This window comes from Gossypium raimondii, chromosome 6 (assembly GCF_025698545.1).
Source record: "Gossypium raimondii isolate GPD5lz chromosome 6, ASM2569854v1, whole genome shotgun sequence".
Classification (NCBI taxonomy): Eukaryota; Viridiplantae; Streptophyta; class Magnoliopsida; order Malvales; family Malvaceae; genus Gossypium; species Gossypium raimondii.
Genome location: NC_068570.1, coordinates 53,820,264 through 53,892,352, shown reverse-complemented (window position 1 = coordinate 53,892,352; position 72,089 = coordinate 53,820,264). Strand labels below are relative to the sequence as shown.

Sequence of the window (72,089 nt, the reverse complement as noted above, 5' to 3'; positions counted from 1 at the left end):
AATTAGTATACATGAATAAATATTAACATAATAAATTTTAATTGCTAATAGACTTACCTCGGATATCAGCGGACACGATCGACTATTCGATTACTTTCGTTTTTCCCCGATCCAAATTCGTTTTCTTCGTTTCTTGATCTAAACATAATCAAATTTAACATTTTTATTCATCAAAACATTCAATTAAGTTCAAAAATACATAAATGGAAAATTACCATTTTGCCCCTAACATTTTGCACTTTTTGCAATTTAGTCCTTTTTGTACAAAACACAAAATACACAAAATTTGTCCATACCACACAAGAGCCGAATATTCATGGTTCTCATACAAGTCCACACATTGCATTTATTTCATATTTTAGTCCTTCAAAAATTTATTTTCACAATTTAACTCTAATTACTCAAATTCACTAAAAATTTAAAGACAAAACATGTTAATCTAACACATATATTTCATATTTCATCAACTAACATGACAAAACTCAAACATCCATCAATGGTACATTTCAAAATCATCAACAATTCACAAAATTAATACATGGGTTTTGAAGTATTCAAAGCAACGATCTCAAAAACGTAAAAATTATCAAAAACCGAAACAATTTCATACCTTAATCAAGCTAGTAAAGTGCCAAAACCCTAAATGCCATGGATGTTTTCTTTCTTTGCAACATTCGGCCAACAAAAGAGATGATAATGGCTTGTTTTATGTTTTGTTTTATTATACTATACATTATTTATTAATTTACTTATTTAACCTTTAATAATTAATAAACAAAACATATATAATAAGGTTATATTAGTCCTTTGCCACCCACTATCTATGTTTTAGTCTAATTGCATCATTAATCCCCCATTTTAAAAAGACAACAACAATTAGGTACTTTTAGATTTAACCCCTAAAATTTTATTTTAAGCGATTTAATCCTTTTATTTAATCGGACACTCAAATGACAAAATTAAAACACGAAAATTTCACACAATTAAATTCACACATAATAAACACACAAAATAATATTAAAATATTTTTTTGACTCAGACTTGTGGTCCCGAAACCACTATGTCCGATTAGAGTCAAAACCGGGTTGTTACAACTCTCCCCCCTTAGGGATTTTCGTCCCCGAAAATCTTACCGGTGAATAGGTTTGGATAACGCTCTTTCATTGTATCTTCTGACTCCCAAGTTGCTTCTTCAACCCCATGTTTATGCCACAATACTTTAACTAACGGAATTTTCTTATTTCGTAATTCTTTGATCTCACGAGCCAGAATGCTAATCGGTTCTTCCTCATATGTCATATCAGAGTTAATTTCAATCTCCGTCGGACTAATCACATGTGAAGGATCAGATCGGTATCTACGGAGCATCGAAACATGGAATACGTTATGAATCTTTTCTAACTCAGGTGGTAACATCAATCTATAAGCAACCGATCCAACTCGCTCTGTAATCTCATATGGTCCAATGAATCTCGGACTCAATTTGCCTTTACGACCGAATCTGAGTATTTTCTTCCACGGTGAGACTTTTAAAAACACTTTATCCCCGATCTGAAATTCTATATCCTTTCTTTTCAAATCCGCATAAGATTTCTGACGATCCGATGCTGATTTCAGACTGTCCCGAATCACTTTCACTTTCTGTTCGGTCTCTTTAATCAAATCAACCCCGTGTATCTTATTTTCACTGAGCTCGGTCCAATACAGTGGTGTACGACATTTACGACCGTACAAAGCCTCATAAGGTGCCATTTTGATACTAGATTGAAAGCTATTATTATAAGCAAATTCAATCAAAGGTAAGTATCGTTCCCACGTACCTTCAAACTCAAGAATGCAACATCTCAACATATCCTCAAGTATCCGAATGATTCGCTCAGATTGACCATCTGTCTGCGGATGGAAAGTCGTAAAAATGTAGTTTCGTACCTAAAACATCTTGTAGTTTCTTCCAAAATCGCGATGTGAATCTCGGATCTCTGTCTAAACAATAGAAATAGGTACACCATGCAACCTCACAATTTGTGAAATATACAATTCCGCAAGTTTATCGAGCGAAAAATCTGTATCGAATCGGAATAAAGTGTGTCGATTTTGTCAACCTATCAACAATAACCCAGATTGCATCTTTCTTGCTCGGTGTCAACGGTAAACCGGATACAAAATCCATCGTGACTCGATCCCATTTCCATTCAGGTATCATGATCGGTCAAGCAACCGGATGGTACCGATGCTCACTTTTAACTTGTCGACAAATTAAACATTTCGAAACAAAGTCAGAAATGTCTCGTTTCATACCTTGCCGCCAATAGTGCTGTTTCAGATCGTTATACATTTTCGTGCTCCCCGGATGAACAGAAAATCGACTACTATGAGCTTCCTTCAAAATCATCTGAATTAACTCTGAATTGTTTGGAACACATAATTGGTTTCTAAATCTCAAACAATCCTCAGCATCAACTAAAAACTCCGAATCAACATTTAAGTCACACTGAGCTCGTTTTGCACTTAAATCATTATCGACTTTCTGAGCTTCACAAAACTGTTGAACAAATAACGGTTTTGCTTTCAACTCAGCTACTATCGTACCATCATCAGACATAACCATATGTGCGTTCATTGCACGCAAAGCAAATAGTGATTTTCGACTTAGGGCATCAGCAACAATATTAGCTTTTCCCGGATGATAGTCAATCACAAGCTCGTAATCTTTCAGCAATTCTAACCATCGACGATGTCTCAAATTCAGATCTTTCTGAGTCATCAAATATTTCAGGCTTTTGTGATCGGAATAAACATGACATCTTTCGCCAAACAGATAGTGACGCCATATTTTTAACACAAATACAATAGCGGCCAATTCCAGATCATGCGTCGGATAGTTCTTTTCATGCGGCTTTAACTGTCTCGAGGCATAGGCTACAACTTTGCCTTCCTGCATCAAAACACAGCCCAAACCATTTAAAGATGCATCACTATAGATAACAAACTCTTTACCCGATTCGGGTTGAACTAGGATTGGAGCTTCGGTCAAAAGAACTTTCAACTGATCAAAGCTTTTCTGACACTTTTCTGACCACTCGAACTTAACGTCTTTTTGTAGTAGCTTTGTCATCGGGGTCGCAATCATAGAGAACCCTTTCACAAAACGTCTATAATATCCAGCGAGCCCCAGAAAGCTTCAAACTTCCGAAACATTCCTCGGAGGTTTCCAATCAAGTATAGCTGAAATTTTACTCGGATCAACCCGAATACCCGATGCTGATACAACATGGCCCAGAAAACTGACTTCACGTAACCAGAACTCACATTTACTAAACTTTGCATACAACTGCTTATCTCGCAAAGTTTGTAACACAAGTCTCAGATGTTTGGCATGCTCATTTTCATCACGAGAATAGATCAAAATGTCATCAATAAATACTACCACAAACTGATCTAGATACTTCTTAAAGATCCGATTCATCAAATCCATGAAAATAGCAGGTGCATTAGTAAGTCCGAAAGGCATAACAAGAAACTCATAATGTTCGTACCTCGTTCGGAAAGTAGTCTTTGGCACATCAGAGTCTTTAACTCGCAACTGATAGTAGCCTGATCTCAGATCTATCTTCAAAACACAAGAGCCCTTTCAACCGATCGAACAAATCATCAATCCGTGGTAACGGATACTTATTCTTTATAGTCACCTTATTGAGTTGCTTGGTAATCAATGCACATTCTCATCGTTTCGTCTTTCTTTCTCACAAATAGAACTGTGCACCCAAGGAGAGAAACTTCGGTCGTGCAAAACCTTTATCACCAACTCTTGCAACTGTACTTTCAATTCTTTTAATTCGGTTGGTTGCCATACAGTGCGGAGCTATCGAGATTGAGTCGTCCCGGTACTAACTCAATACCAAACTCTACCTCTCGAATAGGTGGCAAACCCGTAATTTTTCGGGAAACACGTCTGAATACTCACACACTACTGGCACAGATTCAATCTTCTTTTCGGTCACTTTACTATCAAGAACAAATGTAAGGTAAGCTTCACAACCTTTTCTCACATACTTCTGAGTCGACATCGAGGATATTATTGCTGGTAAACCATTCAGATCATTAGATTCAATCCGAATAATCTCATCATTCTGACACCATAGATCAATAGTTTTCCGTTTGCAGTTTACTATAGCATCATACAGAGTTAACCAATCCATACCCAGAATTATATCAAACTCGTCGAATGGTAACAACATCAAATCACCGAAAACATAAATCTCGAATCATCAACGGACAATTCTTGCACACTTTGTCAACCAAAACACACCGCCCGGGGTTCGATACTTTAATTACAAACTCGAGAGACTCAACAAGCAAAGTCTTCTCAATACTAAAGTCTCACACACATAAGAATGAGTCGAACCAGATCAATCAATGCAATAACATTAGTATCATAAAGAGTGAAAGTACCAGAATAATATCCGGAGAAGAAGCCTCCTCCGAGCACGGATGGCATATGCTCGACAGTGCACGAGCCTCGATCGAATCGCCGTGTCCTTTGTTCCTCTCGACTACCACTTACATTACTCAATTGCCTTGGCGGTCTACCTCGATTGGCACATTACTCGATGCGGTATTCGCGACATGTGTTTTGCTCACTACCATCGGACACTCTCGAATGAAATGATCCTTTGAACCGTACTTAAAGCAAGACCGATCATGAAATCTGCAATCTCCAGGATGCCATTTCCTACAATGCTTGCAATCTGATCTATTTTGTCGAACACTACCAATGCTAGCAACTGAAGTAGCTCGTGAACTTACAGGGGGTCGATCTCGATCATACTTAGGAAACCCTGCAGTAGCTTTAGATCGGCTATGATCCTCTCTGGATTTCCTTGAGGTCGACTGGAATGATTTACTGAATGATCTTTTACGAGAATCTCGAGCTTCATAGTCAGCTTTCCTCTTCTCTTTCCCGAGCTCCTCAGCTTTACAAGCTCGTTCAACAAGTACTACGAACTCTTTTATCTCAAGTATACCAACTAGCGCTTTAATATCTTCATTCAAATTTATCTTCAAATCTTTTACACATGATAGCTTCAGTCGAAATACATTCTCGAGCATATCTACTGAGTCTCACAAATTTCCGCTCATATTCTGTCACTGTCATACGACCCTGTTTCAATTCAAGAAATTCCTTACGTTTCTGATCAATGAATCTCTGGTGATGTATTTCTTACTAACTCAATCAAAGAATTCCCAGTCACTCGCTCTTTCGGAACCACCGATACTAGTGTATTCCACCAGTGATATGCAGTGTTCCGTAGCAAAGATATGGCACATTTCAAGCACTCATCAGAGGTGCAAGATAACTCATCAAACACTCAAATAGTATTATCAAGCCGAATTCACTTCGCTCGGCATCATCATCATCAAGAGCTCGAACTCTTCGCCCCGTGTTTTCAATTTTGTCAGCAGGAGGCTTAAGTAATCTCATCGGATCACTTACTTGAGGTATAACAGAATCAAAGGTGGATTAGTCGGGGTGGAGGTTGTTGTGCAACCGGATTAGTTCGGACATATTGAGTAAACCACCATTCATCATTTGGTAGAAGGCTTATTTAGCCTCTCCTCCGGTTACTCGAGGTCGGTCGAGAATCTACTGCTCTCATCCCTTGTCTTGAGGAGCAGCGCTATACTCTCAACATCATCGGCTACGGCTCGATCGGGATCCATTACTATACGAAAACACATTTTAGATGTCGTGATCATCACACTATCTCGATATAAAAATATGGCATGTATAGCTAGACTCATACATGCTACGTTAGTCCAAGAATCGACTAAACCGTAGCTCTGATACCAATAAAATGTAACACTCCTAACCCGTATACGTTGCCGTATTAGGATTACAAGGCATTACCGAACAAACACAGCCAATCAAGAAATATAATCAAGCTATCAATCATACTAATTATCATTTATACAAATAGACCTATGCCATAGTCGAATCATTTAAATCAATCACATTGAACATTCAACCTAGAATATATATAAAACTAAGTTTAAACCTAATGATCAAGCCATTTTTAACTAAACCGAAATTAAGCATAAGAAATAGACCATTAAAACATATTCTTTAATACCAAATTCAAAACGAAAAGAGACAAGCCATTTTCGCATGGCTCATATTTACATATAAAAAATAATTTAAACATATTAACTAGACTATACATGCCATAGGTTCGAGTTCAAAATATACAAAATACCAAGAACGATCGATAGTGTGATAGACTAAGTGACGATCCCGAACTCGTAACGCGTCTCCAAAATCTATAAACAAATAAACAAAACAATCAAAGTAAGCTTCTAAAACTCAAGAAGTTTATAGCATATCCAAAATACATATTAACGATCACTTGTATTATCATTATATACATAAAAATTAAGTTATATACATCATCATTAATTGCATATATATATATATATATTCCAAATATACTTATCGGCCACACTTGCCGAATGCACACATATATGTATATATACTTTAGTTCACATATGCCGAACGCATAGATATATATATACTTACCAGACACAAAGATTCGAGCTTTTAAATGCTCTTCAAAAACATAGCACCAGATGTTCATATATTAATCCAATATAAATAACCAAATCATATACATATATATATTCAATGTATACAATCACTTAATTAAAACAGATTCAACGGCACATAGACTGCTAGACTTATAGCTTGATTCAGATCACCGGCACGTAGCCTGCTAGGTTTATAACCCGATTCAAATCACCGGCACGTAGCCTGCTAGGTTTATAACCCGATTCAAATCACCGGCACATAGCCTGCTAGGTTTATAACACGATTCAAATCACCGGCACATAGCCTGCTAGGTTTATAACCCGATTCAAATCATCGGCACGTAGCCTGCTAGGCGCTTAGCCTGAAAATCTCAATTCACAGATACAAGGATGATTTCTCGTATATTTCTTAATAGCAACATACATTCATAACATTTATATATAATTCACAATCTCAACTCTATCTCAAGAAAATTGGTAGTCCATGTTTGAATCATGCAAGCATTTAAAATTTATACTTTTAATTCAATGCAAATCTTAAACCTATATATATATATATATATATATATATATACAATCAACCATGTATATCAATATATAATTCCATACCTAATTTCAATACATATACTTTTAAATTTTTAGCTCATCAAATATATAATAGTTGTACATTTATATTTATATATATATATAACACTCATACATAAAGTTCATTATAAGAACATATACATATATGTAAGCATGCTTATTCAAATATAGCATATATATATAAATTATAATTCACATGTACATATCTATTTAAAACTTCTCTTACAATCATGGGTTACATAACTTCAAATAAATCCAAGAGTTTATACATATATATGCCTACATATATATATATATATTCGCACCATATATATATATATATATATATTATACAATTCTTTAATTAAAATCAAGAATTTATACCTATGCAATATTCATACTTTAACTAATTTCAATAACTTATATATATATATATATATATATATATATTCTAGCATTATATATATACATATATATATACATGCTTATTCGAATATCAACTATACTCTTATACATTTCTTACCTTTATTTCAACCCATAAATCTATACAAGATTATACTTTTATATTCGAACATTCAATATATATAAATATCATCCATACTTCAAAATTTACTCAATCAATATACTTTTAATTATAGCTCAACTCCAAATACAATTAGTATACATGAATAAATATTAACATAATAAATTTTAATTGCTAATAGACTTACCTCGGATATCAGCGGACACGATCGACTATTCGATTACTTTCGTTTTTCCCCGATCCAAATTCGTTTTCTTCGTTTCTTGATCTAAACATAATCAAATTTAACCTTTTATTCATCAAAACATTCAATTAAGTTCAAAATACATAAATGGAAAATTACCATTTTGCCCCTAACATTTTGCACTTTTTGCAATTTAGTCCTTTTTGCACAAAACACAAAATACACAAAATTTGCCCATACCACACAAGAGCCGAATATTCATGGTTCTCATACAAGTCCACACATTGCATTTATTTCATATTTTAGTCCTTCAAAATTTATTTTCACAATTTAACTCTAATTACTCAAATTCACTAAAATTTAAAGACAAAACATGTTAATCTAACACATATATTTCATATTTCATCAACTAACATGACAAAACTCAAACGTCCATCAATGGCACATTTCAAAATCATCAACAATTCACAAAATTAATACATGGGTTTTGAAGTATTCAAAGCAACGATCTCAAAAACGTAAAAATTATCAAAAACCGAAACAATTTCATACCTTAATCAAGCTAGTAAAGTGCCGAAACCCTAAATGCCATGGATGCTTTCTTTATTTGCAACATTCGGCCAACAAAAGAGATGATAATGGCTTGTTTTATGTTTTGTTTTATTATACTATACATTATTTATTAATTTACTTATTTAACCTTTAATAATTAATAAACAAAACATATATAATAAGGTTATATTAGTCCTTTGCCACCCACTATCTATGTTTTAGTCTAATTGCATCATTAATCCCCCATTTTAAAAAGACAACAACAATTAAGTACTTTTAGATTTAACCCCTAAATTTTTATTTTAAGCGATTTAATCCTTTTATTTAATCAGACACTCAAATGACAAAATTAAAACACGAAAATTTCACACAATTAAATTCACACATAATAAACACACAAAATAATATTAAAATATTTTTTTGACTCGGACTTGTGGTTCCGAAACCACTATGTCCGATTAGAGTCAAAACCGGGTTGTTACAGCTTAGCAGGCTTTATGCCGATGAATTATATCAGGCTTTATGCCTAGCAGGCTCTGTGCCGGTGAATTATATCAGACTTTATGTCTAGCAGGCTTTGTGTCGGTGAAATGTCTCGGGCTTTGTGCCTAGCAGGCTTTATGCCGGTGTTTTATACAAGGCTCTATGTTCTATAAATCTTATGTGAGCAATAGTAAAAGCAAATAAATGTGTTAAGAAAGCTAAATTATTCAGGTATGTGTTAGCCATTAGCTTAATTGGTGATAAGGTAAGTTGATTATTTTAAATTGATAATAGTTTCAAATGAAATATAGAGTATGAGTTAACCATTGGAGTATAAGCATGTTTTGGCATAATGATTTATTGAATATTCAGCTTTGTTAAATATTTATGTGTATTTGGCTATATGATTTGTTTATATGAAAATACAATGTGATCTTGATTCAAGTGTTATATGGTACAAAATATTAGGATATTTGGTTTATTTAACTTAATGATGGAATAAGTATTAATATATATATATATATGAATTTTTGCTTATGACTTACTAAGCTTTAATAGCTTAATGTGTGTTTGTATTTGTTTACCTCTGTTTTATAGATTTTGGAGTCGCGTTACGAGCTCGGGGATCGTCAGCATAGTCTATCACACTATCGACCGTCTTTGGTATTTTGTAAATTTGAATTTGAACCCATGGCATGTATAGTCTAGTTAATATGTTTAATTTTGGGATATGTGAATATGAGCCATGCGAAAATGACTTACTCATTTTGGTTAAGCTTGGTTTTATGTTTTTGATCTATTTGATATATATATATATATATATATATGATGTTTGAGCTTATGTAAATTTCGGTTATATATATAGAAATGTGATGTGTTTAGCATAATTGTTAATAGTTGTATAAATTAGTTATATTTAAGCCTATTTGTCTGTATATATGTTTGTTAAATTTTGGTGTAAAAGTGTTTATTAAATTTGGTATGTATATGTTGCCCATTTGTTGTATATAAGAGTTGTCCAAACAAGGTAGATTACGATATTATAATATGTAGTATAGTTAATAAATTGAAATGAAATAACGTGTACAAATAAATGTTTGGATACATACTTGATTTATGATATATACTCTTATAGGTTTGAAAATGTTTTAAGAATTTGAATTATATCAAATTTTGATTAGGTAAAAGATAATGATATGGTTGAATTTTGAAACATAGTTGGTATATGTACTTTGATTAATGATGCATGTTTGGTTTTAATTGATTATGTGCTTAAATGCATATATATTTATGGGAGGAAATTTTGTGGTTGAGTTAGTATAAAAAAAAATTTCGAGTTGGGTTTTATCGGTAATGCCTCGTAACTCTAATCCAACGACGGACACGAGTCAGGTTGTTACAGAGAAGCAATTTCCTTCATAGTTTTTAATTTTTAATCCAAAGAGCTCCAAAAGCTAAAACTGAAGCCACGACTCCAACAATTGCATTTTGATCTTGATTACGATCCATCTACACAAAATAATGCCACACAAATATTTAATCACTACAAAAAAGATGCAAGATTTTCATAAGATCACATATATGACTAAAAGTTACCATGACTAAAGTGCATACATACATATCAAGCTAATTATAATTGCATTAATAATTTTTTGAGAAATTAAGCTACTTTCTTTGTACCAATACTTCAATAAATATATTGATCATAGTTAATAGAGATCTTAATGAGTTAATTTATGGAAACTGAATAATCCAAGAACCTATTTGAAAAAGGGAGAGAAATATTGCACATTCCTAATGTACAGCCCAATTATGCCGGGGCCCAACAAGCAGAGACCCAAAAAAATCAAATTAATTAAACCCAAACTAAATCTACCCAAACAGCTCCTTTACAAATCCAAAAACTAGCCCAAAACCATATTACACCCAAGCCCGGAGCCCAAAAACGAGGCCCAACCGGCCTAATCCCAAAACAAGGCCTAATTCTGAAACCAAAGTCAGCCTAGGGTTTCAGAAACCTGAAACCCTAAGCGTCGCATCTATGGTCTTTAGACCCTTTTCCTTCTGGCGCCGTCGCCGTACCCCGCACCCTTGGCCCTATCTGCCACCGTCGTTTGTCGTGTCACATCTGCCCCTACTCTCTGCCTCTGTAGCCCATCATCAAGCGCTGCAAACAAGTAAAGAAAGGGCCACAACAACAGTAGAAAATAATAACTCAATTGGCTATAAAAACCGAAGCAAAATGTAACCTTTTTCTCTTCCGGATACAAACATATTTTTAAAGAAATAAAAAGAGAAAATAGTTCAAAGGTGATTCCTTTAGCATTTCCGATTCACATTTCTCTTCTTCTGTTTATCTTTCCCTTTTTTACTTCTTTACATACGAAATAAATAGAATAAAAGGGGAGAAGAAAACGTACCGGAGTCGCCGTTGTTTATAACGTCGCCGGAGTCTTTCGGGTCACCAAAAATGGACGGGGAAGGTGACATTTGGGGTTTCTTCCCTCAGCCTTAAGGCCGTGAAAGCCTGATCTTCGAATGGCTTTTGAAGCAGGGTAAAAAAAAGCCGACTTTTTGCCTTCTGACCGCCGCCTACGACGGCGCCAGCGCCAGTGAGCGACGATTGGCCGGACGATAAGGCCGGAGTCTGGGCCGAAAGAGGGGTGGGGAGTGAACTGTAAACCCTTTTTTTGAAATAACAAGGCAAAATGTTTTTTTTCTCTAAAAACTAGGCTTTTATAGGCCCCCAAAACGGTGTCGTTTTGGGGCAAGCCTCTCAGGCCAAAACGACACCGTTTTGTATGACCCGAGTTCGACCCGACTATTAGGCCCAAGATCCGCGTGTTTTTGGATAAAAGGGGTTATTTACGCCTCCAGTCCTTCCGCGTTTGAGGCTTTTTGCAATCGGGTCTTTCTTCCTTTTTTATTATTATAATTTTTGCCATAAGATTTCACCTTTCTCATGACTTGGTCCTTAACGAAGCTGCGCGTTTTGGAGAGGGTGGGGATATTTCCTCCTTTAAGTCCCTCCTTGTTATTCGCGTACTCGATGGGGTTCCCCTTTTTTATTTATTTTCGAATTGGCCACCAGATTTCTGTATTAAGTTCAAATTAGTCCCTTTTGTTATTGTTGCTATCAAATTAATTAATTTTAACAATATTGCCCTTATTTTCGCTATTATTATTATATCTGATATTGCTATTATTATTGTATTATTATTACTTATGTTATTATTATTATTACTATTATTTGCTCATTTATACATTTTTAAGTTTTAGATTTAATTATATATATACATACTTGTATTTTCTTCTATATTTTATAATCTATATATATATATATATATCTACATGCATACTTTACTTTCATATACATATATACTTATATAAATTTTTTATCTAATATGTATATACACGTACATACTTTTTATTTATTGAATATTTTTTATATTCCATATTTTTATACACACATGTATACGTATAAATATCTATGTTTTAGTTCATATACATATATATGTACATATACATATTTATGTGTTTTATGTATATATTATAATTTGTTTACATATCTATATATATTTTTATATTTCATGATAGTTATATGAATATATGTACATGTTTACTTATATATTTTATATAATAATTTTAGAATACATATATATTTTTCATGTTTTTGTGAATTCATGTGCATACACTTGTTTTTACAACATACATACTTATAATTCATATATTTTTGTACTCTACAATCTGCATACGTATACATGTAAATACTTATATTTTATATCTTATAATTCATATATACATATTTTATATTTCCATAATTTTGTGTATATACATACATATTTCCCTTATATGTACCTACCTTTTTATATTTTATAATTTTCATATATTTTCCTTTAATTTTATGTTCAATTATGTATTCATTTAGATGTCCATCTTTATGCTTTAGTTTATTTATTTATTTATTTGCTATGATATATGCATGATTTATTTATTTTATTATTCGTTTTCGTCCGTTTTTTTATTATTTCACACTATCATGTTTAATATTCCATTATGCATATAAAGATCATATTTCAAAAGGAAAAATATTTCTAATTGAGGCAATATTTAGCGTTTGGAAATTCGAGAAAACGTGCCCTAATGTGCTGGGTTTCGATTTTTCTCGTTCAACCAAATAGCTAAGTATCCTTTTAAAAATTTCAAAATAGGGCAATGTTTTGCATTTGGAAATTTGAGAAAACGTGCCCTAATGTGCTGGGTTTCGATTTCTCGTTTAACCAAATAGCTAAATATCCTTTTAAAAATTTCAAAATAAGGCAATGTTTTGCGTTCAGAAATTCGAGGAGCGTCCCCTAATGTGCTGGGTTTCGATTTCTCGTTTAACCAAACAGCCAAATATCCTCTTGAATTTCAATCCATGCCATTCGTTTTTTTTAGGATCGTATTTTAAATTTCTTTAAAGTTTTCAGTTTTTTCGACACTAAGACATTAAGTAATCAACTAGGTACCAATTTTGGGCGTATCGAGGGTGCTAATCCTTCCTCATGCATAACCGACTTCCGAACCTGTTTTTCTGAATTTCGTGGACCAAAATCGTTGTTTTAATAAAATCAAATCATTTATTAAAAACAACCTTTTTCAAGGTGACCCAATCACACCTTAAAAAGGATTGGTGGCGACTCCCGTTTTGATTTTCAAAATCCAAGTCGACCCCGTTTTCATCAAAAAAATGGTGTCAACAGCTTGGCGACTCCACTGGGGAATTTTTTTAAAATAAGTGAGTCGAGCCACGAGTTGATTACTTTCTGTGTTTTTGTCGAAAATTGAAAATTTAGTTTAAATTTACGATCCTGTCATTACATTTCATTCATTATAATTTTCTTCATTGTGATTTATAATTGCCCTGTTTGTTTAAATTTTGATATCTTTTTGCATTGCATTGCATGACCTTTGGTCACACCCTCTTAAGTGGGAGTGTGAAGCTACTCCTTCGTGAGGTTTTCACCTCCGTGCAGGATAGTGGATTGCTTTCGGGATACATCCGTACCTATGTCTTCGTGAGATTTTCATCTCCGTGCAGCCATAGGGAAATGTATTCCCCTGAACCGAACTCGGTCTATATGAGCCTATAATTGGTGAAGATCGAGGAATCTGATGGTTCGGGTACCCTTACTTTAGAACCAAACCACATGTAGTGATCCCTAGGAACCCACCCTAGATAGAGCTACTTCAAACCCCTGGTAGATATCCAAATAGGTGCTCTATTATTTCTTGCTTGTATCGGATTTTAATACTGACTTATTATTTTGTTTTGATTGCATGGCATTTTGTCTACATGGCATTTCATTATAGAAGGCGTTGATTCACATTCGGTTACTAGATAGAAAAGCCAATCATGGAAAGTGAATTTCTTAACAAGGTGGAAGATAATGCGGTTATCCGAATATGGTCAGAAAAGTCACAACTCGAGAAAGGTGATAGTCTGACAATGGGGTATGCATCAGAGTTATGGGATTACACTAGCATCAATGTGACTCAGAATAACCTTCAAGAGTTGAAAGAAATTTGAGCTCAGTGGGATGATGAAGTCAGACAATTGTTTTACTGTAATTATGGTGATTTACCCTACTTGCTTGACATCAATGTAGATGAACATTTATTTCGAGCTCTGGCCCAATTTTGGAATTCCGCTTATAGCTGCTTCACATTTGGGGAGGTAGACATGGTGCCTACTGTGGAGGAGTATACAACTTTACTTCGTTGTCCAAGAATCCAGGTGGATAAAGTTTATTCTAGAGCTGCTAATGTTTTGACTTTTACAAAGAAGTTAACAAGAATTACTGGAATGAGTGAGCAATGGGTCGCAGCACGAATCAAACAAAAGGGAGAAAATAGATGTATCCGTTGGAGAAGTTTACGAGATCAGATTGTGGCACACCCTGATGCGAAGAAGAAGGTTGATGTTTTTGCTTTGAGTATGTATGGGCTGGTCATTTTTCCTAAAGCGTTGGGGCATATAGACGAAGCCATTACTGATTTGTTCGATCAACTTGATAGGAGGGTCACACCTGTTCTAGCAATTTTGGCTGAAACGTTCAGATCTTTGAGTGCATGTCAAAGAACAGGGGAGGGAAGATTCGTTGGTTGTGCACAACTCCTGTTAGTTTGGTTTCATAGCCATTTCTGGAAGGTGGATAAGATTTCTTATCAAGTTTTCTCAGAAAATTATTCGCCTCTGAAGGAATTAGCGGCGACACCAAGACGTGATGACATCACGAAGGAAAAGTGGATGACGATCCTTCAAAATCTCCAAGATGAAGATGTCGAATGGAGAGCTTCTTGGATGGTACCCGACGAGATTTTGTACCGATGTGGGGAATTTGACTGGGTCCCTTTGCTTGGAATTTGGGGAGCCGTCGGATATGCCCCTCTGCTCGTGTTAAGACAATATAGGTCAAGACAGTTCGTACCAGCGACGCAAAGGCTGGCCGAGTGCGAGTTTTCTTATAAATGTAATAACTACATGGGAAAGATTCGAGAGATGTCTAACGCTTGGAAACAAATTCACCGGATGAAAAGAATTACCGTAGGAGCAACGACAACTCCCGAATATCACGGGTGGCAGAGTAAGAGGATCAATGATAACATCCCAAAGCCTAGAGAAGAATGTGGTCGTTCTGTAGAAGAGCATTTACGAGTAATCCCTTCAGAATTAGAGATCATCAGGCAAGACTTCGAAAAAAGAAGTTTGGAGTTTGGAAAGACGATAGAACAGCTAGAAGAGGAAAATATGCGTTTGGGACTAGATGTTGATATCCACAAGTTGGAAGCCGAAAAGCTAAGAAAAGGGAAGAATAAGGCTGAAGAGGATTTGGATTGTTTAAAAATGGATTATAAGAAGCTGCGTTTATCAATGCGAACTGTAGGTTTGGGGAAAACATCGGAACAGTAGAAATAGGAGATCAATGAAGAAAAGACCAAAGCTGATCAGTGGGAAAAGAAATTTCAAGATGCCCGAGCTTGAGAAAGCGCCTTGGAGAAAAGTTTATCAGAATGCCAAAATGAAGAAGCAAGATTGAAGGATTGAGTAGCGGAGTTAGAAAGGTCACTTCACTTGTGCCGTAGTCACAACTCTGTGATCGAGCTAAAAGCAAGTTTGAGTAGGATTGAAGAGTTGAAGAAAAAGATAGGAGAGCTTGAAGACGTACTGCAAAACTCTGAATTGCGAGTGAAACTTCTTGAGAAGCGTAACGAACAATGCCAAGAGCAGCTCTATCATTCTCAAAATCAGATTAGAGATAGGGATTACATGATGGGTGAAGCCATAACTCAAGTTAGGGAAGTAGCTGATCATTTGCAAGCTTTAGCGGTTCAGGCCGATGTATTGAGTTTGAAATATGAATCGGAATCAAGTCGGGGTCGAGAGTTAGCTTGGCTCCTTAGGAGAGTTAAGGCTTTGAGCATAAAGACAAAGTCGTATATGTAATCCACTTTATGTAAAAGAAATTTGTTTTCTAGTTGAGTTTTTTCTAATGAAATTGAATAAGAATCAATGCCTCTTTTGCATTCATTCATCCTCATTACATTTTATCATATGCATTGAAATTTTGAAAAGAGCCCTAATTAATTTAAATTATAGCAGTTATCCTAGAAACCAACAAAAACTTGCCAACTGAGCATTGTTACGGTACCCGTGCTAAGTCAAAAATTATGGATCAAAGGTTGGAAAAGCTAGAACAACTTCAAAAGGAAATGCAAGACCAGTTGCAGACGCAAATGAAAAAACAAATGGAAAAGATTCAGCGTGACATGGCACAAAAGATACAGGAGTCTCAAAATGATCTAATAACTAAAATGACGCAATTATTAAATGGAGTAGATAAGGGGAAAGGTCCTGTGATTATTAACGAAGAAGAAAACAATGGTGAACCACTTTACCCTCTAGGTTTCACACCTCTGCACGCGCAGGTTCAGACTGAGCTGTATCCGTGAAGACCCTCTGTGTCGGTTAGGCCTCAGCAGTTCCAAGGCGATGCTTCAATACCGATGAATTTCCAACCCGGAGCAGGCTCTAATCCCGGTGATAGCCCGAATAATATTGCTATCCCAGATCTTGATGAGATGCCTGAAAAGGACAAGGCGAAGGAGGAACTTCCAAAACAATTTGAGGAGAAATAGAAATGGATAGAAGAGAAGTTTAGGGCAATAGAAAGCATCGAAAGCTATCATGGGATAGATGCAAAAGATCTGAGCTTGGTTCCGGACTTGGTGCTACCTTACAAATTTAAAATGCCGGAATTCGAGAAATATAACGGGACCAGTTGCCTAGAAGCCCATATTACTATGTTTTGCAGAAGAATGACGGGGTATATTAATAATGATCGATTATTAATACATTACTTTCAGGAAAGTCTTACAGGAGCGGCGTCAAAGTGGTACAATCAGCTGAGCCGAACCAAGATTGCTACTTGGAGGGATTTAGCACAGGCTTTAATGAGACAATACAATCATGTCTCGGAAATGATGCCTGACAGGATAACTCTGGAAAATTTAGAGAAGAAATCAAACGAAAGCTTCAGACAGTATGCGCAGAGGTGGAGAGAGGTGGCGGTTCAGGTGTAACCACCGCTTTTGGAAAAAGAGATGACGACGCTTTTTATTAATACATTGAAGGCCCCATTCATTACTCACCTGTTGGGAAGTGCTTCAAAGAATTTCTCGGATATAATCATGAATGGTGAAATGATTGAGCATGCCATTAAAAGTGGAAGAATAGATGGAGGGGAGAACAATAGAAGGGCAGCCCCGAGGAAAAGAGAAAATGAAGTGAATAATGTGAATGCCTACGGTAGATCAATTACTGTGAATCAACCAAAGAAAGTGGTTGCTAATCAACAGGGATCGTCAAGACAAGAGTCGAGAGCTAGGCAAACTACTGAAAAGCCCCAATTCACGCCAATCCCAATGTCATACAAGGAGTTGTATCAGACTTTATTCAATGCACATGTTGTTGCCCCTCATTACTTGAATCCTTTACAACCCTCGTATCCAAAATGGTGTGACCCGAACGCACAATTTGATTATCACGCGAGAATTTCAGGGCATTCAATAGAAAATTGTACAGCTTTCAAGAAGGTAGTGGAAGGACTTATCAATTTAGGTGTTGTCAAACTTGACGACTCACCTAACGCAGAAAATCTGTTACCTAATCACGCTGATAAGGGGGTAAATATGGTGAGTGAAGGTACGAGAGAAGAAGTCAAGACTGACATTGCCGAAGTAAAAACTCCATTGAAATTGGTTTGGAAAGAGATGGCAAAGAGAGGGTTAGTTACTTCAGATTTTGAGGAGGGGTATGAGACGGGAAGTTATTGTGAATTCCACCATAAAACGGGGCACGAAATTCAAGAATGTGAAGGATTCAGGGCTTTGGGTCAAGGCATGATGGATAACAAGGAGATGAGGTTTATGAAGATACGGAAGAAAAAGGGAGCATATGCGCGATAGAGTCGGGAACAGGGACTCCGAAAACAAATCATCCTGTGGTCATTATCTCACGCCTTAAGGGTAATGAGGCTAGGGCTCAAGTAACACCGAAAATTTTAATTCAGAAACCATCAAATTTCTTATATAAGGATAGCAAAATGGTGCCGTGGAATTATGGGTGCAATGTGACCGTCTTGGGAAAAGAAGCAGAAAAAAGTCAGGAAATAGGTTCTTACACGCGTAATGGGAAACGATATGACACTCAAGCAGAGTCGTCCAGGGAAGAGAATTGGAAGAAAGAACAGAGGAAAGGGAAAGCAGCAGAAGTTGAGCCATTGGTTAATGAACCAATAAAAGAAGAGGAGGCAAAGGAGTTTTTGAAGTTTCTGAAACACAGTGAATACAGTGTTGTGGAGCAACTGCATAAACAGCCAGCCCACATTTCTGTATTAGCTTTACTCCTAAGCTCAGAAGTACATCGGAATGCACTTCTGAAGGTACTAAATGAAACATATGTGGCTGACGATATTTCGGTAAACAAGCTGGATCGGTTGATCAACAATATAGGCGCTGACAATTTTATCTTCTTCAATGATGACGAAATACCATCCGGAGGAAGGGGTTCTACTAAAGCCCTGCACGTTCTCGTCTGATGCAAAGGGTACACACTCCCGGGGGCCCTGGTTGATAATGGATCTGTACTGAATGTATTGCCTCTATCCACTCTTAGTCGATTACCGGTGGACAGTTCGCACATGAAAGCATGCCAGGGTATAGTAAGGACATTTGATGGGATGGAAAAGAAGGTTATGGGGAGAATTGAGGTACTGTTAAGGATTGGCCCAATCACTTATGAGGTGGACTTCCTGGTAATGGATATTAAGCCTTCCTACAACTGTCTATTGGGAAGACCATGGATACACTCCGCAGGGGCAGTACCTTCATCATTACATCAGAAGGTGAAGTTGGTGTCGGAGGGTCAGTTGGTAACAATAGATGCAGAGGAGGATATTATCGCAATGATGACTAGTGATGCACCTTATTTGGACATCAACGATGAGGCACTGGAATGTTCTTTTCGGTCGTTAGAATTTGTGTACGTGATGTTTATTGCGGAGGGAAGCAGAATTCTAATACCGAAAATATCGAGGACCACCGAAATGGGGTTGCGATTGATGGTAGGAAGAGGAGCCTCACCAGGGAAAGGATTGGGAAAATATCTTCAGGGAAGGATTGAAGCACCAATGCTGAAAGAAAAGTTCGATAGTTTTGGCTTAGGATACAAGCCAGACATGAAGCAGAAGAAGAAAGAAGTAGAGAAGAGACAAGAGAAAAGAAGGTCGCGTTTGAACGGATATGAAGCTAAGTGGGAGCCTTTAACCTTTCCGCACATATCTACATCTTTTGTGTCGGGAGGATTTATTCATTCTGAGTGTGGAATGTCCAGTAGCAAAGGCATTAAAGGAATGTTGGAAAATGTTTATATCAACGCTATAGAAGCAGCGGAAAAAAGGGCCTTGTTAGATATCTGCCCTTATGAGCCTGGGAGCGAGCTAAACAATTGGACTGCTGAGGATATCCCTGTAGTCTTTAGGGCTTATTCAGAGTAATGCTCAAAACATTCTTGTTGTTTTTGGCCTAGGAACGATATGAAATCTTTTTTGAAATAGGCTTGGGCTTAAATATTATTATTTTAATGAAATACATATCTACATTCATCTCGATTAATCACTCTTTTTTCCTTTCTATGCAAATACATATTTTCTATTTGGTTGATTGTCTTACAAATAATTCTTTCATTTGTAACTCTTTTGCACAAATATTTATTCATAAATTTATATATTATTGGTATATTCTTTGATATGCCCTCATAGGTCTTCAGATATCAATGACATGAGTGACGCTGCTTCAAACACGGAGCCTATTTTTGAGCAAAAAATGTGTTTGGAGGGATCTCACGACTTTGAAAATGATGAAGATTATGGTGTGTCTCCGGACTTGTTAAGAATGGTGGAACAAAAGGATAAGCAGATCCCACCTCATAGGGAATCATTAGAAATCGTGAGCCTAGAGGATGGAAAAGAGGTGAAAATTGGGACTGAAATCACCGCAGAGACAAAACAAGACCTCATTGGATTGCTCCGAGAGTTCAAAGATGTTTTCGCATGGTCATACCAAGATATGCCCGGGTTAAGTACTAGCATTGTGGTACATCGTTTGCCCATAAAAGAAGATTGTAAACCAGTTCAATAGAAGCTCGGAAGGATGAGACCCGATGTTGTGTTGAAAATAAAGGAAGAAGTCAAAAGGCAATTTGACGTTGGATTCTTACAAGAAATCAAATATTCAGATTGGGTAGCAAACATTGTCCCTGTTCCCAAGAAGGATGGAAAGGTACGAATGTGCGTGGATTACAGAGACTTGAACAAGGCTAGTCCTAAGGACAATTTTCCATTGCCTCACATTGATACTTTGGTAGATAATACGGCAGGCTACTCATTATTCTCTTTCATGGATGGTTTTTCTGGTTACAATCAAATAAAGATGCACCCTGAAGATATGGGGAAAACAACACTCATTACTTTATGGGGAACATTTTGTAACAAAGTAATGCCCTTCGGATTGAAGAATGCGGGAGCAACATATCAAAGAGCTATGGTGACTTTGTTTCATGACATGATGCATAAGGAGATCGAAGTTTATGTTGATGATATGATCGCAAAGTCTAGAACTGAAGAAGAGCATATTCAAGTCTTGAAAAAGTTATTTTTGAGATTGAGGAAATTTCAGCTCAAGCTTAACCTGGCAAAATGCACGTTTGGAGCCAGATCGGGGAAGTTATCAGGCTTCATAGTCAGCAAAAAGGGGATTGAGGTTGACCCTGACAAAGTAAAGGCAATACGAGACTTACCTCCCCCACGCACTCAGAAGGAAGTTCGAGGTTTCCTAGGGAGATTGAATTACATTGCTCGATTCATTTCACAATTGACGGAGAAATGTGATCCAGTATTCCGTATATTAAAGAAACATAATCCGGGTGAATGGGATGAGGAATGTCAGAGGGCTTTTGATAAGATAAAGCAATACTTGGCTAATACTCCAGTACTATCGCCGCCAAGTCCAGATAGGCCATTGATACTGTATCTAACGGTGTTTGAGAATTCTATGGGATGCGTATTAGGCCAACATGATGAGACCGGAAAGAAAGAAAGGGCAATATACTATCTCAGCAAGAAATTTACTGATTGCGAAATGAGATACTCATCAATTGAGAAGTTGTGTTGTGCTTTAATCTGGGTAACCCGAAGACTAAGGCAGTATATGTTGTATCATACAACTTGGCTGATTTCAAAGTTGGATCCTTTAAAGTATATGATGGAATCAACTGCTTTAAACGGGAGAATGGCTAGATGGCAGATTCTGCTATCTGAGTTTGACATAGTTTATGTAAGTCAGAAGGCTGTAAAGGGAAGTGCGATAGCTGACTTCTTAGCTAGTAGAGCTTTGGAAGACTATGAGTCTTTAGACTTCGATTTTCCAAATGAGGACCTGATGTATGTGGCGAGCACCTAAGAGAATCCTCAAAAGGATAACGTATGGAGGTTAAATTTTGATGGAGCTTCGAATGCTACGGGTAATGGAATTGGGGCAGTCTTGGTATCCCTAAATGGAGATCATTATCCTGTTGCTAGCAAGTTGGATTTCGATTGTACAAATAATATGGCAGAATATGAAACATGTATTATGGGCATTCGTGCAGCCATTGAACGAAACATCAAAGTGCTAAGAGTATATGGGGATTCTGCATTGGTGATATACCAACTTAAAGGGGAATAAGAGACTAGGGACCCTAAGTTAATCGATTATAAAAAACTGGTCCTCGAATTGGCTGAAGAGTTTGACGATATCACCTTCTATTATCTCCCACGAGAGGAAAACCAGATGGCTGATGCATTAGCTACTCTAGCTTCGATGATTCAGGTGAATAAACTTGAGGCAATGAGGCCTATTCAGATGAGTATCTATGAGACCCCAGCTCATTGCTGTAATATTGAGGAGGAGGGAAAAGATAATTGTCCTTGGTATCAAAGTATCCTACATTATGTGAAGAATCGGGAGTACCCTAATCAAGCAACAGAGAATGACAAAAGAACTCTGAGAAGATTAGCCACCGAATATGTTTTAGATGGAGAAGTGTTATACAAAAGAAGGAAGGATCAAGTACTGTTAAGATGTGTGGATGCCGTGGAAGCCAGGAAAATCTTGGAAGAAGTACATGAGGATATTTGTGGGACGTACGCCAATGGTTTTAGGATGGCTAGACAGATCATGAGATTTGGGTACTATTGGCCCACCATGGAAGGAGATTACATTGGTTATGCCAAGAAGTGCCACAAATGCCAAATTTACGGAGACAAAATACATGCGCTTCCTTCACCTCTTCACGTCATGACCTCTCCTTGGCCGTTTTCCATGTGGGGTATGGATGTTATTGAGCCAATATCACCAAAGGCTTCTAATGGGTATCGCTTCATCTTCGTGGTCATTGATTACTTTACCAAGTGGGTAGAGGCTGCTTCATACGCAAATGTCACGAAGTCAGTAGTCAGCAAATTCTTGAAGAAGGAGATTATTTGTTGATATGGAATGCCTGAGAAAATTATATCCGACAATGCGTTAAATTTGAATAATAGCACAATAGCTGAAGTTTGTAGCCAATTTAAAATCAAACATCATAACTCATCGCCGTATCGTCCAAAAATGAATGGTGCAGTGGAAGCGGCCAATAAGAACATCAAAAGGATCGTGGGGAAAATGACTAAAACTTACAAGGATTGGCATGAAAAGTTATCATTTGCTCTCCTTGCCTATCGAACATCTGGTATATGGTATGGAGGCGGTATTACCCATTGAAGTTGAAATTCCTTCTCTACGGGTGCTATCTGAACTACAGTTGGACGAAGCCAATTGGGTCCAATCTCGGTACGATCAGTTGAACCTAATAGAAGGAAAGAGGTTAAGAGTTATTCGCCATGGGAAAATGTACCAGAAACGAATGATGCGAGCATATAATAAAAAGGTCCACCCTAGAGAGTTTCATGAAGGAGACTTGGTGCTAAAAAAGATTCTCTCCATGCAAAAAGATTCGAGAGGAAAATGGATGCCAAATTGGGATGGTCCTTATGTTGTACAGAAGGCTTTTTCCGGCGGGGCTTTGATCCTAGGAGAGATGGATGGCAAAAGTTTGCCAAACCCTATAAACGCAGACTCCGTCAAGAAATACTTCACTTGAAAGAAAAGAGAACCAAAGTGAAAACCCATAAAGGGCGCTTTGCTTCCTAAAAAAAAACTTTAGAGAGGCCAGGGTGAAAACCCGCAAAGGGCACCTTGAGACCAAATGGGGCTTGAGTCGAAAACCTGGAAAGGGCGGCTCAAGTATGGATCGGATTGGGGCATGAGGTAATTTGAGCGGACCAAATTTTGATTGGGGGCATATGATGATTTTGCTTTACCTGAACCAACGAGAAAGGATGTGCGGCGTCTTGGAGCATTGACAGAGTATTGCAGATCTCCTAAACTCATGTCAAACCCAGAATGGTCTTCAGAAAGTTTGTACAGAGAAATTCAAGCTGCGATATCTGGAGCACCTAGTTCTTATTCTATTTATATGTGTATTCTTGAAAATACATTTTTCTCTTTTTGTGAAGATACACATTCTCAATCCACTTCTTTGTTATCTTTCTTTCTCTATCTTCGATGTTTTATTTCTTTTGTGTTATGATCAGAACCAGCTTCATTATTATCCATTGTTATGATCTTTTTGCAAATATGTTGCATTGAAATAATGATTAATGAACTAATAAAACTTTCACAAAGGAAGTTTTGCATATTACTCTGAAAAGTTTCTAAATAATGTAGGAGCCTGAGGCAGGACTATTGTTTAAAACACACCAGGTAAAGGTTGGAAATTTGAGAAGGAAGAGTCTAAATTTAGACTGTCTCTTTGGATTTCGTTGTCAAATGCATTGATTGAACAAAATGATAAGATAACAGATTAACGACAAAGTTGGAATGAACAAGCAAGCAATAATCATTAGGCAGTAGGAAGAGGTTACCTCGGAGAAGAGAGCGTTCATCTGCGCATAAGTCTTTGGTATGGCACCCTGAGAATAGTGTAAGAAACCAGAATGATTTAGGATAAGATAGGATTGAGATAAAAGCCACATATTTCTGCCTTTGGATTGTAGTGGGAGAATGATAGCACAAATTTTGGCATCCCAGTGGATATAAATTTAAGGTTTACTGTGGGGGCAGTCTGGCTAAATGTTTCTTCAGAAAGCGCCAGTCGAGAAGGAAGGTGTTGTAACATTTCAATGACAAAGCCTTAATAAACTTCGAGTAGTGATAACCTAAGCGAGATCATTCTCGAAAATATAAAATTCTGCCTTCATGCAAACACCATTCACACATGTCTAGTTAGGAGCATTTGATTCATTTTGATCATGCCATCCTAATCATTAGGCATAATTAAGCTCATTATACAGGTCATGTTCCCCAGAGAACAGGTCAGTGAATATTTCAGATCTTATCTCCCTAAGGTTACAGTGGAGCAGATTGAAGCCAGAGATCTTATCTCCCTGAGATTACAGCGGAGTAGATTGAAGCTAGTAATCCTATCTCTCTGAAGTTACAGTAGAGCGGATTAAAATAAAGGATCTCATCTCTCTGGAGTTACAGTAGAGTAGATCGCATCAGGTCTTATCTCCCTGAGGTTACAGTGGAGCAGACCGAAGAATTTTAGATCTTATCTCCCTGAGATTATAGTGGAGCAGATTGAAACTAGTAATCCTATCTCCCTGAGATTACAGTGGAGCGGATTACAATAAAGAATCTCATCTCTCTGAAGTTACAGTAGAGTAGATCGCATCAGGCCTTATCTCCCTGAGGTGACAGTGGACCAGACCGAAGAATTTCAGATCTTATCTCCCTGAGATTACAGTGGAGCAGATTGAAACTAGTAATCCTATCTCCCTGAGATTACAGTGGAGCAGATTAAAATAAAGGATCTTATCCCTCTGAAGTTGCAGTAGAGCAGATCGTATCCAGTCTTATCTCCCTGACGTTGCAGTGGAGCAGACTAAAACCATGAATCTCGTCCCCCTAAAAGGCTGCGAAGAAGATTGAAGCTGCAAGTTAGATCTCGCTGAAGTGCGGTGACGTGGATTGAAGCAACAAGACACAGTGGACTGGAGTAAACTACTTGAAAAGAGAAGCACCAAAGCAAATCAAGAATTAATGAGACCGGGCAAAATTGGTCTTTCTTAGTCTTTGCTCTGTTATCGTTACACGACAACAAGCAAAGAGGGGCAGCTGTACAGCCCAATTTATGCCTGGGCCCAACAAGCAGAGACCCAAAAAAATCAAATTAATTAAACCCAAACTAAATCTACCCAAACAGCCCATTTACAAATCCAAAAACTAGCCCAAAACCATATTACACCCAAGCCCGGAGCCCAAAAACGAGGCCCAACCGGCCTAATCCCAAAACGAGGCCCAATTCTGAAACCAAAGTCAGCCTAGGGTTTTAGAAACCTGAAACCCTAACTGCCGCATCTATAGTCTTTAGACCCTCGGCCTTCTGGCGCCGTCGCCGTACCCCGCACCCTTGGCCCTATCTGCCACCGCCGTTTGTCGTGTCACATCTGCCCCTACTCTCTGCCTCTGTAGCCCATCATCAAGCGCTGCAAACAAGTAAAGAAACGGCCACAACAACAGTAGAAAATAATAACTCAATCGGCTATAAAAACCGAAGCAAAATGTAACATTTTTCTCTTCCGGATACAAACATATTTTTAAAGAAATAAAAAGAGAAAACAGTTCAAAGGTGATTCCTTTAGCATTTCTGATTCACATTTATCTTCTTCTCTGTTTATCTTTCCCTTTTTTACTTCTTTACATACGAAATAAATAGAATAAAAGGGGAGAAGAAAACGTACCAGAGTCGCCGTTGTTTATAACGTCGCCGGAGTCTTTCGGGTCACCAAAAATGGACGGGGAATGTGACATTTGGGGTTTCTTCCCTCAGCCTTAAGGCCGTGAAAGCCTGATCTCCGAATGGCTTTTGAAGCAGTGTAAAAAAAAGCTGACTTTTCGCCTTCTGACAATCGCCTACGGCGGCACCGGCGCCAGTGAGCGGCGACCGGCACGGCGGCGATTGGCCGGACGATAAGGTCGGAGTCTGGGCCGAAAGAGGGGTGGGGAGAGAACTGTAAACCCTTTTTTTGAAATAACAAGGCAAAATGTTTTTTTTTTCTCTAAAAACTAGGCTTTTATAGGCCCCCAAAGCGGTGTCGTTTTGGGGCAAGCCTCGTGCCAAAACGATACCGCTTTTGTATGACCCGAGTTCGACCGACTATTAGGCCCGTGATCCGCGTGTTTTTGGATAAAGGGGTTATTTACGCCTCCAGGTCCTTCTGCTTTGAGGCTTTTTGCAATCGGGTCTTTCTTCCTTTTTATTATTATAATTTTGCCATAAGATTTCACCTTTCTCATGACTTGGTCCTTAACGGTCGCTGCTTTTGGAGAGGTGGGATATTTCCTCCTTTAAGTCCCTCCTTGTTATTCGCGTACTCGATGGGGTTCCCCTTTTTTATTTATTTTCGAATTGGCCACCAGATTTCTGTATTAAGTTCAAATTAGTCCCTTTTGTTATTGTTGCTATCAAATTAATTAATTTTAACAATATTGCCCTTATTTTCGCTATTATTATTATATCTGATATTGCTATTATTATTGTATTATTATTACTTATGTTATTATTATTATTACTATTATTTGCTCATTTATACATTTTAAGTTTTAGATTTAATTATATATATACATACTTGTATTTTCTTCTATATTTTATAATCTATATATATATATATATATCTACATGCATACTTTACTTTCATATACATATATACTTATATAAATTTTTTATCTAATATGTATATACACGTACATACTTTTATTTATTGAATATTTTTTATATTCCATATTTTTATACACACATGTATACGTATAAATATCTATGTTTTAATTCATATACATATATATGTACAAATACATATTTATGTGTTTTATGTATATATTATAATTTGTTTACATTTCTATATATATTTTTATATTTCATGATAGTTATATGAATATATGTACATGTTTACTTATATATTTTTATATAATAATTTTAGAATACATATATATTTTCATGTTTTTGTGAATTCATGTGCATACACTTGTTTTTACAACATACATACTTATAATTCATATATTTTTGTACTCTACAATCTGCATACGTATACATGTAAATACTTATATTTTTATATCTTATAATTCATATATACATATTTTATATTTCCATAATTTTGTGTATATACATACATATTTCCCTTATATGTACCTACCTTTTTATATTTTATAATTTTCATATATTTTCCTTTAATTTTATGTTCAATTATGTATTCATTTAGATGTCCATCTTTATGCTTTAGTTTATTTATTTATTTATTTGCTATGATATATGCATGATTGATTTATTTTATTATTCGTTTTCGTTCGTTTTTTATTATTTCACACTATCATGTTTAATATTCCATTATGCATATAAAGATCATATTTCAAAAGGAAAAATATTTCTAATTGAGGCAATATTTAGCGTTTGGAAATTCGAGAAAACGTGCCCTAATGTGCTGGGTTTCGATTTTTCTCGTTCAACCAAATAGCTAAGTATCCTTTTAAAAATTTCAAAATAGGGCAATGTTTTGCATTTGGAAATTTGAGAAAACGTGCTCTAATGTGCTGGGTTTCGATTTCTCGTTTAACCAAATAGCTAAATATCCTTTTAAAAATTTCAAAATAAGGCAATGTTTTGCGTTCAGAAATTCGAGGAGCGTGCCCTAATGTGCTGGGTTTCGATTTCTCGTTTAACCAAACAACCAAATATCCTCTTGAATTTCAATCCATGCCATTCGTTTTTTTAGGATCGTATTTTAAATTTCTTTAAAGTTTTCAGTTTTTTCGACACTAAAACATTAAGTAATCAACTAGGTACCAATTTTGGGCGTATCGAGGGTGCTAATCCTTCCTCGTGCGTAACCGACTTCCGAACCTGTTTTTCTGAATTTCGTGGACCAAAACCGTTGTTTTAATAAAATCAAATCATTTATTAAAAACAACATTTTTCAAGGTGACCCAATCACACCTTAAAAAGGATTGGTGGCGACTCCCGTTTTGATTTTCAAAATCCAAGTCGACCCCGTTTTCATCAAAAAAATGGTGTCAACACCTAAAACTCGAATTATAGAGAAGATGCTAGATTATGTTTTGAGAAACAATATTTGTTCCCTTCTTTATAAACAAAATTTAATCATGATGATGTAAATAATTTGAGATAAATAGTTAAGAAAACCTTACAACAAAATAGGATAAATTTATTGTAAACAGTTGTTTGACCTAAAATAAAAGCTCACCAAGAATAGAGAACCCAAAGTGAACATTAACCTCTCACCATTCTAGAAAAGATGTAATTTCTGAAGCTCTTTTGAGTTGTTAATTTTGCATTATACTTTTTGCCTTATTGCATTTAAAGCAAAAAAACAAAGAAGAAGAAGCAAATCTTGCATTTTGGATACAAAAACAAAGTAATACTTCTGAAGAATTAAGAACATCATTTTCATGAATATATAAACGCATGATTCAGTTTCATATGATTTTATTCTAAGTAGAGCCATTATGTTTGAATTTCCTTTTATCATTTTCTCATTTTAAATCATAAATATGAATTTTATATTTTTATTATTTGCTTGCAGTAACTTCTGAGGATACCAATAGCATATAGCAAAAAGAATTGCAGCTTAAACTATCTGATTTCTAATGTTTGGACAGCAAAAGATAGAAGCCCATTTTGATCACGTGCTAAGGATTTCATATGGTTATTTTAACTTACCTAAGTTCTAAAGAAGACCAACATTACTTAACCTAGATCCTAAATTTTAAGGATTACTTACCTAAGTTCTAAATTTTAAAACAGCTAACGAAACTAAATAGTTATTAAAATTTGTAAGCTACTAGATGCTAACCTATGAAATTTCTGGTAGTGTCCAAAAAGCTTTATAAGAAGAAATCCAGTTTCTGAAATTACAAGTGAATTCAACTACCATAGGACAAGTTCATCATTGTTGCTAAAACTGTAAGGGACTAACTTTCAAATTACGTTTACTTGTACTAGTTTCAAAAATTATGAAGGCATCCCTGCACCTAAGGATATGCGCGTATTCCAGTTTATCTATTACAACCAAACAAAACTGAAACACATATAACAGCAAATTGAAAAATGAAATACACTACACGATGAATGTTAAGCTTCTAGCAGCCGTGTTTGGTAGACAAGAAAAAGGTGTAAAAAAAGGGATAGAAATGGCTTCTTTTCCTTTTCTTCTTTTTTTCAATATTCGATAAGAAACTGATTAGTTGAAGCATGTCATCGTAACATACTATAAGTAAAAATTTATACATGCTGCTGCAAGAGCTGGAAATCTTGCTGCCGTGTCTGAAATATTAAAAAACACTGGGCCGGATGAACTTAAAGAACTGTTGCCTAAACAGAATCAATCCGGTGAAACCGCCTTATATGTCACTGCTGAATACGGTTATGTCGATTTGGTCAAGGAGGTGATTAACTATTATGATCTTACAGATGCTGGGATCAAAGCTAGAAATGGTTTTGATGCTTTTCACATTGCTACTAAATAAGGAGATTTAGTTATGTTTTTCTTATTACAAATTCCTCCATAGTTTAATCAACAATTACCCCATTTCATTATCCACAAGCAATAACTAAAATCTGCCAATTTTAAGCTGTAAACCCATAAATTTCTTCAATTGTTTAACAATCAACAATAACCCCATTTCATAAATCCACTAGCAATTACTAAAATCCAGTTGAAACCACCAATTTTTTAAGCTATAAACCCACAAAATTCCTACATAGTTTAACCAGCAACAATAACCCCATTTGATTAACCCATTATCAATTACTAAAATCCAGCTAAAACCACCAATTACTAAAATCCAGCTTAAGTCATAAATTATGAAAAAAGGAAAAGAAAATTGATTTTGTTGATCATCATATCGGATTGAAAAGAAAGTGAAATTTTTTAGAAATAATTGAGCCAAAAAAAAAAACTTGAAGCATATGGCATCGTAAATAAAAAAATTATGTTTAATGGGTGACTCACCAAAACTGAGAGTTAAAAAGCGATCTATGGAGCAGAAAGATGAAGAAGGAAGACGAAGCTGAGAGACAAAGATGACGAGGCAGAGATGAGGCAGAGGCTGATGGACAAAGAGGAATAGTGAACCACTGCTTAGAAAAGAAAGGAAAATGTCTTACGGCTTAAAAATCGGTAAGACATTTTCTAAAAATTGGTTCTGATTTTACCCGTGTTTGGAAAATGAATTCCTTTAAGAATTCATTTTCCACCAAACAAACACCAGAAATTAAGGAAAATGTTTTCCGAAAAACATCTTCCACCAAACAAATAGGGCCTTAATTTCAATCCACACACACTTTCATGATTTTTGTTCTGTCCACTTTGTTTTATCTGAAAGCAGCGGTGGTTTTAGTTTTTAGTCATGTTTTGGTGTATATGAGATTTATCATGATAAGAGTGCCACCAAATTTATTGGAAACTATTCTCAAAGGGTTTTATCATGATAAAGCACAATGATGATGTTCGTAAATTTAGAATCCGAGATGATGACGAGGAGGAGGATAGACCATCTGAGACTTAACATTTTGTGCATTATTGGTGCGGTAGGTCTCTTAAGGTTCTCGGCAACGATTTCTTAGTTGACTGGAGTCATCGTCAAGTTGGCCTAATGATGGTGGGATTATGATGCAATTTTTAACGGTTTGGTCAAGATGATGCATCTCTAGTTTGTTTCTAAATTCTTCTAGTGTTGCGATTAGTGTGAGTTTGTCTTTCTACTCTTTTGGGATTATTTTGCAAACATGACATTTATGCATCAATTTATAGTGTCTTATTTATCTTTTGTATTATGTGCTCTGTCTTTGTATTTTTATTGTTCGTGGTTCTAATTAATTATAGTATTTTATTAAAAAGAATTTTTTAAATAACAAAAATTATTTGGAAAGTATATTTTATTTACCAAACCTCAAAATGGTAAATTGCTTTATCAACCCTTCTTATTTACTATTTCTTTTATTTCCTTCAATACAAAAATAGAGAAGTTTTTATCAACTAATCCAAGTTTTTCTACCAAAAATATATTTGTAAAAATTATATTCCAATTGAAAATGAATTTTATTTATTTTTCAAAAATAATTTTTTCAAATAATTTTATTCTAGTTGGAATAATTTTTGAAAAATAATTTTACAAAAAATTATTTGAACCAAAAAATATTTTTGAAAAATAAATTTATTTATTTTAGTTGAATCAGCTTTTTGCAAAAAAATTTTGATAGAAAAACTTTTAGACTAATTGATAAAAAACCTCTCCATTTTTTATGTTAAAGGAAAATAAAAGAAATAATAAACAAAAAGGGTTTATGAAGGAATTTATCATTTTTGAAATTTTGTACACTGTCAGTGGCACCTAAAACCTTTTTTTTTTCAGCTGACAATGGAAATGGAAGATTTACATGTTAAGTTCCTAAATGTTTTAGTTCATCACATTTTAGTTTAATGCAGCAAATTTGTCAGGAGGCATAGACAGAACACTATAGCAAACATGTCATTTTGGTAAATAGTCTCATAGGCATACCATTTAAGGTTTTTTTTTTTTTCATTATTTGGATAGAAAAGCCTCTAAAACAATCAATTTTTAGGCATCCAATAATAATATGTTACACCATTTTTTAGAATGTATAAATAATATAATACATCAAATTAACACTTGTTACTATTTTTAACTCTAAAATTAATAAAATTTATTTATTTTTGTAAAATTCTAAAATCCTAAAACTTAAACCCCTTCAAATCTAATCTAATCATTTTCCTAAAACCATAAATATTAAAATTCTAAGTTCTAAACCACCATATCATAAATCATAAATCTAATAGAAAAAATACCATAAACATTGTGTTACTATTATTATTTGTTAATTTTGTTTAATTTTTACATTAATTTTATTTAATTAACCAACATTAATTAGGATTAAAATATTATTAAGGAGATTTGATGTAGTATTAGAAAGTGTGAGATATTGATTAAATTTTTAAAAAATGAAATGACACATTTTTATAAATAAATTATGGAAAAAAAAGTCAGTTTTTTTTTTAAAAGGGAATAGGCCGATTTCTGTGGTATCTATTGGAATAGGCCGATTTTGAAGAGAGAAGGTGAAAACGAGTCCAAGAGAATATTTTTTTGGCGAATATTGACATGCCCCGCTGGACGTGCTTTCTTGCCTAGTCAAAAGTAGCGATACCTTTTACCATGTATCAATACCTTATCCTTGTACACCCTCCCCAAGGTATCTTTACTTTTCTCAAGGTATATGTACTTTCAAGAAAGTATCGATAACCTTGCCTATGTTGCTTCCTTTGAAGTCTGTTGATCGAATTAAAGAGACTCATCAGCAATGTGCGGAAGGAAAGAATGCTTTGTGGACTGATACTTTCTAATGTAAGTCAACATCTTGTTTTCTTCCTAACTCAGGAGGATGGCATGCATAATGAGTCCTCCAATACCAAAATCCCTTTTTTGTAGTTTAATGAAGATAAAAGGAAAACATTATCAGAGTAGAGATAGTGATACACCATTGAAAATGGGGGGACCTTTACAATATTAGTTTAAGGAAAGTACCACTATAGTAACCCTACAAGGAAGCGGCTGCCACCACCACCACCCATCTTTTCAAGGCTTGATACCAATTTGTAAGTCATGGTTTCATAAACCTCATCATAAATACAAAATATTTTTGGTTCCTTTAATCATCCATTTCTGCAACATTTTCCATATGTTGATCTCTCATACAACTTTTCTAAAATCATGTTTCAGATATGACAAACTTGCAAGGTAAACCAATATGTCGGGAAATGGTAAAGTATGTGAAGAAAAATGCATATGAAAATGAACAAAAGGAAAGAAATTTGAAAGATTAATGATGGTATCGATACATGGTGAAAAGTTCCATTACTTTTTTTAAAAGTATTGGAAGTGAATTGATACTTCTGACTACGTAGGAAAGTACGTTCACAGAAATCGGCCTATTCCAGTAAATATCACAGAAATCGGACTATTCACTTTTTTTAACCGACTTTTTTTCATAATTTAACTCATTTTTATTGAGTGCTTAAAATATGAATTTTTAGTATCATCTTAATATAAACTTTGATTCGTTAATGGCATGTTTGTACTTGTTTTAATTGTTTTTTCATGCTGTGTTTATATGATGCAAAATATAGTATTTAGAATTATCAAATTTATAAATGGAGCAACTAAATGTTTAATTATTTGAAGAAAAAAAAAGCACATATTACTCTAACATTTTTTTTTCTTTTCTTTTCTTTAGAAGCAATGATAGTTTATTTTTTTGAAAGTCGTGGTGGTGTTTATAACTTTGATATTAATTTCTTTTGGTTGTTGTTTAGTTTGAGTATGATTGATTTTAGTTTCCGAGATGACGAGTGTAGAAGCCCAAATTTGCTGGCTCAGTAAAAAATAAAAACCTACACCTAAAGCCCAACAAAATTAAAAAATTGCAGCAGGAAACCCTAGCTGCTATTGCTATTGTCGCACCTAAGTCCACCCTAGCCACCAGCCTCCTCAAGCATGCCTCTGCCACCACCATATGCGCCGCTCCCGCTCCTCCACGCGTCTGACACCTGCAAGTCCAAGGCAGCACGCAACAACAAAGAAAAAACAATGTAAAAAAACAAAACAGAGATTAAAGCGTTTGTAATCGGGTTATAAAAACCCCAAGCACTGCTCATATTGCTTCTTCTTGGGGGCTTTCGACAAAACATTAATAAAAAAAAGAAACCAAACACCGATTTTCAAAGGTGAAAAAAAATAAAAATAAAAATTTCAAATAAGGCAATATTTTGCATTTTGGAAATTCGAGAAATTGTACCTTAACTTACTGGGTCTCAATTTTCTCGTTAAACCTAAATAGCCAAATATCCTTTTAAATTTCCAAACACATAAAATTTTAAAAATAAAGGCAATATTCCGTATTTAGAAAATTTGAGAAATCGTGCCCTAACTTACTAGGCTTCGATTTTTTTCGCGTTGATCCTAAATAATCGAATATCCTTTTAAAATTAAAACGAATGAGGTTTAAATAAAAAGTGAAAGGCAAGCTTACTCCCAAAATACGAGGTGTCGTGTCCTAACTTGCTGGATGTGACATCTTGTTATTTCGAGATAAGGAGGCATTTTCCATTTTGATTTATTCGAGTAATTTTAAAATAACACAATATAAAGAAGGATCATATTTTTAAATTCTTTTTGAGTTTTTAATTTTCGACACAAAAACACTAATCAATCAACTAGGTACCAATTTTGGGCGTTACGAGGGTGCTAATCCTTCCTCGTACGTAACCGACTCCCGAACCTATCTTTCTGAATTTCGTAGACCAAAAAGCGTTATTTTAATAAACCAAACCGTTTATTAAAAATAGCCATTTTCTTCGGTGACCCGATCACACCTCATCAAAAAAGGATTGGTGGCGACTCCCATTTTCGTTTTCATTTTTAAAATCCAAGTCGACCCCGTTTCATCCAAAAAAATGGTGTCAACAGCTTGGCGACTCCACTGGGGATCCAAAATAAGAGAGTCAAGCCACGTGTTGATTACTTTTTGTATTTTTATCGAAAATTGAAAATTTGGTTTAAATTTACGATCCTTTCGTTGCATTTTCATTCGTCTTTGTTACAATCTTCATCATTGTGGTTTTATAATTGTAATGTCGGTTTAAGTTTTGATGTATTTTTGCACATTGCATTGTATGATCGTTTGATCTTCACCTTTAAGTGGGAGTGAGAAGCTACTCCTTCGTGAGGTTTTCACCTCCGTACAGGATAGCGGATCGCTTTCGGGATACATCTGTACCTATGTCTTCGTGAGATTTTCATCTCCGTGCAGCCATAGGGAAATGTATCCCCCTGAACTGAACTCTGTCTGTATGAGCCTATAATGGGTGAGGATCGAGGAATCTGCTAGTTCGGGTACCTTTGCTTTAGAGCCGAACTGCATATAGTGAACCTAAGAGCCTACCCTAGATAGAACCACTTCAAACCCCTAGTGGTCACCCGAATAGGTGTTCTATTTATTCTTGCTTGCTTTTGCTTTGTACTAACATGTTTTCTTTTGTTTTGGTTATGATTGCATTGCATTTTCATCATAAAAAAAGAGGTGTTGATTCACGTTCAGTTGTTAAATAGAGAGCTTGTCATAAGGAAATGGGTTTCTTGATAAAGTGGATAATAATACGGTTGTCCGAATATGGTCCAAGAAAACGTGATAAGAGAAGGATGATAGTTTAATGGAGGACTATACGACCATTGCTCCGTTGCCCGAGAATTGAAGGTGACAAGGATTATTCGAGAGCCGCTGAATTTTCTTAAAATATAAGCCAACGAGTATCACGAGGTTGAGTGAGCAACGAGTCACGGCCAGGATCAAGTAAAAAAGAGATAGAAGAGACGTCCTTTTTGAAGAGTTCGTGAGACTTATCTTAACGCTCGAATGAAGAAGAGGATCAAATGACTCCGCCTATGGAGGCAAAGCCGTATATATATCCACTTTATGTAAAGAGATTTATTTTCTAGTAAAGTCATTCTAATAGAATTGAACCAAGAATCAACGTCTCTTTCTGCATTCATTCCATGCATTTGCATTACATTGCATCATATGCATTAGATTTTCACAAAATGACCCTAATTAGGTAAAATTATTTTAGTTACCCTGGAAACCAACAAGAATCCGCCAACCACATATCATTACGGTACCCGTCGCCAAACAAAAGCAATGGATCAAAGGTTAGAAAGGTTGGAACAAATGCAAAAAGAAATGTAGGATAAGATGCAAGAACAATTGGATAAAATCCAACAAGACGCGCTGAAATCCCAAAGAATTATGAGCCAACTGGCACAATTATTGGCTGATAAAGGAAAGAGCCATGTAATTAATTCGGGAGTTGATCAGGAGGACCCTGTTTATCCTCCAGGTTTTACCCCGACAAGCGCCCAGGTACGACTAGATATGTGCCCCCAAGGAGCACCTGTCACTATTGGACCTCAATATCGGGCTGGCGCCTCGGTACCAATGCACTTTCAAGTAGGCTCAGGTTCTAATCCCGGGGACAACCCTACCAACCCTGTGGTCCCTGATCTCGATGACATAGCAGAGATGGAGAGAGCAAAAACGGACCTGCCAAAACAACTTGAGGACCGGTGTAGATGGCTAGAGGAAAAATTTAGAGCTATGGAGAACACCGACCACCATTATGGAGTCGACGTCAAGGACTTGAGTTCGGTACCTGATCTAGTACTCCCTCCCAAATTCAAAATGCCGGAGTTTGAAAAGTATAACAGGACAAGTTGTCTTGAAACTCATATCACTATGTTCTGCCGAAGGATGACGGGATACATCAACAATGATCAACTGTTGATTCATTGCTTCCAAGACAGTTTGATCGGGTCAGCGGCAAGATGGTACAATCAATTGAGCCGGGCTAATATCTACTCATGGAAGGATTTGGCGTAGGCTTTTATGAAGCAGTACAACCATGTGATGGATATAGCATCTGATCGAATCACATTGCAGAACATGGAGAGAGATCGCGACAAAGGTTCAGCCACTTCTTTTGGAGAAAGAAACCACGATGCTTTTCATCAACACTCTGAAAGCACCGTTCATTAATCACATGTTAGGAAGTGCTACCATGAGCTTCTCAGATGTAGTGATGTCTGGTGAAATGATTGAAAATTCAATAAGAAGTGGGAAGATAGATGCGGGAGAAGGCATCAAGAGATCAGCCCCAAAGCACAAAGATAATGAGGTGAACAACACGAGTACATATAACAAGGGTTATTCAAAACCAATTACAGCGAATCAGCCAAGAAAAATGGTCGCTAACCCACAAGGCTCATTGAGACAAGAACCTGGAGTGAAACCAGGTACTGAGAAACTCCAGTTCACACCAATTCCGATGTCATATAAAGAGCTGTATCAAAATTTATTCGATGTGCATGTTGTTTCCCCTTCCTACTTAAAACCCCCACAACCTCCATATCCAAAGTGGTATGATGCAAACGCACAATGTGACTACCATGCAGGAATTACGGGGCACTCAATAGAGAATTGCATCACCTTCAAGAAGCTAGTTGAAAAACTTATCAACATAGGTATTGTCAAGTTGGGTGACTCATCTACTGCAGAAAATCTGCTACCCAATCATGATTGACAATAAAGTGAATGCGATGTATGAAGAGATGTTGGGAAGTGTTCACATCAATGACATGCATGAAGACATAACTGAAGAAGGGACCTTGTTAGATGTCTGCCCTTATAAATTTGAAAGTGTTCTAAATAAATCAGACTGTAAAAGAAGTCTCTGTAGTATTTAGAGCCTACTTAGAGTAATATTCAGAACAAACTTGTTACTTTTAGCCTGAAGCAATAAGAACTCTTTTGTGAAATAGGCTCATGTCTGAACGTCGTTATTTTAATAAAATGCATCTTTGCGATCATTTTTTAGCCAATATTCTTTCATTCTTTATGAATAATTATTTTTAATCTTTCATTCTTTTTTCCAAATCATTCATTCATTCATAATCATACTGTGCAGATGATTATTCTTAAATTCATACATTCTTTGTATATTCTCTTGTACCTATAATAGGTTCCCAAATATCAATGACATGAGTGACGCTGCTTTGAGCGAGACATGTGTCTAGGGGGATGACATGGATTGTAGCCTATTTTCGAACTTATTGAGGATGGTAGAACAATATGGAAAACAGATCCTACCCTACAAAGAATTAATGAAATCCACGACTTCTCCCTATGTGGGGCATGAAGGTTGTTGGGTCGATCTCGCCAAAAGAGTCTGGCGGTCATCAGAAGCTGCTTCATATGCCAATGTCACAAAGTCGACAGTAAATTTTTGGAAAAATCACGTCAGCATGAAAAGCCGAAAAGGATCATATCTAAAAATGCACTAAATTTGAACAAGAGCACGATATCAGAAGTTTGCAGTCTGTTCAAGATTAACACCATATCGCCAAAAAAGATGATGGCAAAAAAAAAAGAACTCTGCCGGGGCAACGCCCTCTTTTTGGGCTTATCGCGGTTTCACCTATTGAGGTCGAGATTTCCTTCTCTTTGAGTTTTTGGATCCAATCCTAATTAAAGAGGAATGTTCAAAGTATCCATCATGGTCAAATGTACCAAAAGCGAATGATATGAGTTCACCAAAACAAGGTTTGCTCCAGAGAATTCCACGAGGGGGACCTGATATCGAAGAAGATCATTCCCATACAAAGGGGACTTCAGAAGAAAGTGGATGCCAAGCCTGAAGGACCTTATATGGAAGGCCTTATCTGGGAGAGCGTCGGTATTGACCAAGATGGATGGCAAGAACTTGCCTAATCTTGAGAATTTTGATTCAAGGAACAAATACTTCACTTGAAAAAAAAATAAAATTAATGAAAAAAAAAAAGAAAAATGAGTGAAAAAGAAAAAGGAGAGGCCAATGTGAAAACTCGCAAAAGGCGCATTGAGACCAAAGGGGCTTGAGTTGAAAACCTGAAAAGGGCGACTCAAATTTTGGATCAAATTGGGGCATGAGGTGATCAAAGCAGCTCAAATTTTAATTAGATCGGGGCATGTGATGATCTTGCTATACCTGAATCAACAAGAAAGGGTAGGCAACATCTTGGGGCATCGACAAAGTCCTGTAGATCTCCTAAACACATGTCAAACTCAGAAAGCTCTTCAGAAAGTTTGTACAGAGAAGTTCAAGCTGCGATATCTGGGGCACCTAACCTTCATACTATTTGTATTATTTTTTTTTGATTGATTCTTAGAATACTTCATTCTTTTTCAAGATACGTGTTCCCAATTAATTCCCCTTTTATTCTTACTATCCTTGATAATTTATTCATTTCGAGCTATGCTTCCAAATCAATTTTACTTTTATCCGTTGTTATGATCTTTTTGCAAGCATGTTGCATTGGAATAATGATTAATGGACTAATAAAACTTTCACAAGGGAAGTTTTGCATATTACTCTAAAAAGTTTCTAAATAATACAGAAACCTGAAACAGGACTATTGTTTCGAACGCACCAAATTTAAAGGATGGAAAACTGAGAAGGAAGAGTCTAAATTAAGACTTTCTCTTTGGATTTTATTGTCAAAAACATTGATTAAGCAAAATGACAAGATGTCGTATAGGTAATAAGGTTTCAATAAACAAGCAAGCAATAACCACCAGGTAATTGGAAGAGGTTTCGTCGGAGAAGAAATTCCTCATTTTGTGCATGAGCATTTGGTATGACACCCTGAGAATGGTGTAGGAGACCAAAGAGATTCAAATCCTATATCCCCGAATGGCAGTGTGAGAGGATTGAGAAAGAGCCAGATCTTATACTCGGTTGGACGAAGATGGCTCGAATTTTATGTCCCAAAATTACCATGGATTTAACCTTGAAGATTATAATGGATTGAACTTTGAAGATTACAGTAAGGGTAATCCGACTAAGTGATAGATGAGTGTTACTAGCCGACCAAGATGACATTCTGACGTGTTGGTAATAGAGCCTAAATGAACAAAGAGGAATGAGAACCCAAACATTAAAATGGATCATTCTCATGACATTCTGCATTCATACAAATATCATTCCATGTAAATATCATCCATACACATCTAGTTAGGAGCATGTGATTCATTCTAATCATGTTATCCTAAACACTAAGCATAAGTAGGTCCATAAAATAGATTTTACAGGTCATGTTCCCCAAAGAACAGATCAAAGAAACAGATCCTATACCCCTGAAGTTGCAGTGGGATGGATTGAAGTCATTAAAACAGATCTTGCCTTCATGTATTGGCGTGAAATAGATTGAAGATAGCAGGTCATGTCTTCCTATATTGGTAGGAAGTGGATCGAAGATGCAGATCTTGTCTTCCCATACTGGTGGCGAAGTAGATCAAAGAAAACAGATCTTATCTCCCTAAGCAGTAGTGGAGCAGATCGAAGATGGTGGATTTTACTTCCCTAAGATTACGGTGGAGTACATTGAAGCCAGTAGTTCTATCTCCCTGGGCAGCAGAGGAATAATTGAAGATTACAGATCTTATCTCCCTAAGCAGTAGTGGAGCAGATCGAAGATGGCGGATTTTACCTCCCTGAGATTACGGTGGAGTACATTGAAGCCAGTAGTTCTATCTCCCTGAGCAGCAGTGGAATAGATTGAAGATTACAGATATTATCTCCCTAAGCAGTAGTGGAGCAGGTTGAAGATGGCAGATGTTACCTCCCTAAGATTACGGTGGAGTACATTGAAGCCAGTAGTTCTATCTCCCTGGGCAGCAGTGGAATAGATTTAAGATTACAGATCTTATCTCCCTAAGCAGTAGTGGAGCAGGTCGAAGATGGTGGATTTTACCTCCCTGAGATTTCAGTGGAGTACATTGAAGCCAGTAGTTCTATCTCCCTGGGCAGCAGTGGAATAGATTAAAGATTACAGATCTTATCTCCCTAAGCATAGTGGAGCAGATCGCATCAAGTCTATCTCCATGGGCAGCAGTGGAATAGATTGAAGATTAAAGATCTTATCTCCCTAAGCAATAGTGGAGCAGGTCGAAGATGGCGGATTTTACCTCCCTGAGATTATATTGAAGCCGGTAGTTCTATCTCCCTGGGCAGCAGTGGAATAGATTGAAGATTACAGATCTTATCTCCCTAAGCAGTAGTGGAGCAGACAGAAAAAAACCAATCCTATCTCCCTGAAGTTGCAGTGGAGCGAATTAAAACCACAGATCTTATCTCCCTAGGCAGTAGTGGAGCAGATCGCATCAAGTCTTATCTCCCTGAAGTTGCAGTGGAGCAGACTAAAACCACAAATCCCATCCCCATGGATTTGCAACAGAGTAGATTGAAGTCATATCTCTCTAAAGATGCTATAAAATGGATCAAAGCAACAAGACACAGTAGATTGGAATGAAGCTACTTGAAGAGAAGCACCCAAAGAAGTCAAGCCTCAGCAAGACCAGGCAAATTTGGTCCTTCTTAGTCTTTGCTTTGTTCTCGTTACACAAAAACGAGCAAAGTGGGGCAGCTGTAGAAGCCCAAATTTGCTGGCCCAGTAAAAAATAAAAACCTACACCTAAAGCCCAACAAAATTAAAAAATTGCAGCAGGAAACCCTAGCTGTTGTTGCTACTGTCGCACCTAAGTCCACCCTAGCCACCAGCCTCCTCACGCATGCCTCTGCCACCACCATATGCGCCACTCCCGCTCCTCCACGCGTCTGACACCTGCAAGACCAAGGCAGCACGCAACAACAAAGAAAAAACAATGTAAAAAAACAAAACAGAGATTAAAGCGTTTGTAATCGGGTTATAAAAACCCCCAAGCACTGCTCATATTGCTTCTTCTTGGGGGCTTTCGACAAAACATTAATAAAAAAAAACCGAACACCGATTTTCAAAGGTGAAAAAAATAAAATAAAAATTTCAAATAAGGCAATATTTTACATTTTGGAAATTCGAGAAATTGTACCCTAACTTACTGGGTCTCGATTTTCTCGTTAAACCTAAATAGCCAAATATTCTTTTAAATTTCCAAACACATAAAATTTTAAAAATAAAGGCAATATTCCCTATTTAGAAAATTCGAGAAATCGTGCCCTAACTTACTGGGCTTCGAGTTTTTTCGCGTTGATCCTAAATAATCGAATATCCTTTTAAAATTAAAACTAATGAGGTTTAAATAAAAAGTGAAAGGCAAACTTACTCCCAAAATATGAGGTGTCGTGTCCTAACTTACTGGATGTGACATCTTGTTACTTCGAGATAAGGAGGCATTTTTCATTTTGATTTATTCGAGTAATTTTAAAATAACACAATATAAAGATGGATCATATTTTTAAATTCTTTTTGAGTTTTTAATTTTCGACACAAAGACACTAATCAATCAACTAGGTACCAATTTTGGGCGTTACGAGGGTGCTAATCCTTCCTCGTACGTAATCGACTCCCGAACCCATCTTTCTGAATTTCGTAGACCAAAAAGCGTTATTTTAATAAACCAAACCGTTTATTAAAAATAGCCATTTTCTTCGGTGACCCGATCACACCTCATCAAAAAAGGATTGGTGGCGACTCCCATTTTCGTTTTCATTTTTAAAATCCAAGTCGACCCCGTTTCATCCAAAAAAATGGTGTCAACAACGAGGAAAAAGTTAGGCTATACATGGATTGGTTTCATGTACCACCAATGTGAAAGGCGAAATCTTGTAAAGACTTTTGACATTATCATATTGGTTTACCAGAGTTTGTTAGCGGTATAGTTTGATAACAAAGAGGTTAAGAAGTTGTTATCAACGGTTACTCAAGGTGATGTATTTTTGGTAGTTCTTACGTTACTAGAGTAACGCTTATTGTTGTTAATTTGAAACTCTCCTCTACTAACCTATTCATGAAGGACGAAGCATTAGTGCAGTAGTTAATTGCTAGTTGGTTTAAGAGTAGAGGAAGATGTCGTCTTTTCGCTCTTTTAAATTTTAATATCAAATAATAATTGGAACCCGAATTAATTTGAATTGCAATCTTTTTGACAACTCTTTCATTCCCATTTATATTGAAATAAGAATATTAATATGACTGTGTGCAAATCAAATATCATTTGTACAATACGTGATTCCACATTATATCCATTTTCAAAAAAGAGTTTTTCCTCCTAATTTTTAGTATTTTTTAATTTTGTGAGGAGGAAAAACTAAAAATTAAGAGAAAAAATTGATTTGTCATTCTACTATAAGATGACACAATTTCATACCATCCTTCCTCGAACATTTTAATGGAAAACAAAAAAGTAAATAAAATCTCTAATTCAAATAGTAAAAAGAAGCTAGGGAATTCAAGAAAATACAAATGCCTGTTTTCTTTTTACTAATTTGATTTAATATTAATAAAAATTAAGCTAAGAAAAAGAGTAGGAGACTCGACGGTGACCGGGGCTGCAAGACGGGCACCTGACGAGACCGTTAGCATTGCAATCGTTACAACTTCGGAACCCAGATTTTTCAAAATAGATCTTATGGCTACCATTGCATTGTCGACAAACAACGAATCTCATCCCTTGGCATAAATCACAGACACTGGACCCTACAGCAACCGGTGACCCACCAATCAGGTTCTTCAGTTCTCCACACTCATGTAACCGTTTGATTTCCTCCGCCCCACCTACGTACTTCCCGCCGATGAAAACCAAGGGTAGCGTAAAGCTTTTGATTTCATTCTGGCCGCTGATCCCCTGCAACTCCCCTATGAAATCCGAATCCATAGACAAATCTCGTTCGTCGATCGGTACGCCGAATCCACGTAGGATTGACCTGACGGCCTTACAGTCCTCGAAAGTCCTACGGACGACACGGAGGCTGGTGAAGTAAAGTACAACCCGGTGATCAGCGTAAGGGAGAGTAACGGAGGGTTGGGGTGATAAGGGAGCATGGTAGTGGGTTTGAGCCGCTGACGCTGCGGCCGCAGCCCATGCGCGGAGGACGGAGGTTGAGAGTGTTACACGGTGGAAAATGGAGGGTTTTTGGGGGGATTTAGAATAGGACTGGAAGGGTTGGTCTTCTTGGAGGATGGCGTTAATGTCTTTCAAAGAAGAGGAAGAGAAATGGGAGGGTGATTTGGGAGTGGAGGTTGCAGTGTTTGGTGGTGATCTTAGTAGCCAGTGAGGGAACATTGGAGAGGGTTTGAAGGGATTAGGAAGGAGGGATTAACATAGAAATTAAGGATTACGAACCAAATATAAGGTTAAGTGGGATTTGCGCTTATTAAGGCAACCCTGGATAAGGCTTAGATTAAGGGATTCCAGATTCATGCCTACCTTGAGAGGGAGAGTGATACTCTGTATAATCATATTTATTTTTTTAATGAAAATATTTAATTATATTATATACAATTTTTAACATGATTTAAAAAAAAACATAATTATTATTATCTTTTGAAAATTTTATACTTATAAATAAAATAAAAAAGGGTATGGAATTCAACCTAATTATCATGGAATTAAAATGTTTCCATTTTCGTGTATCAAAGATAGGAACTCTTTATTAGTTAGTTAGTCTTAATTAGGATAACTTATTAAAAAAGAAAAGCCCTTCAATTTTATAAAAAAAATTATTTAGTTTTCTGTCTTTTTTAGTTTTAAACTTGTATTGTTTATCAAATCACCCAAAATAAATAGAAAAATTAATATCAATTAATTTTGTTAATGTGAATTACTACGGATCCCACATCACAATTAATTAATTTTAAAAATTATTTAAATTGTTAATATTTTTAAATTAATTAATTGCTAATGTGACATACATGTGAACTGCCACGTGAATGTCACATTAACAAAGTTAGCAAATGTTAAATTTTATCTATTTTGATTGATTTGACAAATAAATTTTTAAATATTAAAATAAACAAAAGACTAAAATAATTTTTTTATGTGAAAAGAAATCAACATATTGGTTCGCTAAAATGTGCCACGTGTTACTGATTTTCTTAAATTTTGTTTATACTTGGATTTGTGGAAAAAGTTCTAACTTATTAGATTATTTAGAGTTAATTACATCAAACATCCAAATTTTAAAATGTTTTAATTGTATTTTAAACTATTATATTATATTGATTAAACCGTTAAACACATATCAAATTTTATGTAGCTGAATTTAAAATGAATATTTAAAAAAAACAGAACGTTGTCACATAATAAAATTAACTAATAAAAGAGTGAAAAATTGAAAAAGAAGAGTAAATGATAATATTTCTATAAAAGTTTGAAAACCTCGAAAGTAAGATTTTTAAAATATCTATTTTACAATATTTATTTTTCTTAAAATTTTCATTTTAAATTAAGTCATATAAAATTTGACTTGTCATTTAACTATTAAATTAACGATTTTAATAACAAAATGATCTAGTAGTTTAAGGATGTAATTAAAATATTTAAAGTTTAAGAATCAAATTAAAATAAAAGTTATAATTTAAAAATATTTGATGCAATTAACTCGAATATTTACTAACTATTTTCAAAAGTTAAAATGATTATTAAAAATTAAGTACATGGCACAATTTGACATTAAATTCTCTATATGCATTTTGTAAGAAAAATATTTTATATTTATATAATTTTGTAAAATATTTTTCCTGATTTAGATTAAGATATTTGACCCAAAAATATAAAAATTTATTCAACAAGTTGATGGTTGATAATTCAACTGTGGTTTATACTTATTTTATGGTTAATCAGTTTCATCCCTTACTTTAGACTAATATATTGGTCAATTCTTGATCGATTGATCAATCGGTCCGATTTAACAATCATGATTTTATGTCAAGATATATTTTAAAATTTATTATGCAATCAGTTGAGATTATAAAGATGAGAATACAACATAAAATCAATATAGTTATATAAATTGATTGAGCCTTGGATCAATCAGCATCGTTATCTATGCAACATATAGGAGGATGTGAATTCGAATACATTTAAGGACATATCATTCTCTTATTTATACACTTTAATTTTTTTTATTACATTCCATCCAATTTTGCCCTTAATTGTTAGTGTGGCTATTAAAGAAAAAGGTAAAATAACATTTACATCCCTTAACATTTATCGTTTTTGTTAATTTAGCTTTTAATCTTTAGAACTAGACCTGTCCATGGGTCAGGCCGGGTTCGGGCCGGGCCCGAAATTTTTTTGGCCCGCCTCCTAGGCCCTGGCCCGGCCCGGCCCAAAATATGGTCTTGAAATTTTGACCAGGCCAGGCCTGGGAAAAAATATCATAAGCCCGAGCCCGGCCCGGCCCGGCCCATTTTTTAATAAACATTAAAAAATTATTTTAAAAATAAAAAAATTTTTAAAATTAAAAAATAAAAATAAAAATATATATTTATTATATTCGGGCCGGGCCGGGCCGGGCAAAAAAAGTGGTGCCCGAGGCCCGGCCAATTTTTTAAGCGGGCCTCGTTTTTTGCCCAATCCCATATTTCGAGCCTATATTTTTACCCGAACCCTCCCATATTTTAGGCGGGCCGTCGGGCCGGACCGGGCCGCCCGGCCCATGGACAGGTCTATTTAGAACCCATAAAAATTCTTAATTTCTTCTCATATTTAAAAATAAAAATTATGAAATTTAGAAATAAAAAAAAAGTGTTTTAAATAAATTTAAAAAAGAAAAGCCTTCCATGCTACTTGCTAATTGCTATCGTTTACGCATGACAGGATCATGGACTTCGCCCTCTTATTGCTTAGTTTGAAGGACGTAAAGGGTTTGTTCTTACCTTTTTGTAATATTTTTATGGTCCCTGTTCTTTTGCCATAATATCAACTACACATTTTGTCTTTTTTTGTTTCACTAAATTTAAATTACAATAATTCATAAAATTTTAATTTGCTGACTCAAATTAGTCCCTACCAATTTATTCAGCATCCTATAATTTTGCGATGAGTGGGAAGGGGAATTATTTAGGGTTAAAGTACTTGAGAAGTCCCTATATTACAGGGGTTCGATCGAATTAGTCATTTTAGTATTAAATGAATCAATTCAGTCCCTACACTATTAAAAAGAATTAAATAAGTCCAAATTGTTAAAAATTAAGATTTATGTATAAAAATATATTGAAAATTATCATTATTTATTTGTAGTTATATTCCAAATAAAATATTTTATTTATAGAACCATAAAAACTTTAAAATTTTAACTTTATTAAATTATAAATGATAACTCTATTCCAATTTAACTTTATTTGATTCCGTTTAATAGTACGGGATTAAATTAATATATTTAATAATAAAATAATAATTTAATCATACCTCTTAAGTAGATTCACCATTTCATAGTCTATAACCATAGGTGTCTTAGGTCTTATTTTTCTGTATTAATGCAATCATACATTTCACTGATCAAATGGGTGAAAAGGTCTTATCGCTTTTAGAAAAGAAGCCCTTTTGGGCAAAATTTAAAGAAATTGAGTCTCGAAATTAGTATATTGTGTATACATTGTATTTAAATTTAATTTGAAAGATTGAAATTCCATATCATTATTAAAAAAATTCAAATTAATATTTAAATAAAAAATTATATATAATTTATTTGAATTAAATTAAAAAATATTTGTTTGAATTTTATTTAATACGACCGATTGAATAGCTTAAACTTTGAATAAACTTTATTACAAAGAGTAAATAATAATTTTTTTTGAATTTTGTAACTTTTATAATTTTTGAAATTTAAAATTTTTTAATTTTAAAGAGTTTTATTTTTTCATATTTTTTATTTTTAAAACATTAGAATTTTATATATTTTAAGATTTCCATAAAAAATCTTTTTACTTTTTAGAATTTTTATGTATTTTTAAAAATAAAACCAACTTGAAAAGAAATGCAAAATTTAAGGGTTATAAAAGTTATTTCACCTTTTTCTATAATTATCACATCAACAACTAACAACAAATTTGAATGGATGTTTGTGAAAAATGGAGATATTTAAATTTAAATAAAATAGTATAGAAATTTATATTTTGGAAGAATATAAAGACCCTTAACCTATTTAAACCCTTTTGGATTAACTCCTAAGTGATGGTCAAAATTAAATTTATGATTTTAAATATATTATATTTTTGAGAAATAAAGATATTAAATTCACAAATGATCAAATTTCTATAATTGAAGGACTATTTATGTAATTTAGTCTGATAAAAATCTCTCTCTTCCCTTCCCTAAAGCAAGAGTAGATCCTCCCAGTGACTGAAATATCTATTTTGTTGTTCATATTCATAAAGAAGCTACACAACTGTGTACAACTATGTATTTTTCCCCTTGATGATGGTTATATGTTATATAATTTGACACCTAGAGAAAAAATTGAATACCCAAAGTATTAAAAACATGCAAATTAACTAACATTTTCAAGAACAAAAATGAGCTGCTGTTACTTTGCTGTCACTGGCTTATTGCTCTTCCTCACCGGAACACTACCCTCCGCCGCCGCCGCACCTGATCGCTTCCATAAACCCTTTCGGCTGAAATCTTCGGACCCAAAACCCCAATCTCAAGAATTCTTCGAGTTGACCAATCCTCTACCGTCCGATCGTCTGACTCCGTCATGTTCCCTCACCGTCATCAATCATTCATTCGCCAACACAATCGACTCCCCTCCTTTCTCCGCCCCTTACTCTCCACCTTCCGATTGTTCTCCGCCCTGGCCGCGCGTCGTCCTCGATTTCCGCGCTGACTCCTCCGGCGATCAGTACGATCGTATCGCCGCCATCTGGCTCGACGGCGCCGAGATTTTCCGGACCAGCACGGCGGAGCCGACGGATACGGGGATCTTCTGGAGAGTCAGGAAGGATATCACTAGGTATTCTTCGATTCTTTATAAACCCCAACTTAACGTCACCATGATGCTCGAGAACGTCGTTAACGACATTTACACTGGCGTTTACGACATTCATGTTTCCTTCCTGTTTTACAAAGAAAACATCGTGCCTAACGACGTTAGGTTTCCGTCAATTATTTCCCCAAGTCAAAAGCATTACGACAATTTGGGAACCGCCGAATTGGGATTGTTCAAAACCCCGCCAGATTTGATAATCCCGATCTCCAGCGACGGCGAAAGAGGGCATTGGTTCAGAGTGGAAAGCGAATCGGACGTTCACGTCAAAAAAGTCCGATTCCCGGACAACACTATTCAAGTCGTTTTGGAATTATACGCGTCGTTTCATGGCAATGACGAGTTTTGGTATTCGAATCCGCCTTATTCCTACATCCGAATGAACAATCTGACGACGGCGCGTGGGAACGGCGCATACAGGGAAGTTTTCGTGACGATCGACGGGAAATTCGTGGGATCGGAGGTGGTTTTTCCGGTTGTTTTCACCGGCGGGATTAACCCATTATTCTGGGAACCGATCGTGGCGATCGGGGATTTCAATTTACCAAGCTACGATCTAGATTTAACCCCGTTTTTGGGATGGTTATTGGACGGGAAATATCACGATATTGCAATCTGTGTCGATGATGCGATATCGTTTTGGCTGGTGAATGCGAATTTACACTTTTGGTTAGATCATGGAACTCCCAAAGTTGAAGCTCAATCGGTGGTTTACAACAGTCCGGCGCTGGCCATTCAAAGACGAGAAGCTTTCACAATGCTTGATGGGAGTTTTAGGATTAAAGCCAATAGGAAAAGTGAGTTTGCAGGTTGGGTTAAATCCACAGCTGGTAATTTCACCACCATTGTTTCACAGCAATTTAAGCTTACAAATGTAGTCAGGTTTTACTTCAATGGGACTTACAAGATTGTTCAACAAAGAGTTAAGGCGAAGAGGGATTCGAGGATTCGAGCGGATTCGGGTAATTTGGTAGGTCGTACGGTTGTTCAGAGGCAGTATCCATTAAAGGTGATCACGTCTACTGTTCCATTGCCTCTGATAGGTTCCTTGGGGTCCAAGGAAGAGGAAATGTATATGATGATCACCAACGTTTCTCATGCCTTGAGAGAACGGCGGATCAATGGGTTGTCTTCGAGTACTCTAAACAACCGGCAGGAATCGGAGGGATGGATGAAGGTGAAGGGTCATTCAGTTATCTCCGGCAGTGGGAGTACATGGCAGAAATACAATTACAGGGACGAGTTCGGTTGCTATTCTCGGACCGTATTGGCATTGGAGGGCAAGCTTGCAATTGACAATACGACGTTTTCTTGTGCATCTTCCGCGTAGTTTCAGTTGTTTGCCATCACCAATTTGTATGGAACACTCCAAATAATACTTTGGTATGTCGTCTATACAGTATGTAGTGTACGAGTTTGTGTGTCTACTTTAGCTTCTACCTTACTCTAATGTATATGGTTTCTATTTAATACCTTCTTTGTATTCATCGCTATTCGCTAGTTATGTTTTGCACATTTCTTTTTTCTAACGAGAGATAGTAATTCCATTCATTAAAAAAATACATCAATTGAAATGACAACAATAGCCTTTTATAAATTCTAATGAATCAAATAAAACCAAAACGGAAATAGCATTTGGAGCTATTTATTTTCATTGTTCTAATAATTGCATGTCATGACCGTTATCAAAGTCTCATGAAAGAGAAATATATACAATAAACACCGCTAAACTAGCAATATCAGAAAAACTACCAATGATGCCATAATCAGACTATGCTAATAACGAGCTCTAGTTAACGACAATGTCAGAGATCCCAAAACACTCAACATTGGTGATGCACAAAATCAATCACCCAAATGGCCCAACCTTATTCAAAACTTCTCGAAAACAAAACTAAAAAATACTAAAATTATAATTATTAACACCGCCACAACTTTCAAAGAAAATAGAGTAAATTATCGTTACCATTACAACTTTTGAAGAAAGTAAAATAAACTTTATTTGTACATTGAAATGAAACTCATCGACTAGAAAAATATCTCTAAAACTGTTAAAAATCAAGAAAAAAAGGAGAGAACTAAAAGAAACCTCGAGAGGAGAGTAGAGAGCAGAAAATTTTCATTTTAAGCACAAATAGAATTTCGACATACCATATTGATTAATACAACTAACTTCTAAGTGATTGGTGTAAACAAAAAAAAAACATATTTACAAGCTAATTCGATTTTATTCGAAGAAAATTATTTAATTATTATAATATTGAGCTTAAATCAATAAGTGAATAAAATTTAAATATTTTAATATATATTTTAAAAAATTTCTTATATTTTTGAAAATCTCAATATAAACTCTAACATAATTAATCAAGATTGGATTGAATTCAAGATTTATTTATTTATTTTCATAAAAAACAAAAAGTATTCAAAAATGGAATCAGACTATTAATATCATTACACCATGAGTCCTTGGTGAAGGGCATCCGATTTCTAAAAGAAGTCTTCTCCTACAAGTAAAACCGTTTTGTCCAATTTCTAAATGAAGTGGATACCTCCTCTTTACTTGGAAACTTCATTAGATTCACTTAAATTGTCTGCAACTATGGAATTTTATTTAAATTAGGCAAATAAAAAATTGGAAAGAAAAAGGAAATGAAGAAGGCGAAACCATTTGCTTTTTTTTTTCCTTTCCAGCTGTTCATCTAACATTATTCAGACTAAAATTTTTAAAAGAAAATATCAACGTCTGATACATTCAGATATTAGTACAAGATCTATGATCCTCTGAATAATTAACAAAATTTAAAAGAAATTGAAAATACTTGTGTTGAATACAACACTCACTTCGAGTCCGTCTAACGTAACTGTCCAAAACCTCTGCTGGACCTGTTGTTCATGGCCGAGCAAAACTCGGATAATTTAATCGACAGATAAGCTATTTTAATGCTATAAACTTATCCTTCTTCTATAGGATTGAATTTAGGGTAAAGAAGTATTTGAATGTTGCAGAGTTGAAGTCCAATCTTAATCGAGGACAAATTGGGAGTGGAAGAACCTGGATAGCTGCTCATGTTTCTTTTCGGTTATCATTCTCACTCGGACGCCAAAAGCCCTTCTCGCCAACAAGAAATTGGCCTTGATAAAGTGTTGTTGACCAGTGAAGTGAACGGAGTACCGGATTGAGCTTCTTAATATTTTCCATGGTGTCTTGGACCAAAAGATATCCACCGGGTCTAAGTATCCGATCCATTTCCACAGCTAAGTCAATAATATCGCATCTGAGAGAGGGGCAAAATGTCTGATAACTAATTCAACCATAAATCCAATAGCTTCGAAATTATATGCATGGCGCAGTTACTAGCTTTAGTCATCTATTAGGTCATTCAATCACCTACTTGGAGTACACATCCCAAATAAAGCATAAAAATATTTAGATCAGTAACTTTTTAAGTGTTCACTACTGCATACCTCTCTTTTAGGTTTTTGAAGAGAAAGCTGGCATGCAGTAGATCGTATGTTCGAGGGTACGTATTGAAAGACTCACACCAGTCATGATAGACTCCGATCAACCCCCTTTCGAAAATAATGGACAATGTATCTTGTGCATCAATTGGTACAACATTCATCACCCAAAGAGGTTGGTCAATAAGAGCTGCAGCAAACCTGCAAACAACAATTTCGATACGAGCATGGGAAATCTTCACAAGAGAAAGTTTATCTTGATATGTCAGATAGCAGTGGATATGAAAAATAAAGGATCAGAGGACATATTCGAAAAAAGAAAACTGCTCTTGCGATACTACAGCAACATACCATATGTCATATAACTCGTAAGAAATTAAAGGTGCTAGAAATATGAGGCAGAGAACTCCTATAAAACACTTGTATCTCCTTTCATCGAAGTGAAATGGAATATAGGTCATAGGATCACGAATTACACAGAGAATGAGCAAGATGAATCACACGTTTAAACATTAATAAACTTTTTTTTTTTACAGAAAAAAGTTTAGAACATTGTTATATTACTTACCCTCCATAACCAGCATTCATATCCATTACATTTCTTATCCGCCCCAAGCTTATAGCTAGCCCATCAAGATACACCTCTGATACAAGTGCTGCCCAATGTTTGGTGTCCTCGATGAATATGTCTTCAGCATCTGGTTCGGATGGAAGGCTTGGAGGCTTACTGCTAAGCCTTTGTGGCCACGGTGTGGACCATCTGAGCAAATTACCCATCCTGTCAACTGGAAGACGCGAAATACAATAACTAAGAGGCTCGTACCTGTCACCGTCAATAGACATCATGAGAAGCAATTTCAAAACAAATAAATGCCAGCACCACATATCCCAACATTATTCATGCAAGTCTTTGAGCGTGAGCAATGTAAGGTATAGACAATACTCTTAAAAGATTACCATGAGACATTCTGATTGGTTTTCTGTTCACACAAAGGTGGAAGTTTTTCTTTGCGCTGCTTGTAACAGGAATATGAGGAAGGCTTTTGATATATTACGAGCCCAACTCCAGTTGAATCAACAGTTTTAGCCACAATCTTCCAGCATAAGGATGTTGTCAAAGCTACCATTGCTGAAATATATACAAAGTATTGGACCAACTTAGCACATTTAGATTATAATAATGAGATGGAAAAAAGAAATAAATGAGGTGACTTAATCATACTGGGACAAAACAAGTAAGCAAGGAAAATCTAAAGAAGGGAAAACAATTTTGTGTTTCCCCCATGAAAAGTAAGAGAGAGCAGCATTCTCACACTTCCAAACTTTACTATCTCTTTCATCATCTCGATAAACTGGTGTAGCAGACCATATGAAATATCCTCCTGGCTTAAGAACCCTGTTCAGCTCCAATAATGGTTTCCCACCTGCATTTTGCATTCCAAAGCAGCAAAAGTCTCAAAAATTCCATGATATGCTAAAAAAAATAGAAAACTGAAACAAGGAAAATAAGTATAACAGCAAAGTCAAACATATGCTGAAAGGAATTAATAAAAGATACCATACCATCTCCGTCCCAATGAACCCTGCATCGTGCACAATGTATCAAATCATATGCATTGTCTGGAAATGTTAGCTTTTGTGTACCGATGACAGAAAGTATAGCAGGAATTCCCCTCTCTAGAGCAAACTGTATCTGAGATTCATGTTCATCCTTGGGGGCAAATGACATGGTAATTACATCTTTATCCAGCAAATAACCACCAAAGCTAGCAACACCGCAGCCGACATCTAAAATAACCCTAATGTTCTTTCCCCATTTAATAGCTGGTAAAGTCTGGAGGGCAAAAAATAACTATAAGGGAGAGGGACGTAACGATGCTTAAAATAAAATATTAGTAGTCTTTTTGAGATCCACACTTCAACCAATAGCAGAGGAGAAATCAGAAATCAAGTGTTAACTTGCCAAAGGATTGGAAAATCCAGCACATACCTTATGTATGAAATCAATGTAGCTTTGAACACCGTTCTTAAATTGAGTACCGCCACCAGGGAAAACAAAATAATCACCAGATTTTCGCACCCAATTCTGTTCCTTTTTGTATTCCACAAGCTTAGGATGAGGAACATTGCTATACCAAATCTACAAACGAGCACGAATACGTTATATCACCTGCATATTTAGCAAGTAAAACAACACTAGAAATGTTTATACATCAGAAATTTCGTTCATTTTATATCTTTTAGCACCCAGCTTCCCAAAACCTGTTCCTGGTGAACATCAGACTTCCGTTCTTCGCATCTCACTCCTCACGTATAATAGGCTATGTTACTCTAACTTGGGTGTGCTTGTTAATTATGGGTATATGCCGGATACAAGCATGTTCAATTTTTTATTTTTATTTTTATTTTTTAAAGTTTTTCTATATATTTGGACCGTCCTCTAGAGTCATATTCAATACCCTCTGTCCAAATATAGATTGGGTGTAGGCAATTGACATTTCAAGAAAAAATAAGCCTCAAAATAACATAGCAATTGAACAGGCTTATGATTAAAGAAACGAAATGTTTAAAATCGCCATCGTAACAGAGCATACTACTATTTTCTAGATAGACAAAAAATTATCTAGAAGTTCACTAAATGTTAAGAATTTTATCATATAAATTCGACTTTTCAGTTCTATAAATCACTTTCGCACTAAAATTTAAGAACTAAGTCTCTAAACTATCAAAACAAAGAAATATATAAAATTAAACCTTATTTCACACTTTTTCAATGACTAAACCATGTTGCAAGTAATTTTGTTTAAATAAAAATCAATTAAACAAAAATCTTACCAAAAATAAAAAAGCTGAAGCTCACCATGTCCCTGCTTTTAGGCCAATGAACCGGAACCTTATAACCAATCGGCAAAGGCGCCAAACATCTCGGACTGGGCTTCGGACAATGCCTTTCCCTATGCTCCATCCGCCTCCTGGATTTCAATTCTTTAATCGCTTTCCAATTATCCAAGCACGGTATATAATCCACCGCCAACGGACCTAACTGACAGTTCTCCCATTTTATATCCAAACTCACATTCAAGTCCACGTCAGAAGCTGCGGCGGTGGTCTTGGAAACCGGTTTCGTGGAGGAGACGGGGACATTGTTCGGAGATCGTGTGGGTAACGGACGCGGCGGTGGAGGAAGAGGATCGGAAACTTGGAAATTGGTGGAGAGGAGGAGGGAAGGGGAAGAGGAGGAGTAGGAAAAGAGGAGGATGGTGACGGAAATGAGAAGAAATGAGAAAGCGAAAAGGAAAGGGAATTTGCGTTCTTTGAACATGTTTTGGACGGAAATCGGCATTTTGGATCGGAGAGTAAAATTTGCTTAAAACTTTACTATTAAAAGAGAGAAAAGGAATTCCAAATGTCGTTATCATTGAAGACATTTTGCTGTGTGTGGGACACTTGCTCATGCTGTAAATCAACCGGGTTGGATCCCATCCCACTCACTCCGATTTATAAAATAAAAAATTTAAAACCAGTTTAACCCCTCTATATCGATTCACGACTCAGTATTGATATTTTAATCCGCTCTCGGTACAATAGCTCAGTTCGATTCAAACAATCACGACTGTAAATTTTTATATACTTCTTACATTTAAAAGTTCATCCCTTATTTTAATTTTTTCAAGAAAAATTTACTTTCAAATTATATAGAACCACATTATATTTAATGATATTAACTATTGAATTAATTAATAACATTATAAAATTTTAGAAATCAAATTATGTTAAAATTAAAATATAAGGATTAAATATCAAATTTAAACATAATAAAAAGTAAAAAACTGAAATATATAGATTTTCGTTTTCAACTAATCTATCTAGTTGGTTCTTAATTTTTTTTTAGATCTAGTGAGTCCCTAAATTTGTTTTCCGTTAATCAAGTTGGTATCTCCACACTAACACCGTTAGTTTGTGCTGATGTGGCATTACTAATCAATCTTACATTGCCACATGGTAGCCTTTTATTACGTCATGTAACAATTTTTTTAAAATTTAATTAAAAATGTATATTTTTTTCACATCTAGAATGGATTGTATATGGACGACTGGATTCAATCTAGATGAATTTTTGATAATTTTATATTTTTTTACTATTTTTATAAAATATTAGTTATTCAGGGTATTGTTATTTAAATATATATAACATATAAGCTTATAAATATATATATATAAATATTTAGATATATAAAAACCTATCATATATATATATATATATAAAGGGTGAATATTAAGTATACTGATAATATTTTTTTTTCCACAAGCAATTTTAAAAAATTGGCATGGCCATATTTAAGGGAGCTGGCAGGGGCCCGGTCTTCCCTAAAATGGAAAATTATCCATTAGACTCTTTATAAATTTTAAAATTTTAAATTAGTAAAGATAAAACTAAACTTTGGCCCGCTAAAAATGATAAAAATTTGATTTAATCCTTTAATAATTATAAAGATATAGACTATTAAAAATTAAAATTTAATTTTGACCCCTAAAAAATATTTTGACTTCGCCCCTGGACATGTCCCTCCTTTTATTAAATATTTATTTTTAATAATTTACTATAACCCTATAGAACATTTGTCAATTCGACTTTGCTTATGTAGTCCAAAAACTCCACGGTAGTGTATCAAATAATTTCCATTATATAAATATATAAAATGTATAAAGTTATAAGCATATGTTTATATTTTTATACAAATATATTTATAAAATTTTATAATATATTTTTTATAAATTTATATATATTATAGGTTTTATATATTTAAATATTTTTATAAGTTTATATTTTATATATTTTCAAAACAATATAAATTTTAAAAATATTTTATAAAAATTAACGACATATATAAAATTACCAAAAACACATTTGGAATAAATCGACTGATTCCATTTTTGATGTAAAAAATAAACATTTTAATTAATTTATAGATTTTTTATGTTTTTAATTTATGTTTGCCTTATGACTCATTGAGAGGTTGCTATGGGGCACCATTGGATTGGCTTATAGTGCCACATCAGCACAAAATAACGATACTAGTGTAGAAGTACCAACCTGGTTGATAGAATACAAGTATAGGGACCAACTAGGTAACATAAAATATAGACCAACTAGGTACAAATGGACAAGTTTGAAGGCCAAAATATATATTAACCCCTGATCCATTAACCTTAAAAAATACTATTTAAAAAATAAAGATAAAAATAAGTTTAGCCCGTAACGTTTACATCTTTGATCAATTTGATTCTTATATTTTTAGCTAAATTTATTCATTAACCTTCCAAGTAGAGTTAACCACATTCTTTTTAACGGCAATGTTGAGTAAAATAATTTTTTTAACCATACTGGGGAGGTAACCTGCATAGAAGTCCATGTATACTTTATGTTGACATTACACTATTGTCTTATATTAAAAAAATTAATGTGAAGTACACGTGAATTTTAATATGTATTGCCAAGTTTAAAAGTTTGACATTTTAATCACTATTTTGTTAAAAATAGAAATTTTATTTTTTCTTGATAGGTTAATAGTTAAATTCGCTTTTTAAAAAAGATTGAGGTCTGAATCTAGTTAAAAAGAGAGACCCAATTGGTAAAATATATAAATGTGAAAGGCTACATTTACCCTTATGGCTATTAAATATTATTTTAAATATTTATATATTATTAAAAACTTTATTTTATTCAAATATATATATATATATATATATATTATAGCTTGGTTTTAATAAATAAATAAATAAAATTAATTAATTGATACAATTATTTTGACACCTAGTATAGTACACATTCTGTTTACTAGATTAGCTTGATTTGAGTCTGGTTTTCAATACATTTGACGTTTGGAAGTTAGAATAAAAATTTATGGGCAAAAAAGACAAATTGTCTACCTATACTTTCTTATGTCTAAATACTTATTCCCATTAATTTAAGGCGAAAGCATGTCTTCAAGCAGTTTTCGAAATCTGATAGTGGAAAGAGATTTATTGACAGTAACAAAAAAATTTAATATTCAGAAGTGGATAAATCGAGTACAGCGGTGGTTATTCAAGAAATTAAAGAAGATGCCGAAAATTCGAAAACATTGCCGATTGGCGAACTAAACGGCACATGAGGTGGCGGAGGAAGGGAAGAACTGGACGAAAATTCCGACGGTCTTTCTACAAAGAAATTCCATCAAAGGTGCAAAAAGCACAGATCTTTCCAAGATGGAACAATTGTAGTTGATGAAAGAGTGGATTGGCAGAGGAGAATTTACTGGATTTTCTTGTTTTTTCAAAAAATTAGAATGTAATCGACTTTTAAGGTTTGTTTCTTTTAAATATTTTCTGCTTCTTTTAGGAACGGACGATTTAAGTCCTTTAAGAAATGAAATGTAGTCTTAATTAGGATTTGTTCCTTCAAATTGAAGAGTGTAGTACCCATATAGAGAGTGTATTTAAACCATTCCTTTTGATTAATTAAACTAATTAAAGGTTTAAAATCAAATAACTTAAAAATAAAAATCTCCATGCATTAATTATCTAGATAAATTAATTTCCCATATATCATAACTAAAAGATAAGCTTTCAATTAACGACAACTTATTCATATAATTGTGTATATTTCGTGATGAACTCAAAATGTTTATTCATAAATAAAGTATTAATTTTATATTTGAAATTATTTAAATAGCTTGCAAAGTTTAATAGTGAATATTATACACAGGCGTAACGTATTACTAGAGTAATTATGAAAATTCTATTAAATAATATTTACTTATTTCTACAATTTCACTTATCTACCCCACCTACAATGTTTTACATCTCTTGAATAGCATTTCTATGTATATTCTAAAATTCATTTTATTTATAAATTTTATTCAATAAAAACACATTTTCCAAGACAATTTTAAGTTAAAAATTTATCCAAACAGTGTTTTAAGCATTATAAAAATATATTAAATCTAAAAAAGAAAAAAATATTATAAGACTCCATTTAACACACTTAGATTTATGTATAGCAAAAAGAATAATAGGCTTAAATATGTATCTAAGATTAATTTCAAATTTGGTTTTGGTTTAATCTATTAACTCCATTTATGTGGACCAACCCTGTCAACTCCCTTTTTCTTAGGACTTGGATGTTAATTATATCTTAGTTACTCAGTAAATCTTAATTTTTAACATCTATAATACAAAATTATACCACTAATATTATAACATAGGGTAGCTATGTTATTAAGAACCACTTTTTATTTTCCAATAAAATTTTCAAGTTAATTGAAAAAACTACAGTTTTAAAGATGTTTTCGATGTAAGATTTTACTCCTTTATTTATCAAATTAAAGTTGAGCTTTGGGTAAAATAATACAAGAACAACTTCAACTCTTCCTATTTATTTAAACAAAATTAATAAAAATTTTAATATTTATTTCCATATATAACTGTAATAAATCTCTTTAAAAATAAATTCATCTAACAAAGACATTAAATAGAATCAGAATTCTTTATTCATAATAAATTTAAAATGGGAAAAAAGGTAGAATTAATATTGTTCAGTTCAAAAACTTAGAACCGCAATAATAATAATAATAATAAGAACCTTATTAGAACCATTCCCATAGATTAAGCATGATATGAGAAGAAGTTACCACACTCACAACATGTGAACTAGAAAAACAACACAGGAAGAAACTAATTTGTTTTTCTTTAACCAGTTAGGTCTGTTGAAAAATTAGATTCAAATTTAAACATAATTAATTTACCCTAGACGCTATAATAGATTTTGCACGTTTGTGGTCCCAATACTGTCGGTTCTGGGCCCCCCCCCCCGATGATATGTCTACAACCTAGTCGAAATCTATGGTATGTCGGTGCAATTTTCCTAATAATTTTGTCATTAAATGTCTCACCGTTTCCTCCAACCACAAACTCTCCAAAAACCTTCGTATACAACCAACACAGGAGTTAATTAATTTAAGTTTTATTAACAATAAAATACTAAGGTGGGGACAATGTCCTCGTATACTATCAATCTACTGTACTTCCCTTCGTTCCATACTGTGGATTCCCCCATGACAGTCCCCAACGCATATGCCTGTATATGATTGAGTATAAATAAATAACTAATGCCCGTTTACCTCAAAAAAAGAAAATTAAAATTGATTAGCTAATTATCAAGCCTAGCTCAAGCTTGAGCAACTTGAGCTATTGAGTCAAATTTGAGCTTAGGAATACTTGATTCACGACTCGTGAGCTTTACATATTTTTATTTTATTAAATTACATTATTACCCTTAATATATATTAGTAACCCTATGCTTAACTATTAAGCTAATCAAATTCGAACTTAAGTATATATTCAGGCTCACCTAGACGATTACACCTTATGTATGTATATAAAGAGAGAAAAGAGATCCTATAATATTCATAATCCCTTTCCTACATGAATCCTCCAATCAGACTATTAGAAAAAAGCCATGTACCAAGATACATCGTTGTACCAAAATCGATTTTGTGTTTAGCCATAGAGTGAATACAGAAAAAAGAGTGGCTACAAGGAAAAGGAAACAATTATACCTTCAATTTTTGTTCCTTGAAAAGCAGACTACAATTCAACTCCGTGGGATGGTGTATCATCATTCCCCCCCAGCCGAAAGATCCAATGGAACAGTTGTGATAACTTACTGGTTTCAGGCTTATGCTTTGACTCATCAAGATGTGCATTGCAAAGGGTATCGTAATCGTGCATAAAATGGGGTTCGACAATTTTATCCTGGAAGTGACATTTGCAACTATGAGGAGAAAGTCATTATTATGTCTATAGTTCATACAAGAAGGATCTGATTATGGTACCTTGAAAACTTGAAATGGACAAAAGTCGGTACTGCCACAACCCTATTCACCACAAAAGAAACATCACTATCAAACCGATATTAGAAGATATTTACATGAAATAGGAAAAAGTTCATGTAGGATCTTAAAAAACCGTAGCATGCAAAACTAAAGCATAAACAAGAAACAAGAAACTAGGTAAAAACTAAGTACAATTAAGGCAGGCGAACATGGGATTTCACAACGTTTTTTTGATGTAATCATCACTCCTGCCCATTGACAGTAACACTAATGCTAATAATTTCATGTTGTCGGAACATGAAATGACAAAAATAACATTTCCTTTTGCTGGTATAACCAGTGAATTATTGGAAGACTGAAAAAAAAAACTTGGTTGAGTGAAGAAGTGATGCACAGGGAAGTGAAAAACGTTAATTTTGAGTGTAATTGATATGAAGAAATTAATAAAGACCATGGTTTTCCATCATAATGCGTATAAAGGAGAGAGAACATGACTAAATGAGATGTACATTAAGTGTGCATTTTTTAAAATTTTCATGTTTTTTTTTCCTTCCATCTTCCTTTCTACATGACAACTAACGAAGGAAAATTGCTTTTTCTTTTCATTTTTTCACTTTTCATCTTTTGAACCAAAGACGGCAATGGAAAGAAAAAATATATTTTCTTTCCATTTTCCTCTAATTTTTCATCTCTCAATTTTCTTTCCACCCTACCAAGCAATGCCTAGGAGAAGAACCTTCAAAGTCAATAACTTACAGGCATTGGGATGGGATGCTCATTGTGTAGAACTTGCACAAAGTATTTGCTTGAAGAATTAGCCGGACAGCTATATAAGACCAGCATATTATTCCCAGCAAAAGGTGCCACAATGCTGCCTCTCCAATTTCTTTTCTGGGGAGGCTTAGGAGGGAGATCCAAAGGCTCCTCCTTTTGTATTCGTTCAAAATCTGCAATGTTTAAATAAACACCAAGTTATCAGCAAATAGTAAGAACCTTATGCAGATGCACATAATCTCGCTTTTAAGTATTGTCGTGAAACAGGTTATCAAGGATGCAACAATGTAAGGCTGAAAGCACTGACCAGATCCTTCAAGGAAAAGCCCAAGCAAGCACGAAAAAGGAACTACAGTTTCTGCATGTGCAAAACGCAATCTTGCCTTCTCATAACTGCCAGGTACTTGGTTATCTACACACGAGGAAAATATTGGAAGTCAAAATTGAGAACAAGCAATTATCAAGCAAGCTTTTGCCTTGTACGGTAAGCTATTCTCACAAGAAAAGTATATCTCATCTACTTTAGGTTCAGCAATCTCTCAAGAAATTATGCTAATGAATGGCAACAATAGCAACCCTAAAAATGCTCTTGATTTTTTTGCCCCACTTCATTCTCTAGATTAAAAACTTGCAGGAAAGTTACAGACAGAAGAAGTCAACTAATTATGTAATAATTATGTTAAGTTGAATTGTGAATTATTCTGCCCTTGCAATAATAAGAGAGAACAACATCAGACTAAGAAGAAGACAATTTATAATATTTTATAGGCAATTCAAGACTACTCATTGCTAAATATCACCCACTCCTAGACAAGTAAAGACTGTACAACCAAAAACTCATAAAAATATTACCTTCGTCAGCGTTGATAGCTTCTGACATGGATTGCAGAACATCTTTAAGCAAAGGCACTCCCATTCTATAATTTAATGATTTACCATAACCCTTTACCATGAACATCTGTATATCATCCGTCCACTCCAACAAAGCAACCTAAATATTTAGACAGCTTTGAAGGTTAAAACCCATATAGCATGGAAAATAACAAGATTAACTAAATATACTGTTGAAATTAGCGTGACAAATAGCAGGATACAAGCTTCCCTGAAAGTAAAGATCTTGGTTCATTTTTCCTTAATATTTACTTAAGGAACAAAGACAAAGTAATCTAAACAAACAAGATGGTTATCTTAATGAAGGCAATTTCTTCTATGTATTTACTGGTATGGAGATCAGCAAATGATATATGTTAGATTAATGAAAAATAATAAACATATAAATAAAATAAACTGTATAAAATTTAAGCTTCAAAATATTTAGAGATGATCTATACTCCTAGCGAACATTAGTAGCATCAATATTTTTAAAAAAATGTCTACATTCTGGAAAATGATAACGGCCCCTACATATCAGCAGTATTTCCAATATGAGCAGTGATGGGATATGCATACTATCTCCAATCTTTTAAATGAACAGATCCCAACTCCAATGAAGCTGTTTATATTGATTTCTCCATAAAGAGTAATGAAGCATGAGAATACCTCAGTGGGACTGAAAAGACTGCAAGCTTGATCAGTTATATCCAACAAGGATGATTCCTGCCATATTGAAAATCAAAGGAACCAAAATATAAGACTAAAGTTGAATTGACCAATATTAGAGCTTCCTGATTTTTAACAGGGTATGAACTACAAAATTTACATGAAAAGAAGATGAGTACCTGTTTACACAGAAACCAGAGAGAGGATATATCCTGTCTTGTAAAATTGAACTCATACCGCTTAGCCAATGCAGAGGTAATCTCTGTCAGGATCGGTTCTTTCAGCTTATTGAAAGAAGGCTCTTGGTTTTTCCTGAAGTCCTGCACTCACAAAATTCAGCTTAAATAAGCAAATAAGAAGGCAAACCAATCAAATTACAGCACAAATGAATCAACAAAATGATTAGATTAATCTAAGCGGTAAAGGTTAGATTGATCAACAAATGAATCAAATCCGAAAGTTGAAGGTTAGATTAATCTAAGAGGTAAAGGTGCTGGATATGTATAAAATGTACAAAAATGATTAAGAAAACAACAAAATGAATGTTTGACTAACTTAAAATCTCAGCTAATTTTCTTGCATCAAACTTCTCAAATTTGTAGCCAAAATTAATATCAGTATAAAAATATGAAAAATCTAGAAACACATAATCGCATTAACCATATTTGTGTTGGTGCTGTAATAATAATGAAGAAACATCGTCCATACCTTGTAGGTTTGACAACACTCAAAAAACCTCAGGATTGTGTCACTTGCTCGACTTTCACTTGTAACAGCAAATGCTCGATGACGACCTGGACCTAGACTTCCTTTTCCACTAAATAGCCCCATGCCAAATGCAACAGCACTAGCGGAAGCCCGAGGAATCTTTCCCACAAATTAAGAAGGAAATTCTAAATAAATAAATAATGTACAATAAGACCATCTTCAGAGATGGGGATAAAGGAAAATAGGTTTGCAGTAGCATCCATATGTTATACCAGAAATCACAAATCAAACAAAAAAACCTCTTAATCACACACACACACACACACACACACACACACACATATATATATAATAGAAGATAAATTTTCAAACATAGAACTCACTTGAGTAGTCTTTATGGGATACACATCGGGGTGGTATTCCTCGTTAAATATATCAGGAAATCTTTCCCTAACCCTGATTCCAAGCTGATACAATTCCTCTTCTCCTTTGATATCCAACTCTCCACCTTTCAGTTTCCCTTTCCAAGGAGACTCCCAGTTATGAAACCAAGCAGGGACTTTTTGTAAGGACAAATTCCTCTGTTTGGCATCTTCTATAAGTTCCTTTATATGAGAAGCCAGCTTTTCCATCTCTCTCACCCGCTTCTTTGTAGGAGAACGCGTTCCATGTCTTGCCTAAAAACAAAAATTTGAACTAATCCCTTTTGTTTGTACTCCCAAGATGGCAGAGTTTGGACATGCAACAAGTAATAACTAACCACACTAGAAATCTCAAGCAAAACAATGAGTCTTAAAAGGCAGTTCAATGAGTAACAAGCAATCTCAAAACTGCTATGCTTTGCACAGAATATAACAGCAGCAAATCTTAAAGATATCCAATAAGCTAACAATTGGAGACAATGCACAATACTTACCCAACTTCTCCCATGCATCTTATTAAATTTGGTTCAGTGGGGGCATATTATTAAAGAATAATTATGCTAAATTTTGTAAAGACAAACTTCATCGAACAATAAAATGTAGATCCAAAATATACATCTACTCCATATGAACTTAATCTCAACAGCATTTCTAGCTACCGCGAAGAATTAAAAACTCAACTTTCAAGAAAATAAAACAAAATTACCACAAGATTTAAGTGGATAGGAGTACAGCCTTGAGGAATATCAGAAGGTATAAACGAATTGTCAACAATATCTTTCACAGCACCATATCTGCTCCAAAAAAAGAAGAAGGTATGAATAAGAAAAAAAAAACTAAAATAATCATATAAACCTGATTCAAAATTGTAAAGATGGTGAAACTACGATTCAGTGAGATAGTGAAGAAGAGCGAGACCTTGTTACAGTACAGAGGTGTTGACGAACATCGAAATCTCGATCAGCTTTTGAATTCGAAAATAACGTTAAAAACAGCAACAAAATTGCTGCCATAGCCATTTTCTTCAGAGACCTTTGTTTGAAAATTAACTGGGAAATAAAATGGAGGGTTTTAATATATAGACTAAAAATGAAAGCTTTGGGTTTGGGTTGAAAACCGCCATTAATAATTCCATGCTACTCGCGTACTGTATTGAGGCGTCTGAGTTATTACTGCACGTTGATCTAGATTACTTTTGGGGTTAAATAATTGTTGACCATATTTTCCACGGTGTTAGATTAAGATCGCTATTCTAAACTGGCGCAGCGCTCGTCTTTTTACCGCGAATTTAATACTTGACAAGTTAAAAACATCCATACGCCACGTGGCAGATTGAAATACCTTTCTTAGAATTTGGGTTTGGAATTCTCACCTGCGTTGATCCGAATTATTTCATTTCCGCCCATCACATTAATATTAAAGCTTGGAAAGGTCCAAATATTACATTATATTGGGCTTTTTTATGATGGGTTACTATCATTGGGAAAGTTGTGGGAAAAATAACACTAGCCTAACTTGTTTTTTGATAGTCTAAAATAAAGTGTTAAACAATTAAGTTATTCAATTTTGGGGTTGTGCTTATTAGAACAAAACCACCAAAAGTTATTTAGAGACCACACCTCGTTAAACTTCACTTACTCTGTTTTCAGGTGATGACATTGATTCTTGGAGATGTGTCCATCAAATAAAAAAAATAAAAAGTTCTGCAAATAAAAGGATCCATTTTAAGGGAAATGGGAAGTCTTCCAAAATTGTTCTTTTTTAGAATATATTTATGGTGATAAAAGGTAACATTTTTGGAGAATTTGTTTATCTCAAGGTTGACACTATCTGTAGTCAGAACTGACCTATACTAGGAGAACCCTCAAAAGTAAGGATAAATAGATTGCTAAAGCTAATTGAAGAATATTCTTCTCAAAGTTTCTTATAATCTAAAAAATACAATACTAACATATGTTAAGAAGCATCTTATAGTTGTTTAGAGGTCATATTATCTTTAAAAACTAGAGATGATGGGGCAAATGAAAACCCACTTCAAATAGATGTAATGGGAGATAAAAGCCTCATCCAATGGTTGTAACTTCACTTATTTGGTGTGATCTTAATGGAACCAAGAACTTGTATTTATAATGATGCGGCTTGAGACACGGTACATCAACATGGTTATCTCCCCTGTGGCAGTGATGCATAATCGATTGTCACTTTCCATTGAAGCATTTCTCCATGCAATCTTGAAGGATTGTCGATGATTTTGTAAGGCAAAATGAAAAAAACTAAAAGGACAAAAAGACAAGAGGAAGCAAGTTTTTGACAATGGCAAGGGCCTTAAAGTCACAAAAGAGCCCTATTTATAAGAAACAATGTAATCTGACAAACATCAATCAAAGGCAAACACATGTCTAAAAGCAATCAATACACAGGTACAATGATCATGGAATTAGTTATGAGTTTTGAGCTCTCTACATGCCTCACCAAAAAACTTAAAAGCTCATTTAAAGTTACGAATCAATTCATGTCACTTTATAACTTGTCTTTCGTCTAGAGAGTAATAACATGTTTAGTTGGGGGTTTATGAATAAGTTCCAGTCCAATTCGGCAGGCCCATCACCAGTTCATGCCTCCCTTGCTTGCTTCGCCTCCGGCCACTTTCGTTCCTCCACTCTTTCATGTCAGTCAATTGAAGCCACCAGTTCCTCCGTTCCTCTCGACAACCTCTGTCTTGTTTATGCGTTCAGTTTAGGGGTTTGTTCTTCTTCCTTTTTTTTGCTTTTCTTCTCTATGGTTCTTGTTTATAGGAGAGAAATAACTGTTGTCTTATTTCTGCTGCTAGTGGATGTTCATTAGTTCTTGATTTTGGTTCCTCCCTAATGTTTTATAGTTCAGATTTAGTTCATCTGTGCCCCTTTTATGGTTCTATGTTTTGTTGACCTAGTTTAGGATAATGGTTTCAAACTTTAGTGATGTATATAAATGTCTGAATACCCTATATGGATTAAATTTGGGATATCTTCACATTTGGTGGTCTTTGTTGATGCTATTCTGCACTGAACCAATCTATCTCTATGTTGATTGATTTGCATTGTCTAAACCCTATACCAGTTGTTGCAGGTTGAGAGGCCACTTGGCTTAATTACTTACTGCTTGTTGTTCCTCCTGATTACTGCATTTGCTTGTAATTTCTGGTTCTTGCTTCTGTAGCCTCATTGCATTCTATTATTTCTACTAAGCAACATAACTCGGACTTGACTTACTCTCTTGCTATAGTAATCTGGAAATAGATGGAAACATATTTGTGAAATGTTGTTTTGCATTTTTCTTCACAAGTACATTTTCTAGAAGCATTTTTTATATAAAGGGAAGGGGGTAGTGGTTGTCCATGGATCGAATTCAGGATGGGTGTCAACTGAAGACTTGAACACAAGTCCTTTGCCACTTCACCCGCGGTTCATTTGACTTCCTGGAAGCATATTTAATGCCTGCTCTCTTTTACTTTGTTGTGATTTTATGGTGGCTTATTTTCTATCGGAATATTGTTCAGGACTGCACAATAATTTGTTTGGAAGTTTGTTGTTTACGTGTTTTTTATTTTCTTTTTTGTGTTTAATCTGAGATGAAAATGTAAATATCGTACTGATATGTTTTTCTAAATCCAAAAATTAGGGCTTCGAATTGCATTATTCTCCCTTAAGTTGTTCTGTTTTTAAGAATTTCCCCTAAACCTTTTTCTTTTATTTGAAAAAAACTAAAATGAGACGAATAACTAATGCCTTTCTTGATGTTCAGGTGAAACAGTATAACTAGCATGATGTGGAGTCGAGGAAACTAGCGTGATGTGGAGTCAGGTATTCATGGAGCTGTGACTGAAAGTTGTCATCAGTGGGGTATTCCACTTGACCTAATTTAAATGAATGGTTAAAGGTTATTTGAATTGTGGTCTCCATGTGTGTGTGTTTTTTTCCTTGTTGGACATATTTTCTATGGAGAGAGCACATTAACAAGGAATTACTATTTGTGGTCCTACCAACTCGTAGGAAGGGTGCCTCTGTTTTACTTGGTGAATATGATCTATGTCTGTAAGAGGAGTTTGTTACTGGTTTGTCTTTTTTTAATGTGATCATCTGTTTTTTCTGTTTGTCTGATTTCATCTTATAAAATCACTATTTAATGGAACTCATGAATTGATGTATGTGACATATATCATTTGTACATACATAGACATTTGCTTGTAAATACTTAGATGGTTGTCTATTGTTATTTTTCATTCTTTCCTACATACATGCAACTACGTATGGTTGAAAACTGCAATAATATGTCTGGAAGAATTTTGGGTTCTCACTTCCTTCATTCCGAAGATGTTCACTTGGAAAATTTTGGATATTGAATGATATGTTTGGTTGTAGCTAGAGGTGTCCATGGGCCGGGCCAGGCCCAAAAAAATTTTAGCCCGCCTCCTAGGCTCGGGCCCAGCCCGAAATATGGGCCTGGAATTTTGTCCAGACCCGGCCCAGGAATAAAATCCTAAGCCTGAGCCCGGCCCATTTTTTAATAAACACCAAAAAATAATTTTAAAATTATTTTAAAATTAAAAATTAAAAAATAAAAAATATATTTTTATTAAATTCGGGTCGGGCTGGGCCAAAAAAGTGATGTCTGAGGCCTGACCCGTTTTCTGAACGGGTTTCGTTTTTTTTGCCCAAACCCATATTTCGGGCCTATATTTTTACCCGAATCCTCCCATATTTCGGGCGGGCCATCGGGCCTAGTTGTAGCTAATAGAATGGTTGTCTATTTGTGAATGGTATGCTTATACTTTTAACAATACTAGAATGGTTCTAAAGCTAAAACCTCATCAAGTTATTTGCAATTTGATGCTTGCGATGCATACTTTTAAAACGCAACACCTAAATACAACATGTAAATGCAATTTCATGCAATTTTCAGTGTTTTTTTTAAAATTATTTTGCCCTACAGCCGATTATATAATTTTGTGCAACATTGAAGACATTATTATTTGCAAAGATATGAATTTTGTTTAATAAAGTAGGTTATATATTATTTTTATAATATTATATAATATTATTTTATTAATTCATATTTTAATAATAATTATATTATGAATGTTATTAAATTGTATTTAATAATAATTATGTTAAAATATGATTAAATTATTTTTTTATTTTTATTAAATTATATTTAATAATAATCTTAAAATTTAATAATAATTACAATAATAATAATCATCTAACTAAAAAAAATTCTACTAATGTACTTTGGTCATTTAAGCCTTTTTCCTTATGTTATTATAACATTTATTCTATTTAACCAAACACACGAATATTATTGCTCTATTCCATTCCATTGGACTAAACAATTGAATTACAGATTACAATTCTATTTTATTTGAGTCCTATTCTATTCTTCCAACCCAAATGTGGTGTAATTGTTATACCGTTGCCTTAACACCCTTGTTGAATCACCCAACAACTACACTTAAAGGGACAACATGGTGAAGCTCGATATTGTAGCCTCACTAGGAGAATATTTCTAGTCTCAACCTTGCCTTGCCAAAGTAGTACGTCACATAAGGTAGGCAAATGCGATTCTCAGAAGATAAATAACAAAGAGTTCCTATTAGCACATATCAATCCATCACTTTCTTAGACCTCGCAATGTTCATCCGATCATCTCATATAGTCCCTTTATATCAACTCCAACAGTGCCCATAACTTTACATTTGCCACTAAGTTTGATTTCTAAGACCCACACGAAGTCAACCTCTCTCTATAAATACCCCTTTCATCACCAAGGCAATGAGCAATAAAAAAACAAGACGCATGATCAACTCCATAACTTACACTCAATCACCTTTCTAACCCAGATCAATCACCATCTTTATTAACTCTCTGCATCATTTAAGTTTAAGATTTAAGGTGTAAGATTAGGGTTTATTTTATACTCTCAAACGTAATGTATAACTTTATTTTCTATAACAATTTCATGTTATTATCTTTTTACGATGTTTCCGGATAAACTTTTCCTAGCTTGAATTGTGAGGTGTGTATAAAAAAAAAGACCTGAATGAAGAAAAGGCAAAAGGAAAAAAAGAAATAACAAAGGGGTTGGGAAGAGATGAACATTGCACAAAACACCATCCCCAACAGTGGGATTACCAATGTTAAAAGACAATCAACTTTAATTACGACCGAATCATCACAGAAAATTACAAAAAAAAGAAAAAAGAAGAAGAAATGATTCTCGAAAATGAACCAAATTCATTGTTTACGAAGCTCATTTAATTCACACATGCATCGGAGCTCTATCTTAGATGCTGAAGATGTCTGTTTCTTTTGCTTCCCAATTATATTACACAGTATCCCAAAATAAAGCTTGATATCATTTCACGTAATGTTAAAATATTAGACGAGCTTAGCTTAATTTGATTATTTTATTTTATTATTGAAGACGTGAAAAGAAGTTTGGAATCATGTGATGGTTCATTAAATGAGAAATTTAGAATACTGATAAGACTTAGGGTTCCTACAAGGCTACAAATTTCAATATTAATCTCTCTCGAATTAGGTTTCAATTTTAAATTCATAAATAAACACTACAAATTTCATGTCAGGGTCTCATTAATTTCTTTGTGGGAGGTTGTGCTCTATTATATCTTCATTATTGATTATAATTTTCCACCACATCATTCTATTTTAGCAATTAATATTTATATTTATTAATTTGATCATTATTTATTTTTAAGTCAAATTTAGTCTTTGCTTTTTTTTTAAATTCAAAATTTACCATTAAATTTTCGAAAGATTCGAATTATTGATTTTTAACGAAATATTAATTAAAATATTAAATTTTAAAATCCTAGAGCTTGTATGACAATTCATATATATTATATTTTAATATTTTTATAATTTTTAAATTATTTATTGACGTGACATATAAAATAAAATAGTGTCATATTAGCATGAAGTACATGTCAAATTGATGTTTATAGTTATTGAAATAAAATTGTTGATTGTATCGTCAAAATAGCCTTTAATATGCAAGATAGGATTGCATATTAAATTTCTTCCGTTGTTAAAGTAAGTGACAGTCTTGCTCAAGAAATTCTTGTGTAGTTAATTTGTCTCGGTCTGTTTTCTTTTAAAAAATATATATATTGGTAGAGAGAAATTTAAATCTAAAGATGGAATTAATTTGATTTAATTGAACTTAATGAGTCAA

At 34.7% G+C, this 72,089-nt stretch overlaps 4 protein-coding genes and 1 long non-coding RNA gene across 5 annotated transcripts; 2 read left to right on the top strand and 3 right to left on the bottom strand.

Moving 5' to 3' along the window:
* Nucleotides 1–43,415: 43,415 nt before the first annotated feature.
* LOC105771528 (hypothetical protein) lies at nt 43,416–44,526 on the bottom strand. The gene has a single exon (XM_012592978.2). The coding sequence runs from the start codon at nt 44,368–44,370 to the stop codon at nt 43,600–43,602; it is 771 nt and encodes a 256-aa protein (XP_012448432.1). The 5' UTR covers nt 44,371–44,526; the 3' UTR covers nt 43,416–43,599.
* Nucleotides 44,527–48,384: 3,858 nt separating this feature from the next.
* Nucleotides 48,385–50,607, top strand: LOC105774007 (peptide-N4-(N-acetyl-beta-glucosaminyl)asparagine amidase A). The gene has a single exon (XM_012596285.2). The coding sequence runs from the start codon at nt 48,606–48,608 to the stop codon at nt 50,406–50,408; it is 1,803 nt and encodes a 600-aa protein (XP_012451739.1). The 5' UTR covers nt 48,385–48,605; the 3' UTR covers nt 50,409–50,607.
* A 1,121-nt stretch (nt 50,608–51,728) lies between these two features.
* On the bottom strand, nt 51,729–55,912 carry LOC105773900 (probable methyltransferase PMT23). Its single transcript, XM_012596095.2, has 8 exons — nt 55,398–55,912; nt 54,528–54,677; nt 54,101–54,371; nt 53,851–53,961; nt 53,495–53,666; nt 53,106–53,360; nt 52,544–52,738; nt 51,729–52,353 (listed from the first exon to the last, which is right to left on the bottom strand). Exons 1-8 carry the CDS (start codon nt 55,878–55,880, stop codon nt 52,143–52,145), a joined length of 1,848 nt encoding a protein of 615 aa, XP_012451549.1. The 5' UTR covers nt 55,881–55,912; the 3' UTR covers nt 51,729–52,142.
* Nucleotides 55,913–60,438: 4,526 nt separating this feature from the next.
* LOC105773694 (uncharacterized) lies at nt 60,439–65,941 on the bottom strand. Its single transcript, XM_012595778.2, has 12 exons — nt 65,775–65,941; nt 65,563–65,650; nt 64,818–65,111; nt 64,435–64,593; nt 63,906–64,046; nt 63,727–63,783; nt 63,040–63,178; nt 62,495–62,599; nt 62,170–62,360; nt 61,414–61,455; nt 61,138–61,333; nt 60,439–60,656 (listed from the first exon to the last, which is right to left on the bottom strand). Exons 1-11 carry the CDS (start codon nt 65,873–65,875, stop codon nt 61,166–61,168), a joined length of 1,485 nt encoding a protein of 494 aa, XP_012451232.1. The 5' UTR covers nt 65,876–65,941; the 3' UTR covers nt 60,439–60,656; nt 61,138–61,165.
* Nucleotides 65,942–67,250: 1,309 nt separating this feature from the next.
* Nucleotides 67,251–68,988, top strand: LOC105773695 (uncharacterized). Its single transcript, XR_001127124.2, has 2 exons — nt 67,251–67,598; nt 68,640–68,988. It is a non-coding gene; the product is annotated as an uncharacterized LOC105773695 (long non-coding RNA).
* The last annotated feature ends 3,101 nt before the right edge of the window (nt 68,989–72,089 follow it).

Coding starts and splice junctions, on each gene's coding strand:
- LOC105771528 (XM_012592978.2), bottom strand. CDS start 44,370: ATGTTCCCTCACTGGCTACTAAGATCACCACCAAACACTGCAACCTCC.
- LOC105774007 (XM_012596285.2), top strand. CDS start 48,606: ATGAGCTGCTGTTACTTTGCTGTCACTGGCTTATTGCTCTTCCTCACC.
- LOC105773900 (XM_012596095.2), bottom strand. CDS start 55,880: ATGCCGATTTCCGTCCAAAACATGTTCAAAGAACGCAAATTCCCTTTC. Junction 53,962..54,100: donor GGTTCATTGGGACGGAGATG/GTATGGTATCTT, acceptor TGCAAAATGCAG/GTGGGAAACCATTATTGGAG. Junction 52,354..52,543: donor TTCAAAAACCTAAAAGAGAG/GTATGCAGTAGT, acceptor CCCCTCTCTCAG/ATGCGATATTATTGACTTAG.
- LOC105773694 (XM_012595778.2), bottom strand. CDS start 65,875: ATGGCTATGGCAGCAATTTTGTTGCTGTTTTTAACGTTATTTTCGAAT. Junction 62,600..63,039: donor AGCTATCAACGCTGACGAAG/GTAATATTTTTA, acceptor CCTCGTGTGTAG/ATAACCAAGTACCTGGCAGT. Junction 61,456..62,169: donor AGCATCCCATCCCAATGCCT/GTAAGTTATTGA, acceptor TGTGGTGAATAG/GGTTGTGGCAGTACCGACTT.